General features: G+C 41.3%; 1 protein-coding gene, 2 non-coding genes and 1 pseudogene across 3 annotated transcripts; 1 reads left to right on the top strand and 3 right to left on the bottom strand.

Annotated features, from left to right (window-relative positions):
- Positions 1 to 5,612: 5,612 nt before the first annotated feature.
- On the bottom strand, positions 5,613 to 5,720 carry LOC112168510. Its single transcript, XR_002924272.1, has one exon. It is a non-coding gene; the product is annotated as a small nucleolar RNA R71 (small nucleolar RNA).
- Positions 5,721 to 36,264: 30,544 nt separating this feature from the next.
- Positions 36,265 to 39,480, bottom strand: LOC112167145 (lysosomal Pro-X carboxypeptidase). Its single transcript, XM_024304113.2, has 9 exons — positions 39,052 to 39,480; positions 38,760 to 38,946; positions 38,538 to 38,674; positions 38,198 to 38,310; positions 37,755 to 37,998; positions 37,081 to 37,233; positions 36,874 to 36,953; positions 36,687 to 36,736; positions 36,265 to 36,577 (listed from the first exon to the last, which is right to left on the bottom strand). The coding sequence occupies exons 1-9, from the start codon at positions 39,472 to 39,474 to the stop codon at positions 36,441 to 36,443; spliced, it is 1,524 nt and encodes a 507-aa protein (XP_024159881.1). The 5' UTR covers positions 39,475 to 39,480; the 3' UTR covers positions 36,265 to 36,440.
- Positions 39,481 to 41,471: 1,991 nt separating this feature from the next.
- Positions 41,472 to 49,072, top strand: LOC112163760 (annotated as a pseudogene).
- Positions 44,133 to 44,239, bottom strand: LOC112168506. The gene has a single exon (XR_002924270.1). It is a non-coding gene; the product is annotated as a small nucleolar RNA R71 (small nucleolar RNA).
- Positions 49,073 to 72,089: the final 23,017 nt, after the last annotated feature.

Below are 72,089 nucleotides of genomic sequence, written 5' to 3' on the forward strand. Positions count from 1 at the left end.
GTTGTCTGTCCCACCAATAAAGAAAAAAGATTATTGCCCCCCAATAATATGTCTATTGGGGGGCAATAATCACTGCGTAGTTTATTAAAGCACACTAATCTGTCAATGATAGAAACTGGTGATTTTTGGGGTGTCTATTGGGGGCAATAGACAGATTATTGCCCCTCAATAATTTCTTAACTGGGGTTAATTAATCACTGAAATTAGAGTTTTGATAAGTCTTATGTTGTTTTGTGTTTATTAAAGTACAATAATCTGTCAATGATAGAAACTGGTGATTTTTGGGGTGGTGTATTGGGAGACAATAGACAGATTATTGCTCCCCCCCCCCCCCCCCCAAAAAAAATGTCTTAATTGTGGTTCATTTATTACAGGTCCTTTCAACAAATTGCAGCTAGATTCATTAACCAAAAGAATTAGGTTTATTGGGGGGTCATAAAAAGTTTATTCCCCCCCCCCCCCCCCCACAATAATTTTTTTTTTATAGATTGTCAGAAGTAACTCAGTTTGGTTTTAAATTAGTTTACAAAAGTATAGGTATTCAAATTCAATACTTGTTGAATTTAAGTCCCTAAATAATCATGTTATGAGCACCCATTTTGCCACACCGACCACAACGAATTGGCTTTTTCTTCACACTCTCCACTTGACTTGAACCGCTTCACCCTAGGCCTCCTGGGTGGTCTCTTCGCAAGAATAAATGCACCTAACAACCAAAGGATCACCCATATTCCTGCAAAAAATAACAAAACAAATATATTATTGCCCTGCAATAAACATATTATTGCTCCCCAATAATATAGTCAGAACTACCAAAACACATTAGAAGCAGTCTTTAAACACAAAGGAAAATATCACTGAACACAATTATAGAGACTTCATAACAATTAAGACACATTATTGCCCCCCACTAATGTAGTCAGAACTACCAAAACATTTCAGAAAATGTAACAAATTGCTCTGAACAAAAAGTAAAAGATCAGTAAACAACAATTATAGAGACTTTATAACAATTAAGACACATTATTGCCCCCAAATAATATGGCCAGAACTAAAAAGAAAACACTTCAGAAACAGTAACAAATTGCTCTGAACACAACTAATATTTCGTTAGAACTAGAAAATATGAAATCTAACTGTTTCAGAAGAAACAAAATCAACAAATACGAAACGAAACGAAGATCAAAGTCAAAAAACCAGTTCAAACTTAACACGAAGCTCAAATTCACCAAAATCAGTTCGAAGTTAACAAAGCAATTCAAAACTAACACAATGTACACAAAAAGACCTAGAAATTCAAATCAAACAAATTAAACCAAGCTAGAATCAAAATTTTAGAGATCGATGAAGAAAAGAATCAAACCGCGATGAAGGAGGAACACAAACAAGAGCTCGATCTCGGTCTATGGTGATAATCACAGCACAACTCCGATCTCTCTCTAGAAATCGCAGAGCTTCTCTCTCTAGAAATCGCAGAGCTCCTCTCTTCGAAAATCACACAGTTTCTCTCTCTTCTCGAAATCGCAGAGCTCCTCTCTCTCTCTCTCTCTCTCGAATTTGCAGAGCTCCTCTCACTCCAGAAATTGCACAGCTCCTCTCTCTCTCTCTCTAAAATGGCAGAGCTTCTCTCTCTATAATCGGGGAGTTTCTCTCTCTAAGTCTCTTTCTGTTTCAATTTTCAGATTTGACAATTAAAAAAGGGCAAAACAGTCCAAAAGTATGAAGAAAACAGGTCCAACTCTTAGAGTTTTGGGTAAGTGGGGTTTAAATAAAAACTGTTGTGTAAGTGTGATAGGAGCATAATTATACGAAATTAATAACGTTAATCTCTATAGTTTCTTCGTTAGTTTAGTGTATTTTCTAGTTATTTACTTTATTTATTTGTTTTATAGGTATTTGATAGGAGAATAATAATGCGATAATAATGTTGTTAATTCCCATATTTACTTTGTTAGTTTATCTTATTTTCTGGTTAATGTAGTTGTTTTTATGTTTATTAGGTTTTCCAAAGTAAGGAAAGAAATAAGAGCGAAAGGAAGGAGATATGTGCAATTGATGGAGAATTGTGGACTCTTGATGAATCAAGGAAGCTTAAGGCAATATGGAGAAAAAGATATTCAGAAATTAATTCTCTTGGCTGCTCCTATTGGATAGAAGGATGTCAATGAATCTTAAATCAATGAGAACATAACCAGGGGGCTTACCGTTGAAGCCAAGGAGTTAGAATCCCAAAAGGAAAGAAGGAAATAGTTACAAACTGAATAAAATCTCTCCTTGGACGTGGAAGAAACGGACCATCTCACATACGAAGAAGCATAGACGCACAAGACCTTGAGAGGAATCAAGACTGCAAAACCACACCAGAAACGATCGATTGTTGGAATTCCAGAGATCGATCGTTGATCCGTATTTTCCAATTTTCTGATTTTTGTTGTCTTCTTTCTCCACAAACTCCTTTGTGTTTTTAATTCCCATTATGTGTAACTAAATTTTCAGTAGTTAGGGGGCTGTTGAAGCCCCTAGACATGATCCATAACATGCTTTGATATTCAATTTGTTTTCCAATTAATAAAGTTGAGGTTTTGTTTACCAATTTCTCATTGATGAATTCTATGTTTGTGTGCTTTGGAGGCCTACTTAGTATGCATGCTAGGGTTCTAATACTTTGATTGTTTGATGCCTGGATCAATAGTTGGATTCCTCAAATTATCTAGAGAAGTAATTGATAGTTTTCACTAGCAAGTAAACAAAACCCTAGGTTTAGCAAGGCTCTAAGTTATTTGCGATGCCTAGTGATTGCTCAAACTCTTTTCAAACTTAATGATCTCTGCATGTTTAATCTAATAAACGTACCTTTAGGTTGCATTGCTTGGGAATAGTCTAGGTGTAGAGCGCTTCCTGCCTAGCGTACAAAGTAAGAAAGAGTAATAGGTTGTGCTCAAGCGTACCGAGCCAATCTGAGTGTCTTCAACTAAGTTAATTGGTAGTAAATTGGACAAAGTGTGTTGTGTGTGATTGTTGGGGGTGGATACTTCCTTCCTAGCTAGTTTCATTATCTTGATCTCAACCATTCTTAAATCAGCTTTTCTTTATTTTACGTTCTGTTCTCTGTTTTCCCATATTTATTTAATATAGAAATTCAACTCCAAAATTCACCAAATTTTGTGTCCTGGACGCCTCTTGTGTCTAGTACGTCTTTGTAAATTTTCGTATTTTTCTGGGTTGTTTTGGTTAGGTTCTTAGTTTGTTTTTCGACTGCTGTTCAGTAGGAACTGCAGTCACATTTTGTGACTTTTGTTGAAGCTTTTAGTTTAACTTAATCCTCTGCGGGAGACCCTTATTTCCATATATTACAATCGACATATTTGCAGGAGAATAAAGAAAATCAATAGCTTTAAATTTAGGTATTAGTATCTTGGAGCAAAGAAGAAGAAAAGAAGTAAAAGAGGGATTGAAAGGCAAAATTGGCAAATCTGCCTGTGCAGATCAGTTAACTTCGACAGATCACTGAGACAGACTCACAACGATCCAAAGGACGATCTTTATATTGATGGAAAGCTTCAGATGTCTAGTTTCCAGATCTGTTTACGACTCATCAATATCATTTTTCTAGAAGAAGTTATGGCCGATTTAGTACAAGAAGGTCGGGCTGCGCGTGAATCTGAGGTTGGACGGGAATTTATGTTTCAAGGCCCAAATCACACCAAGAAGCCTGAGGACGAGTTTGTGCTTCATATTCCGACTTATGATGGACAAATGGCACGATGTAAATAGTTAGAATAAGTCATCAAGTTCAAGAGCCAATAGAAAAACTCCACCTAAGCACGTGAACCCTAATTATTTTATATTTTGGATTTCCTACACAATAAGAAAGATGAGGGCAACCTCTAAGCATATAAAAAAAGGAGATCAATCTGCAGCAGCTCGGGCTCTCTCTTCCTCTCTTTTTCATTATTTTGTGTTTTTGATTCCAATTATGTGTAACTAAATTTCCAGTAGTTAGGGGGCAGTTGAAGCCCCTAGACATGATCCATAACATGCTTTGACATTCAATTTGTTTTCCAATTAATAAAGTTGAGGTTTTGTTTATCGATTTCTCATTGATAAATTCTATGTTTGTATGCTTTGGAGGCCTACTTATTATGCATGCTAGGGTTCTAATACTTTGATTATTTGATGCCTGAATCAATAGTTGGATTCCTCAAATTGTCTAGATAAGTAATTGGTAGTTTTCACTAGCAAGTAAACAAAACCCTAGGTTTAGCAAGGCTCTAAGTTATTTGCGATGCCTAGTAATTGCTCAATCTCTTTTCAAACTTAATGATCTCTGCATGTTTAATCTAATAAACGTACCTTTAGGTTGCATTGCTTGGGAATAGTCTAGGTGTAGAGCGCTTCCTGCCTAGCGTACAAAGTAAGAAAGGGTAATAGGTTGTGTTCAAGCGTACCAAGCCAATCTGAGCGTCTTCAACTAAGTTAATTGGACATAGTGTGTTGTGTGTGATTGTTAGAGGTGGATACTTCTTCCCTAGCTAGTTTCATCATTTTGATCTCAACCATTCTCAAATCAGCTTTTCTTTGTTTTACGCTCTGTTCTCTGTTTTCCCGTATTTATTTAATATAGTAAACGAACTCCAAAAATCACCAAATTTTGTGTGCTAGACTCATTTTGTGTCTAGTACGTCTTTGTAAATTTTGATATTTTTCTGGGTTGTTTTGGTTTGATTCTTAGTTTTTTTTTTACTGCTGTTCAGTAGGAACTTCAGTCACGTTTAGTGACTTTTGTTGAAGCTTTTAGTTTAACTTAATCCTCTGCGAGAGACCCTTATTTCCCTATATTACAATTGACATATTTGCAGGAGAATAAGAAAAATCAATAGCTTTAATTTTAGCTATTAATTTTTGGCGCCGTGTCGCCGGGGATTACTTTTATTCTAATTGCTTCTACTAGTTTGTTTAATTTGATTTTTATTTTAATTTCTTACTTAGTGTTTCTTTGTTTGTGTTCTCAAGTGTATGCTTACTCGTAGAACTGCTCAAGGAAATCTTACTCCCTTGGATTCAGAGATAGAACGCACTTGCAAGTCGAATAGGAAGCAAACGAAGGAAACTAGTTTGCCAATTGACGACACAACGGCGGGTTCTACATCTTCACAAGGGGAGGAGGACGAGAAAACACCACCAAACTCACCTACGCATTCAATTCACGAGGACGAAGAGGAACCCCCAATACTTGACATGGTTGAACCAAAGCCATTGAAGGATGCTTTTGTCCCGACAGCTTCAGAATCCCCCTCATGCATAGCTTACACACTACCAGGCAATCAGGACTTCTCCATTCCTGTGCAGCTCCTGAACTCACTACCTAAGTACTCGGGCACACCATCTGAGGATCCTAATGTCCACATTAGAGAATTCTTGGATATTTGAATTTGCAAGCTGCAAACCATTCAGAACATCCAACCAGAAGGACTCAGGTTACTTCTATTTCCCTTTTCTTTAAAAGATGATGCAAAACGTTGGTTGTACTCGTTACCTGCAGGTATCATCACAACTTGGGATGAAATGGTTAAGAAGTTTTTGAAACAATATTTCCCCGCTCAACTGACAAAACGACTAAGGAGGGAGATTCAAAACTTCACTCAAAAGAATGGAGATACACTATATGAGGCATGGGAGGAATTTCAGGAGTTTCAGAGGAAGTGTCCCCATCACATCTTCAGTCTGAATGACCTTGTCCAATTTTTCTATGATGGATTGGACATAGCTAATAAGGGCAGCGTTGATTCTGCATGTGGAGGTACTTTCATGAATAAAACCGGTCAAGAAGCATATAATCTAATAGACGATTTGGCTGACAACAATAAACAATTCTACACAAGGGATAAACATACAAGAGGACGTGGAGTGTATGAAGTCGATTCAAGGAACCAAATGGTGGCTGTGGAAAGAAAGCTTGACATGTTAATGAATGCCTTAGGCAATGACATTGTACCTACATGTGCCAGAACAAGCATAATTAGCTATAATGAGCCACGCTCATTGTACCGCCAGAGGTACCGACTCTCACCAAAGGAGTGACCTGCGAAGGCACAGCCAGGCGGGCTACCACCCGAGCCCTGGATCACCCCCAGATCACAGGTGACGCGCCGCCACGCGCCGAGCCAAGATAGCATCAGAAGCTCCAGACGCTGGGAATCGAAGCACATCAGTCCCACATCGAAAACAAGAAGAAGATCAACCTTCTCCTCACCTATAAAATGTTCTCTTCTCTCTCCTCATTAATTACGCATTTACTACTCATTTATTATTGTGCTGCCTATATGCATTGACTGACTTAGGCATCGGAGAAATGAAGACCACCCAACGCGGTCTCCCTCTGACACCCTGTCTCTCGTGTGATAGCTAGCGGAGGCCAACAAATCCTCAGAGTAGCGGTCCGCTCACCGGACCCGCGTTAAATGAAAGATCGGCTACCGCCGGACTTTGAGCATTAACAGGCATTAAGGCAACACCTCAGGTATGTTCTATTTGTTCCTATTCTGATCATACTACTGATAGATGTCCTATGTCTGCTATGTCTGAGGAACAGGTGAATTACATGCGGCAACAAAGGCCCAAATATGACCCTTACTTGAACACGTACAATCCGGGATGGAAGGATCACCCAAACTTCCGTTGGGGCGGTAATGACAACTTGGTTCGACGTACTCAAGGCTTCTACAATGGACCACCTGGATTCCAACAAGGGGCTAGGCAGCAAGTCTATCAACAAACTCCTCCTCAACAATCCTCAAGCAAGTCCTTGGAAGAACTAGTGAAGGAGATGATCCTGAACACCGCATCTTTCCAAAAGGACACCGCAGCTTTCATCCAAAGGACTGAGATTCAGTTTCAAATATAAATGTTGATACAATATACAATTACATATAGAAAATATATATATATATATATATATATATTTGCATAAGTACCTAGTTTTTTCGTATAACATGTACCATTCTCACACGGGTTGGACCGTTGTGTGAATATTTCTTCATAGGATGTGTGGAATGTGGTATGGTGTTGGTGATGACGCATAGGTTAATGGTGGAGGCAGTGGTGTGTCAAAACTATCTTGACTAGGTAGATGGTGGGTTTGGTCCCTTGCAGTTGATGGCGGTGATAATGATTGGTTCTCATGTGATGTGGCTTAGGGTTACGCAACTACTTGTTGGTAGAAGATGGTGGTGCAACTTTCATGAGGTGGTTAACATGGAGGAGCCATATTGCTGACTGTGGTAGATGTATGGGGACCGGGACTGCATCCCCTCTAGCGATTTTTCTCATTGGGTAGTGAGGCTGGTTTTGTAATAATAGCTTGATTATGTTACAGGCCCAGAAATCTAAATCTAAATCCAGTACCGACCCGGATCTCAGATCTAATATCTAAACCAATAGGAAATAATGCACCAGCCACGTGTAGAGGCTTGATCCATAATCGTCACCACAAGCAGAGCACTCCAAGTAGATTGCAATATACGTATATGAACTCGATGGTTGGATGCCCAAGGGTGTGATTAGGGACTAGGGAAAAAACCCTAACACCAACAACTAATATGTTAAAGCTAGCCCTGGCATTGAAGTAGAATGCCGAAAGAAGACAATGCAAGGAGACCATCGTCGAGGGCATTGAGATAAAGTGCACGAAGCCACTACACAAGAACGAATAGAGTTTGGCGAAGCTAAAAAGAAGACGATATCGGTGATTGGATGGCAGGAAGAAAAAAAATCTAGCAAACTGTAGTAGAACAAACCGTCTTCTCATCTCTTTATCTCAAATTATTCTAATAATAATAATAATAATAATAAGCCTTCAAGAAGCACACAAAAATTTTTTCAAACCAAACAGAGTTTGGCGATATTCTGGTTGGCCGTAGGCCACACATAAACTGGTGTATGTACAACTAGCTAGCTTGGTGCATGTCAGACTAGTATTTTTCACTTCAAAGCTTCGAGTTCATCATAGTATTTAGCAATCCATCCAGTGATGACCAAACAGTGAGATCCTGCAAAATAAAATAAAAACTGAACGGTCGAGATATGGATATGCGACCGAAAAGTGACACTAAACTCTAAATGCGCACTTTAATTTCAAAGCGGAGCTCCGCTCTGGATAGGATTTGTATAATAGGGGCCTCTTTATATAGAGGATTAAATGTACAATATCTTGGAGTATAAGGAAACCTAACATTGATAAGAAGATCTAGAATATTCTACCCTATTACAACTAGCTTGAATAAGTAAAACCTGTTTGGGACAGACACACAAAATTCGGGTTTCTTCAACACTCCCCTTTGTGCCGTCCAAACATTGGTACTTCTCACGTAACCTTGTCAAAAAATATTTCGAGTAATAAAAACCCAATGGGACAAAAATAACCTTTGTCGAATGGGAAAAAGAGTACAACACAACCTTCACATTTCGAGATCAAAATGTAGGCATCTCCCGCTGATTCAACTCCCCCTAGTGACTACGATCATGAGAGTTCAAATAATTTTTATAGACCAAAACTTTTCACATGTTACTCGAAAGTGGAATTAGGCAACTTAGTGAATAAGTCTGCCAAATTATCCTCAAATTGAACTTGATTCACCTTGATCTTGAGAAGAGTTTGTTGTTGCTGATTGTAGAAGAACTTAGATGATATATGCTTGGTGCTATTGCCTTTGATGTAGCCTTGCTTCATTTGTTCCATGCAAGCAGCATTATCCTCATAAATACTAGTAGGCTAATCTGTAGTAGAATTTAAACCACAAGTACATCGAATATGCGTAATTATGGATCTCAACCATATACATTCATGAATTGCTTCATGAAGAGCTATAATCTATGCATGATTCGAGATGTAGCGACAAATGTCTATTTTGTTGACCTCCAAGATATCGCAGTGTTTCTCATTGTGAATACATAACCAGTTTAGAAACGACCTTTATGAGGGTTAGAGAGATACCCGGCATCAGTAAAACTTCTAAAACATCATTAGACTTTTGGTGAGGTGTAGAGGGATGTCGGCCAGCTGTGACCGTGGCGACGCTCTCGATCCATGGTGGGTCCCAATCCATTATGGCATCCTTCATTTTCTCTCTATGGGATAGAATAATCTCATATCTATCGTACCCTTTAAGTTCCTAGAGATAATCTTTACATCAAATGGTGTAGCATTAGGGCAGAGCTATATCTAGCTAAAAAGTTTATAGCAAATGAGATGTCTGATCTTCTGCATTGTGCTAAGTACAATAATGAGCTTATTGCACTTAGGTAGGGTACTCTTCCTCGTGCCCTTGTCAGCGTTACTCGGGGAGAGACGAACAAGGAGAGAGAGAGAGAGAGAGAGAGAGAGAGAGAGAGAGTGTCTGAGTGGCAGTGTTGTAATTTATTAATTGAGCTAAGCCCAAAATTGTTTCTTTGCTCTTTGGGGAGGGAGGGAGGGAGAGGGAGAGGGAGAGGGAGGGAGGGAGGGAGGGAGGGAGAGAGAGAGAGAGAGAGAGAGAGAGAGAGAGAGAGAGAGAGCTGAGTGGCAGTGTTGTAATTTATTAATTGAGCTGGGCCCAAAATCATTTCTTTGCACTTCTTTTTTGGGTTAAACAGGCTGATTGAAAAACTTATTTTGTTAGTGGGCTGTTGGAAAACTTTTTCTCTATAAATGAACCTATGGGTCAAGGACCATGACCTATTTTTTCTCTCTCTATTTCCTTTAAATCATATTTCTCTATCTCTTCCTTTAACCTCATGATTTGCAGGAAAAAAGAAGAAGAAGAAAAACAAAGTAACTTCTCGAGGAAGAAGAGAAAGATTATTAAAACTAATATAGTTTTTCACTTGTGATGACCTAGATTTTCGTTAATTAATTCTTGCAATTTTCGTTATTTAATTCTTGCAATTATAGGACCAGTTCTACTAATGTAGTTTTTCACTTGTGATGACCTAGATTTTCGTTATTTAATTCTTGCAATAATGGACCAGTTGTACGAATTATGGGTATTATGCTTTGTTCGTATGTTGTTTGTGAAATAGAATTATTTTGCGGACGAATAATTATTCGGAAAGCATAGTTTTAGGGGGGTACAAAGTTTGAATTTTTATACATTGAGATTCTTCGGAAACTTCTTTCACGAAAGTCATAGAGTGGGAGTTCATGGATATGTGGTACGCGTAAATCGGAGTTTGTATGAGAGAGATATGATTAATGGAAATTCCTGCCATTTTTGGAAATTACTATAAATAGAATTTCTAAAATTGGAAATTCATATATTGCATATTTGGAAAATTTCCAAAACCAGAAAGCTAGCCTCGCTCCGTTCTCTTTCTTCGAACCCCAGACCCAACCCAAACCCAGATTTAGGACCCAGCCGACATTCCTTTTTTCGGCGATACCAGACCACAACACTGGCACAGAACGTAATCTTCCTCTCCTCCGTCCGGTGTTCTCTACAGCGGCCTCTTACGGTTATTTTCAACCACTGCGACCCAGTGAGGTGGCGACGGCGAGAAAAGTCGGACCGGATCGAAACTCTCTCCTCCGGCTACGGCTGGGCTTCAAACCGGTCTTGTTTCGCTCGTGGAAGCCTCCTCTATCGATCCTTCGTGGTGGTTTTGATCGATTTTTTGTGTGGAGTAGCAACTCGAGGTGAACAGTCATTTATGGGCTTGCGATGGCAATTTGGGCCGAGTTGGCTTGAACTCCAGGTATTAAAGTTGATCCTCGTTGTATAAACTCTATTTTGGACAGTTGGATTAAGGTGGTGTTGAGTTTGGCCGGTGATGCATGGGGTGCACGTGCATCCGTCTGTGTCGGCGTGTCCGGCCATGACTGGGACAGTTCTTGCTTCATTTATCATCACTCGTTGATATGAGCATTTTGATATATGATATGTAACTTTTAGAGATCATATGAGCATGGTAGGGTTATTGGCAGTTTCGATTATCTTGGTTTTCAATCAGTGTGGATTTGGCCTTTCGATCGACTTGTAGTTTTGACCTATCGATCGTAGGAGTGTTCTGAAGACTTTGGGCAGTCTCGGATGAGGTTTTTCCTCGATTGAAGTTACTTTCGAGTTGTAGTTCGATTGGGGGATTCGAACATTAATCACTTTGTGATTTGTGTACTAAATCAAGGCTGTACTTTCCTTAGGTGCTTGACAGAGTGTATTCTATAAGCTATTTAGTGGTGTGAAGGCGCATCGGGAATTTTGAGGTAAAGTCTCACAATGTTCATTTACGAATAGATTTACCTTATCGTTTTGGGAGTTATTTATTTAACTGCAAACTATAGTTGGTATTAGTGGCATTCCTGAATGACTACGTATATATATATATATATATTTACGTGTAATATATATGTATGGGTGGGTTTTGTGATGAAACAATATTTGTGAGTGTGTTTATTATATTGTTTGGGGGTGGCTTTTTGGGAAACAATATACTGTGAAAAGTGTTGATTTTCTATTGTTTTGAAAAGTGTTGAGAATTGTGGAACATTTTAGGTCATGGGTGACTTATTTAAATGTTTGGTATTTGTACTGAGAGTAATTGATAGGGATCAATTACAGAGAATCTTTTGTTTTAGATTCCAGTAACATTTGGGTCCAGTGCGACTCACTTAATGTTTTGGTTTTTATACCGGAACTCCAAAGACTTGTGGGTTAAGGATTGGGGGTCACGAATGTGACCATGACATGTTATTGGGAACCAAGCCTTTAGTCGGGTTATTGGTTACGATTAGTTAGAGCTCTAGTATGTCTGCCAGGGTTTTAATTTTATCTTATGGGGGTAATAGTTGAGGTTACTTGGGACTCATAAGTATGGGTTTTGAAAGAGAGTCTCGAGTGTATTCTTTCTTGTATTGTCCATGGGGGACTTTGGGTTTCATATTTATTTTGTTGAGTGATCAAATAATATGATTTTGTCACAGAGTGACATATGCATCTCCTTCGGGGAAAGGAATCAATGCGTCAGTTGTTTTCATTAATTTGAATGGGTGGTCTCTTGTGGTTGGTGTGAGTTGTTAATGGTTGTACTTGAGTTACTCATACAAGCTTTCATAAGCTTATCAGGTTTGTTGTGTGGCAACCCGGTGCACTATTTGATGGTGTAGGGGTTAATCCTGCAGGTCAGGATAATCGTGGCTGAAGCTGAGATCGTGTATTTGCAGCTTTAAGGTAGGAAGCCAATTTTGTGACTTTACCGTTGTTCAGACTTCCGTTATGTAGTAAGCTCAGAGGAGCATTTACGTTTATTTTGTTGTGGAAATCTAATTCATAAACTTGTGTAATATATGACTATGCAAAGCAAGTATATATTGACATTGTGGGTTCAGGGCATCATTATGTACTTGGTTTAAAAGGAAAAGGTTTTCCAGGTATTTTTGTATTGATGGCTGAACCATCACGCATGTATAATTCTGGGATTATATTGATTTTTAATTTCATTTAAAAATCGGGGCATGATAATTTGGTATCAGAGTGTAAGGTACATACTTGGTAATAATCAGTTCTCCTCGAGTGATGGCCCGTCTGCAGCGGATCCCCATCAAACACTCTTTGGTATTGATATAGTCATTGGATATGTAGGGAAGATTAGAGTGTTAAGTCGTCAGAGTAGTGTCAGCTCAATGAGTGAAGTGTAGGATCTTTGTGTAGCTTCTTTGAGTTATAGTCTTTTATGGAATAAGAACCTTTAGATTTAACTCTTGTTTGACGTAGGGGATGGAATTGTATCATCTGACGTAGTGTTGTGGTTGATTTAATTAGTCATAGTGTTGACTTATACTTATGTTTGAGAGTTATACAATTATTGACCACGAGTTGCTACGCTTCTCAGGTAATGGATTGTTAATGTCTAAGATCTAGCGGTGGCTAAAACTTGGTTAACGTTGGTCCGATGGGCGGACCGCTACTTGTTGTGTAATTGATACTTTCGCTATCTGTCAAGAAATACAAAAGGCGTCAGATGGAGACCGCGTTGAGCAGTCTTCTCTTCTCTGATGCCTAAGTTAGTCAATGTATTTGTATTGACAGAATAACAGTAGGTAAGTAGTAAATGCGTAATTAATGAGGAGAAAGGAGAGAACCTTTTATAGGTGGGGAAGAGGTTGACCTCTTCCATGTTTTCGATGTGGGACTGATATGCTTCAGTTCCCAGCTTCAGGAGCTACAGATGCTATCTTGACGCGGTGCGTGGCGGCCCGTCGGCTGTGATCTGGGGGTGAGTTGAGGCTCAAGTGGTAGCCTGCGTGGCTGTGTTTCCGTAGGTTACTCCACTGGTGGGAGTTGGTACCGCTGGCGGTAGCATGAGCGTGGCTCATTGTAGCTAATTATGCTTGGCAAATGTTCATGTATGTACAAGTCCCTCAAGTCCCCAGTCAAGGAGGGCAATCTTGGTTGGGGAGTTGCCTAACTGTTTGAAGTGTTTCTTCCGCTAGACTTGCAAAAGCATAATTAGCGTCAGTGCGTTGTGAACCATGGACTTACTGAGCAAACGCTTTATACCCTTTCAGGTGGGCCCTTGCTAGGCCCTCCCAGGGAGTCCCCCACTCCCCTACTAAGATAGACCTCTGTTTGGTCGGTGTATTGTTTGTTGAGGGGAGCTGCGCTGAGCAGGGTGTTGGGTAGCGAGCCCAATCTTTGATACTCGAGTGGTGGGGTTCAACGTGCCTGATCAGGGCCATCGTAGACTGTTGAAGTGTCCTCGTGTCCCGGAGGGACGTAGCCTGACTGTAACGTCGCGTGGCAGTCGTTGTTAGAGTGAGATGTTGCTTCGGGAATCGCCGTTGGCGGAAGTCCTGCCGCGGATAGTAAGTGAAAAGTGGTGTCGTGGGGACCTCTAGTTGTAGCTCGGTGAGCGGTGTTGCGCTCAGCGGAGACTGTTGCTTGCACGATGAAAGGAGAAGTCCTGCTAGCGGAATTGTGCTTAGCGGAGACTGTCTCGTTTGCAAGATGAAGGGAGAAGTCCCGCTAGCGGAGTTGTGCTTAGCGGAGACGGTCTCGACAATTGGTGGCCTTCCTTTTTTGACGGTTACTTCAAATTGACACTTTGTCTGACAGCGTCCGACACGTGGCCATCATGCATTGGGTTAGCGTGTGGGATCACGTCTCCTCCACATACCCATATCTTCGCGATTAATGTGAGTAATTATGGATTTTGTAACCGAGGCGTCGCCTCAGTTAATCCGGAGAGTAAGTGCGATCATGGGCCACGTGTACGGCCGTTGTGCAATGTCGTTTTTCAGCGGATGGCTTAGATTTGTTTGATGTTGACATAAAAGAGAGGGAAACTGAGTGGTTCAACACTTTGCACTTTGAACCAATATCGTTATCTTCAAGCTTCGCTCTGAGATCCGAGAATAAGGTTTTGCAATTTGCATAAAGTTATCGGTCTTTGGAGGACGGAGACCTTTTGAAGCGAAGACGAGCATCATCAAGTGCATCAGAGTTCCCATCTTTCAGGTTGGTAGTTAGAATCTTGTCCCTATTTTATTAGGGTATTTTTTTTTTTTTTTGCTTCTATCAGTTTCTGTTTTAGGTATTTGGAGTGATTTATGTCCTTCCCCGGTGTGTTCTGAGGGTGTAGAATGATGTTTAGGAATGGGTTTAGGTGTTTGACAGACGGTTGAGGTCTCTTGCTTTGTTAAATGGTCGAATCTGGGCTTTTGGATTCATACAAACATTGTTCTTGTTTTGGCTATTTCTGGGTAGTTCTTCTTGATGATCTTGTTTGAAAACTGCCATGAGGTTAGCTTAGCTCGTTGTTGAACTAACTGACCTGGGTCTGACGCGTCGCTCAGCGTGGCGGATAGGATATTTATTGACTCATTGCATCCGTCTGCCCTGCAGGAACCTCATTGTCCGATCCGCTAGATATCGAGCAGCTACAGACCATACCTTGGAAAGTGGCAATGGGTCATTCTGGTCCTCCAGAGAGTTCTAGGGCGGGGGAGGATGCCACCGCCCATAATAGGCATGAGGAGAGGTTAGCGAGCAATAGCGCCGCTCGCGGTTCCGCTGATGGGGGAGAGGCTAGCGGGGACGAGATAGAGTCAGCCTGGGTCCTTCGTGACCGTACCTTAGTTGAGGAGGTAGGGGAACCGATGACTGCGGCCCCCGTCAGCCGTCTGAAGCGGGTTTTCTTCCTTCCTGGCGTGGTGCAGTTACGCCCGCTAACCGCTGATGAGAGGGCTTCTATTTTTGCCACCGGGTTACGCTGCCGTTCATGAGGCCATCTTCCGCCAATGTGTCACCTTTCCGCTACTCCCCAACCTCCAGATCCTCGTGTGTGACTTCGATCTTGCCTTTGGGCAGATTTTCCCTAATATGTGGCAGCTACTGATGGAGCTGAACTCGCTTTGGTGTCTATCTAGGTGTGAAGGGCCGACTGTGGCGGAGGTATGTACTCCACTTCTACGAACTTGTCTACGTGAGGCGACAAGGGTGTAGCAGACAGGTGAACCTCACTCCCTAGCAGGGGGCACCCAAGTTGATAGGGAACTTGAAGGATTCGATGTCTCCCTGGCGGGCGACCTTCTGCTTGGCGACCTCGGGGTGGGAGAACGACGTAGGAGCAAACGATGGGGTGCCAACGTTTAGGATCAAGTCGGAGTTTTGACTGATCCGAGGTTGTTGCTAGTCTTTACTAACAAAATCTGGCAGATTTTTTGTATGATGCCTGTGATTTTTGTTCTAATCATTGCCTCTTTTTCTTTGTAGCTGGTCTACGTTTTAATTTGACGCGCGAGGAGCAGTGCCGCATAGTGAGGATCAAAGGGTATTGGCAGAACCGCAACCTTCTTGACCTTCGCCTGCTCACTGGTTGGGAGTTGTTGGTCGACCTGCAGCTAACGCGCGCCCTTGGTAATTATCTCCCTCTGACTTATGCCTTTGCCCAATTTGTCCCAGGCTGACTATCGTTGTGCTTGTTTTAGATACACCGCCGGGTAACAAAGCGAGCCGTGAAGCATTCGACAAAGACACGGACCGTGCCGAAATTAACAACTTTTTGGAGGGCATGTACGCCGCTGGGCTGGCGGCCCAGCAAACTATCATCGATCCGCAGACCCTGGTGGTGAGTGAGTCGGAGACTCCGGTGGTGATGCTGATGCAGCATCACTCTCATCTTGGCGCCGATGGTTTGTCCGTGGTGCAGGCGGAGACTCGCGCAGACGGTTCGCCCGTGTTGCAGGTGGAGACTCACGCCGAGCATGGGGCTGGTGGCGGAAGCCAGGTGCAAGTAGCTCCTGAGAAGGCTAGGGAGAGAGTGCCCGCCAATAGGCGTGGGCCCCAAAGGGACAAGGTGTAGCCGCAGGCAACCTTGAGGCATGTCGCCATTGCGGGGTTGGAGCCGCAGGCAACCTCAAGGCTTGTCGCCGCTGGTGCTACACGAGCGGTTCTTTAGAGGAAGCGGCGGCAGAATGACGCCGATGAGGTAGATGAGGCAGCTGATACAGAGACCATTAGGACCCGCCAATAGAAGAAGGCCAAGCAAGCTTTGCAGCTGGTGACTGTGGCTGTTGCTGGGGAGGTGCCGCACGGCGGTCTATACTCATTCTTTGCCTATGCAAATTTTCTGACTAATCCCAAGCGGGAGTTCCTATTTCACCTCTGCGAGAGGCTAAGGTTTGGCAGATTGGATGGGACCGTCCGCTCAATGGTCGTTCAGTAGTGGCCGTTCAGCTCGACGTTTGGACATCTCTCCGTTGGGCTGTATAAGCTGTTCCTAGCGCATCGAGTCAACCTTGGATTGAGCGACAACTAAGGGAGGAGATCAAAGGTCTCCAGAGGGAGTTGCAAGAGGCCCAAGACAAGCTGGAGGAGACTGAGTGGCGGCTGACCAAGGCGGAGTACGATGCTCTGGATGCCCGCGGCAAGCTAAGTGTTGCCATTGAGAGAGATATCGAGCGGAACGACCGCGTGTCCTAGCTGGAGCAAGACATTACCTTGCTGAAGGATCATCTCGTGGCGAAGGCTAATAAAGTTGAGATTCTTCAGCGGGATTCTTCCGCCAAAGCCAAAGAGATGAAAAGGTTTGAGGATGAAGTTGCCCGGCTGGGAAGTGAGAGGAGTCGCACAGAAGCCGCCGCCGTCGAGTCATTTAAGCTGTCCTCGGCGTATAAGCAAGCGCTGATGGAGGCGGCGAAGGCTGGTGCCGCTGCCAACTTGGACCTGCTGAACCAGAAAGGCGCCATTGACTGGGTCAAAGCGTCCCAGTCTGCCAGCACGTCGAGGCAGCCGCTTGTGCCAGTGGGCTGGTTTGTCGCTGTTCAGACTGGAGATGCACGTTCTGGCAGTGGCGAGAGTGATCATGGTCTGGCGAATGAATCTCAGCGGACTCCACCTCCTACCCAATCCGAAGTGTCCCGTGCCGAGTTCATGGCGGCCCACACTCGGGAGGATGGCACCATGGTGACACTGAGTCCCACCGCCTGTGGCTCGGATCAAACAAGTCGGCCAGTTACTCCACAACCAGCGGCGGGCGAAGAGAGTGTTGCTGCTGCTCCCAACAATCCATGAAGACAGCTCCATAGCTTTTTGTAATGCCGCTGAGGCTTTTTTTTTTGGATCAATTTTTGTAAGAATATTTTTGGGCGGGGAGTCCCGACCCTAAATATATGAAGTATTTGCTATTTGCTATTTCCAAGTGTGGAATTGCTTGATAGCATGATTGCGTTGTTTGAATGTTGATGAACCGCTAGAGTTTTGACATTGCTTTTGTTAATCAGTGAAACATTAAAGGAATTAAAATTGTTCCAAGTGCACGATGTAGAGGACATGGTCAGCAGAATGTTGTTGGCGTTGCCAGTTGACTTTGTGCTGGACTTGGTGACAATGGTTTGAATAATTCTTCGTTTCATTGATAGCTGACAGATCAGCGTTTACAAAAGCGGGGTTGTACCCGTTGGGTAGCTTCCCTTAGCTAAATATTGAACAAAAATTTAGCTAAGTCAAGATGCTCTTGGGTAGCGGCATGACTATTTGTAGTAATACCGAAGGTGTTCGGTATTCCAAGGGTGGGTCGTCGTGACGCCATCCTTGTCCATTAAGTAGAAGGTGCCAGGGCTAATGACTTCCACAATTTTGTACGGTCCTTCCTAAGTTGGGCGGAGTGCCGTTGGCGGTGGAATGACTTCCTTCATTACCCAGTCCCCAGTTGGAGGTTCTGGGCTTTAACTCTGGCATTGAAGATACGCGATACCCGTTGCTTGTTTTGTAAGTTGTGCAAATGGACCCTATGGCATTTTTCCTCGAGGAGGTCCTTGTCGACGTTAACGCCTTCGCCGTTGGTCAAGAGCAGTAGCCCTCGACCCTAGCGGTAGGTTGGGTGACTTCAATGGGTAGGATTTCCTCAGTTCCGAACATCATACAGAATGGTGTTTCACCAGTAGCGGAAGTTGGGGTAGTCTTGATGGCCCACAGAACTTCCGGGACTTCTTCTCCCATAAACCCTTGGTGTCGTCGAGTTTCTTTTTTAGCAACTCCTTGATTATCTTATTTGCTGCTTTGACTTGGCCGTTGGTTTGGGGGTGAGCGATAGATGCAAAACTCATCTTGGTGCCCAGGTTAGCGGTGCAAGATATGAGTTCCTTGTTGTTGAACTGTGATGATTGTGTGGGGGACGTCGTAGAGGCAGTAGATGTTCTTCCAGAGGAAGTGAGTTACCTTGGTGGTAGTTATTGCCGTTCGCGGTTCCGCCTCAATCCATTTACTGTTGTAGTCGATGGCAACAATGATGTACTTGAACTGGCCCTTGGCAGTTGGAAATTTCCAAGCAAGTCTACGCCCCACGTGGAGTGGATCCATGGGCCAATGATGGTTGACATGGGTTTCGCCAAGGCATGGGGTATGTCAGCGTATTGTTGACATTTGTGGCAAGACCTTGACACTTTTCTGGAGTCGTCGTCGAGCGTTGGCCAGAATTAGCCTTGTCGCATCGTATGATTGGCCAGAGACCTAGCACTGGAGTGGTTACCGCATTCTCCTTCGTATACCATTGCTAGCACGACCTTCCCTTCCTCCTGGGTCAGACACCGGAGGTTGGGGAGGGTGAATCCTTGGCGGTAAAGCTTGCCATTCTGGATATTATAGTGGGTTGCTCTCCGTTTGAGCTGCCGTACCTCGACCTTATCCGTTGGCAGTGTCCCATTGCGCTTGTATTCGATGATTTCATCCATCCAACTGGGAGTGACCTCAATGTTGAAAATCTCCGCTAGGGTTTTAGTGATGCTTAGCTTGTCAAGGCACTCCACTCTTGTGTCCGCTGGACTTTGGTGTGGTTGGGCGATTGCTAGTCTTGCCAGTGAATCAGCCTTGACGTTCTTCTCCCTAGGGATCTGTGTGATGGTGTAAAATTTAAACTTTTTGAGGAGTGTCTTGACGTACCTCAAGTGTGCCGCTAACTGCTTGTCCTTGGCCTGGAAGCTGTCATTCACCTGGTAAACGACTAGCTGGGAGTCGCTAAATATGTTGACACTGTCAGCCCCTGAGTCAATGACGAGGAGTCAGCCGGCAATGAGCGCTTCATACTCCTTCATATTGTTTGAGGCTTTGAAATTGAACTTTAACACGTGTTCCACGTTCAGTCCCCCTGGTCCTGTCAAGATGACTCCGGCGCCGCTGGCCTTAGCACAAGCGGAGCCGTCCACGTTGAGGTTCTAGTCTGACTGCTGTTGGGAGGCTGGTTCCTCAGCGGTTACCATTTCTATGTTGGCCTCTTCTGCCTCTAGGTTGGGTTCATCCTGACGCTCGGTGAGCTCAGCGATGAAATCTGCCACCTCCTGGCCTTTCATGGCAGTCCTTGGCTTGTAGTCAATATCGAACTCGTTGAGCTCGATGGCCCACTTGCTGTGGCGCCTAGAGTGTTCAGGGTTCTGCATTACTTGCTTCAGTGGCTGGTTTGTTAAGACATGAATTGTGTGGGCCTGGAAGTATTGGCGGAGGCGCCTAGCGCTGACAATGAGTGCGAGAGCGAGCCTCTCCAGGGGGGTATATCTTGTCTCTGCCCCGTTCATGCCTCTGCCGGCGTAGAATATTGGGAGCTTCTCTTGGCCCTCTCATCGTACAATGGCGCAGCCTACCGCTGATGGGGATACTGCTGGGTAGATGTATAATATCTCACCCTGTATTGGAATGGAAAGAAGTGGGACTGCTACCAAGTACTCCTTTAAGCTTTGGAACACCGCCTCACAGTCTGGGGTCCAGTCGATTTCTTTCTTGTGGGTTCTGTTCAGAACTTTGAAAAATGGGAGGCACCTGTCGGTGAGCCTGGAGATGAACCGAGAAAGAGCGGTTAGTTTGCCTTGGAGGCTCTGAACGTGCACCTTCCATTCTAGAGCCTTCATGTTAAGGATGGCTTGCACCTTGTCAGGATTGGCCTCTAGGCCCCGTTCACTGATGATGTAGCCTAGAAATTTGCTAGCTGTGACGCCAAAGAAACATTTTTATGGGTTGAGGTGCATAGCATAAGCCAAGAGAATGGCGAATATGATTCTGAGGTTTGCCACGTGTCCGCTGACTTTGATGCTCTTGACTAGCATGTCGTCTACGTAGACCTCGATGATCTTGTCGAGATGCTCAGCGAACATGGCATTCATCAACCGCTGGTAAGTTGCACCGGCATTCTTCAAACGGAAAGGCATGACATTGTAATAGTATAGGTCCGTGTCAGTGGTGAAGGTGGTGCATTCCTGGTTGCCGGGGTGCATTTTGATCTGATTGTAGCCGGAGAAGGCGTCCATCATGCTGAGCAGCTCGTGTCTAGCGGTTGCATCGACTAGTTGATTGATGCGGGGTAGCGGGAAGCTATCCTTGGGACATGCCTTGTTAAGACCTTTGAAGTCGACACACATCCACCATTTTCCACTAGGCTTCTTGACCATGACCAAGTTGGAAATCTACTGAGGGTAATTGACCTGGCGGATGAACCCAATGCCCTGAAGCTTGGCGACCTCTTCCCCTATTGCGCGATATCTCTCTTCATCGAAGGCCCTTCGCCGCTGCTTGACAGGATAGAAGGATGGTTTGATACTCAACTTGTGTATGATGATCTCAGGGGAAATGCCTGGCATATCAGCATAGGACCATGCAACGACGGCGGAGTTGTCACGTAGAAACTGAGTGAGTTCAGCCGCTATCTCTGGGGCTAGCTGAGCGCTGATGCGAACCGTCCGCTCAGGGTGCTCGTCGAAGATGCTGATAACCCTTAAGGATATCTCTGGGTTGACAGGCTGCTTTTTCACATATTTCACCTCGTCATCTCGAGGGTCCTCAAAAATATTGGTCGCTGGTACATGGTTTCCTACCGTTAGGATCTCATGGCGGTGCGTCGACCGTGCCAACGTTGTTGAGTAACATTCTCGTGCCAACTATTGACTTCCTTTCACACAGCCTGTCCCATTGGGTGTAGGGAACTTCATGAGAAGCATGTATCCGGCTATAATGCACTTGATTTTGTTGAGTGCTGGCCGACCAATGATGGCATTATATGAACTGAAGCAATCGACAGCGATGAACTCCCTATGTATTTCCGCTGTGCATGGATTAGCGCCAATGACTAGATGCATGTAGTCAGAACCGAGTGGTTGCGTGATGTGACTGGAGAAGCTGAGCAATGGCTCATGATCTTGGAGTAATTTTCTATTCCGCTGGAGTTGGTTATAGCAACCATTGAATATGACATTGACAGCGGATCCGCTGTCAACAAGGACCCTTCCCACTGACCATTTATCGAGCATGGCTTAGATCAAGAATGGATTGTCGTGGGGCAGATGTACTTCGCGCTCCTCCTTCTCAGAGAAGGTAATGGGTTCCCAACCAGACGTTGGGATTTTAGCGGATCTCTCATAGCGGATGTTGCAAATTTCTTTGGGGTGGTTCGCGTGTGCATAGTGCTTTCTTACCCTATGAGACATGTTGGTGATCAGAGCACCGCCGTCAATGGTGTTAATGCGGCGCATGGGTTCGATGTTAGTGACCACAGGTGGCGGTTGGCGCACCTTGAATTGTTCCATCTTACCATCACGGTACAAAGTCTCAATAACTGTTTTGAGAGCGTTGCAATTGTTGGTGTTGTGATCGCTGTCCTCATGGTATTTACACCACTTGCTGGTGTTTCTTGGTTTTCCCACTCTTGGGTACTTTCTTGGGGGTGGCGGTGGGATATGGCCTTTACACTGGTCGTATATCTCTTTATACGAGGCTGTGAGGACTGTAAACACTGCGTACCATTGGGAGGATTTCGTCTGTTTGTTACGGGTATCCCCATGGGATGAGCGGTTGCCCTTGTTGTAATGCTGGTCCTTCTGCCACATGCTCTGGTAGTTGCCCTGTTGCGATTCTCTCTTCTTATCAGTTGGTGGTGTAGCAGAGGTTTTGTTAGCAGTCTCCTGATGGTTAGAAGAGGGCTGAGTGGACTTTGCCGGTGTTGGCAGAGATGGTGGACTTTGCCTGTGCATGAATGACTGCCTCGCCCATAACGTGGTCATTCGCAGCAGTTGGATGATTGTAATTGAGGTGATAGAGAAATGGCCCCTTAAGGAGTCCTTGCTTGAAGGCTGCCAATGCCATTGTTTTATCAAGAATGAGGCACTGAGATGCTGCTACTCGCCACCTGGTGACAAATGCCTTCAACGTTTCCTCTGCCCTCTGCTTGACATTGAACAGTTGAGTTGTGTTGTGATGTCCGGCTGCCAGCAGGATGAACTGAGAAAAGAAAGCGTTTGATAGTGCATGGAATGAGTCGATGGATCCTGGTGGGCATTTAAAGAACCAACTCATTGCCTCATTGTCTAGCGTTTCGCTGAACAAATGGCAGAGTGTGGCGTCATCAAACCCCTTGTTGTTAGTGACTTTTTTGAATGTGTCCATATGGATGAAGGGATCAGTCATGCCGCCATAGTGTGGCATTTTTGGTGTCTTTGCATGTGCTGGTCTGACGGCTTGCAGGATCCTGGTCGTGAATGGCCCTGGCCTGGACGTGAAGAGAGGTTTTGGAATTGGCGCTGGGGCGCCTGCCTCTGCCCGGATTAGCCTTTGCTCTAATTGCTGCATCCTTTCCAGGACTAGGGCGGTTACGTCGCCAGCGGGCCCTTCTTGGAGATTCCGCTGGATCAGTTCCCACCTGGGGACAGGTGGAATACCTTCAGTTCTAGCGCTAGCTGCAGAGGGGTTGGTATGCGGCTGTGACTCTGCTTCTTGCTTCAACATCAGTCGGGGCAAGGAGGTGGGCCCATTCCTACCAGTTCTGGTGGGTTTAGTGGTACCTGCATCTGTATGATTGGTACGGGTACCAATCCACCGGTATTGGGTCGACTACGTCTGGTGCTCCGCAATTGCTCGCTCTGCGCTGGGTTAGTGTTTGCCTCCAGTGCCTTTTTCAGTTCGTCGAATTTTGACATCAGTGTGGCCACCTATTTTTGGGCCTCGGCCTTCTTTTTGCGCTCTTGTTCACGCTCCCTGTTTGCCTTGTAGAGGTTTGCCAATGCCAGCTCATACATAGCGGCGAGATCCTGGCCTGGTGGGCGACTGCTGCCCGATCAGGCCTCCGCTGCAGTTTGGGTTAGGGGGACTTGGGATGAGCCCTGGGGTTCCACGCTAGGGTTGACCGGAGTGCTGGGTTAATGTTAGCCGCGGGGTTGGTGGGATGGGTGTTGGCGGATTGATCCACCTGTTACTCAAAATTTCCCCCGCTACCATTAGTCATGGTGGTTGTTGTGGTGGGATGGCCTTTTGTTCAAGGATTCCCACAGACGGCGCCAATGTTATTGTCTAAGATCTAGCGGTAGCTAAACCTTGGTTAAAGCTGATCTAATGGGCGGACCGCTACTTGTTGTGTAATTCATACTTCCGCTATCTGTCAAGAAATACGAAGGGCGTCAGAGGGAGACCGCGTTGAGCAGTCTTCTCTTCTCCGATGCCTAAGTTAGTTAATGTATTTGTATTGACAAAATAACAGTAGATAAGTAGTAAATGCATAATTAATGAGAGAGGAGAGAACCTTTTATAGATGGGGAAGAGGCTGACCTCTTCCATGTTTTCGATGTGGACTGATATGCTTCAGTTCTCAACGTTTGGAGCTTCTGATTCTATCTTGATGTTGCGCGTGGCGGCGCATCGACGATGATTTGGGGGTGAGCAGGGGCTCAGGCGGTAGCCTGCTTGGCTGTGTTTCTGTAGTTTACTCCACTGGTGGGAGTTGGTACCGATGGCAGTAGCATGAGCGTGGCTCATTGTAACTAATTATGCTTGGCAAATGCTCATGTAAGTACATGGATCATCTGGGAGGCAGAGCAAGGGGTCGAGGTAGACCCAGAGGTAGGGGATAGAGCCCGAGGTAGGGGTAGGATCCCTCTTATTGAGGAAATATTTGAGGATGAGGTGGAGGCATCAAATGTTAAGCTGCCTGCTCCACATGTGGTTGATGTGAGAGATGCTACTCATCTGTCTAGGTTGGCAAATGAGATTTCAAGGCTGGGAGCAGTGCCATTCCTGGGAAGTATGGATTACATGTTGGCAGATCAATGGATTGAGAATATGAAGACCTATTTTGAGATAATCGTCTGTGACGACATTGAGAAGGGAAGGATAGCCTCGTTTATGCTTCAAGGCGATGCACAAGTGTGTTGGAATACACACAGAGGGTTAGGGATGTGTCCGCCATGAACTGTGATGGTTTTGTGGAGATCTTCAGGAAGAAGTACTTTCCAGCTTTAGTGAGAGAGCAGTTGGAAAGGGAATTCATCTCGCTAGTCCAAGAGACTAGGAGTGTGAGGGATTATGAGGCGGAGTTCTCAAGGCTGTATCTATTTGTGAGATAGATGGATGCTGAGAGTTTGGCTGTGAAGTTTCAGCGGGGAATGATTACTTTGATCAAGCACGATGTAGCTGTTTTAGAACTAAAGACGATGAAGCTCATTTTGGCTAAGGCTTTGGCCATTGGGCAGGAAAACCAGACTTTTTAGGAAGAGGAGTCAGTTGAGAGGGACTCCCAAAGGAAGGGAAAGGCAACTGCTGGGAGCAGTAATGCATTAGGGAACCCGAGGTGGGTTCTGGAAGAGACAAAGAACTCATCAGTAGGCACCAGCTAGAGCTGCAGCCGCACCTGCTAAGGCTGCACCTAATAGGTAGGTAACCCAGAAATGTTTCAACTGTAATGAGATGGGCGATGTTGCCCGAGCTTTCATGAAACTGAAGAATTTGGCATGCTTTACTTGTGGCCAGATGGGGCATTTCTCCAGGAATTGTACTCAGCAACAGGGTAGGGGCCAAGGGAACAAGTAGAGGCAACTGTCTCAGGGCCAGGCTAGGGTCTTCGCTATTGGTTAGCAGAATGCAGGGGTGGAAGGTACCTTATATATCTTTGATTTCCTTGCTAGGGTGTAGTTTGATATGGGAGCGACTCATTCTTTCATATCTAGTTCTTCGGTTGATATGTTAGGTTTGACTCCTATGCCTCTTGCTAGACCCTTGCATGATTACTTTGCCACTTGGTGTTTCCCTTGAGTTGTGTATGTTTTGTGATACATGCCCTATTGTGATTTCTAGTAGAGAGTTTACTGCAACTTTGATTGTGATAGCGGATCATACATATGGTGTCATTTTGGGTGTTGATTGGCTTAGGCCAAACCATGCTATGTGATTGTTTTGAGATGGTAGTGTCATTTCATATTCCTGGACAGCCGGTGTTTCGTTACCGGTTTCTGAGGTCAAATATTGATTTGAGAGCATGATTCTTGGCCCTTGTGGAGTCAGTGAGTGGTGTTATGGTTATGGCAGAGATTACTGTGATTTCTGAGTATAGTGATGTATTTCAGGAGATACCAGAGTTACCTCCAAGGAGGGTAGTGGAGTTTGCTATCGATGTGATACCAGGTACTGCACATGTATCGAAAGCACCTTATCGGATGGCACCAACTGAACTAAAGGAGTTGAAGGTTCAAGTTGAGGGTTTACTTGAACATGGGTTGATTAGACCTAGTACTTCCCCTTGGGGTGCACCTGTTTTGTTTGTGAAGGAGAAGGATGGTTTACTACAGTTGTGTGTGGATTATCGGCAGTTGAACAAGGTGACGATCAAGAATATATACCCTTTACCTAGGATTGATGACTTGTTTGACCAGCTTAGGGAATCTACCGTATTCTCAAAGATCGATTTGAGATCCGGATATGAGTAGTTGAGGGTGAAGGAACAGGATGTTCCTAACACTGCTTTTAGGACCAGGTATGGACACTTTGAGTTTGTTGTCATGCATTTTGGTCTAACCAATGCACCTGCTGCCTTTATGGACTTGATGAACCGTATGTTCAGTCCGTACTTGGATCAGTTCGTGGTGTGTTTGTGGATGATATCTTGATTTATTCCAAGTCGTTGGAGGATCATGATAAGCATCTACGGATTGTGCTACAGATTCTGAGAGAAGAAAAGTTGTTTGCAAAATTCGAGAAGTGTGGATTTTGGTAGAAAGAGGTTAAGTTTCTTGGTCATGTAGTTTCGAAGGATTGAGTTTCTGTGGATCCTTCTAAGGTTGAAGCAGTGATGAGTTGGGGTCAGCCCACTACAGTTACAGAAGTACGTAGTTTTCTAGGTTTGGCTAGTTATTATTGGAGATTCATTGAGGGGTTTGCTAGTATTGCTTTAGCTTTGACCAAGCTGACCAGGCAGGATATTTAGTTTATGTGGATTGAGGAATGCAAACGGGCATTCAATTTGAAGATTAAATTGACCACAACCCCAGTGTTGACTATTCCCATTAGTGGTAGTGGTTTAGTTATCTATAGTGATGCGTCTCATCAGGGTTTGGGGTGTGTGTGTTGATGCAGCAAGGCAACATTGTGGCGCTTATGGCTCTAGACAGTTGAAGGTTCATGAGAGGAATTACCCCACTCATGATCTAGAGTTGGCTACGGTTGTTTTTTCTTTGAAGATTTGGAGGCATTACTTGTATGGGGAGAAGTTCGAACTCTTTTCGGATCATAAAATTTTGAAGTATCTGTTCACAAAAAAAAAAATTGGACATGAGACAGAGAAGGTTGATGGAGCTCATAAAGGACTATGACTTCACCTTGGAGTATCACCCCGGGAAGGCAAATGTAGTAGCTGATGCTTTGAGCAAGAAACCCAGGGGTATTGTTGCTTCTATTATGGTTCAGGAGTGGCTTATGTTGCAGACTGCATCTGAGTTTGACCATGTTCAAGCAGGAGTTGAAAATGGAATTTTCCTTGGAAGTATCACGGTATAGCCTACTTTGATTTCCAGGATCATTCAGGGTCCAGCGGAGGATGAGTTCTGTGGCGACCCGAATGAGTATACCACAGCGCCGTAATATTAAGCCAATAAGAGCTCGATACGTCGTAGACGTACCGTAGACCTACCAACTTAATACTACAAGGCCTTTTGAAAATACAAATTTTAGAAAATAGGAGACCAAGAAAAAACTAAATTTAGAAAGGATTTTAAATCAACAACCCAACACTCAAAAGAACAAGTCTGGAAATGTTTAAAAATAAAGTGGGCAAGTGCATTGTGGCGCCTTAGGGCTTACATCATAACCGAAATGAAAGGAAAGTTCAACAACAACAATAAAACACAGGGGTGAGGCGCGCTCCCAGGTAGGCGGACCTCACAGAGTTCAACATGGAATGAAAAACGAGTAAAACGATGGAATACCACAGGGTAAGAACTTCAAGCAATAGGAACAGCAACACACGAACTTGGCCAACGACCCACTTCTAATCCAAATCGTCCGGAATGACCTCGTTATAACCTGAAATGTAGGGGTGAGCATTTCGTCCTTGCTAGCCCAATAGGGGTCGACCCAACCTTAGTTAGGTTTGAAATCTAATAGGTAAAACATAGCTACTAGAATATAGGTTGCGCGCATTTGTAAAATCAAGTAAAACAAATGCAAACAAAAACAATCACAGTTGTTTCGTTTCAGGAAATCATATGCAGCATGCTTCACACAACTTGGAGCTCCGAGATACTTACCTGCCGGCTAAACTAAAATAAATCGGTGACCGACCTGGTTCGTCCTGAATTCGAGAACCAGCCAACTACTCTGTAGTCCTTGTGACTACAAGTAGCGAAAGTGTCCATTTTCTGGCTCTGAGTCTCCTATGACTGGTTCATTGTCTGTATTTACCTTTCCTTGACAAACATAGGAGCACAGCCCCCTCCGGAGGTTCACGGTTATCGACACCGTGGGATCCCTAGGAATCTACGCGTCTAGGTCTCATTCACTTTCAGGTCACAAACACAAACATACAAAGGGTACAGTATCTCAACATGCAAGTCTAGCCTTGGTTTTCGCAATCAACAATCATCAGTTCTGAAAACACATGTATCACGAGGCATCGACTAATGAACAACCAAAAATACTTGCAGGCAACATAATATTATACTAGAGCATTCCACATATATCGAAAAGCCTCTAATAAGGAAGGGACAGCTCACCCTACCTGGAAAATGCTGGCGTACTCCACACTCTGACGCTTTCCGCTTAAGCTTCCTTAACGATCGTGTTTCCTGAACCATTACTTAATTTGTAAGTAATTATCCAGGTAAACATCATGATCAACCTTAAGTAACCGTGTACACTAAACCCTTTTTATTTCAATGAGGCCATTAATTATTTCTTTCAACCTTTACCAATTTGGGAAACTAACTTCTTTCTTAAAAAGGAAAACGTCCTTATCGCTCCGCTAAACTTTCGCCAATCCGAGCGACCAAAGTCGAGTCGATCCTCATGTTTTACGAGGTCGGTCAACCATGGTCAACTCTCGGAGTTGACTTTTGACTATTTGACTTTTGACCAAGTATTCCTTTATTTACCATTATTTATTATTTATTAAAAATAAATAAGTAAATAATTCTTATTTATTTAAAACAAATAAATAAATAATTATAAATAAAGTTTTACTTTTACTTTTACCCATTTACTTCTCCTTTTTCACCTTTTCACTTTTACCATAACTTTTACCTCCACACTTTCACTTTTACTTTTTACCTCCTTTTTACCGAATTTACCTTTACTTTCACCTTCTCCACTTTTTACCACTTTACCGCAGTAAAACCTCATTTAATCCAACTTTTACCATTTTCTTTATTTTCCTTTTCTTTCAAAAACAAACCATTTCTTTTCTTCTTCCTTTTCTTTTTCTTTTGGCCAAAACTACACAACAACAATCACCAAATCTTCCACAACAAAATTCCAACACTATGAAAATTATGCTAATAAAATGCTACTAATTTAACCATCCTCAAATCTCTAATTTCACAATTTTTCCAAGAACAACAAAAGCTCAACATAAACCAAATCAACCAAATAAATTCCAAAAATTCTAGGGTTTGTCCAAAACCCATTCCTTACCCTTTCCTCTTCAAAAATCACATCATATTCCTTCTCCTTGGCCTTCTTCACCTACAAATCCGTCCATAATCAACATCTCAACCAAAAACTCGAAAACAAGGTTGCATGGATAGATCCTTACCAAAAATCCTTGCCAAACCCATAGCCTAGCTTCATGCTTTAGGCATGCACCAAAAATCAAAAATGGAAATCAAAAACTCGAATTTGGTAAGAAAGATGTATAGATCGAAGGAATAGAGGCTAGATTAGGATGGAAAATACCTTGATTTGAGCTTGGAAAGAAGAAATCACAAAAGCCCCAATTTTAGCTTCGGGTTCTAGGGTTTTTGGGGGATTAAATGGCTAAATTTCTTGATTTTGGTTGGAGAAATGGAAAGAGGCGATGAAGAGAAGAAAATCTGGAAATTTTGGTTGAAATCCAGATTCCGGCGACGGCGGCGACCGGTGGCGGTATGGCGGCGACGATTTCCGGCGAAGGGCTAGAGAGAGAGAGTCTCAGGTAGAGAGAGAGAGAGGAAAAGGAGAAAATGAGGAAGAGGCTAGGGTTTGAGGGGGAAGGTTTAGCTTTTATACCTCTCCCTAATTTAATTGTGAAAAGTCAAATTTGCCCCTCCTTTTGGGCCAATGGGCTTGGGCTGCTCCAACTTTCTTTTCTCTTAATTTCCTCAAGCCCAATCCGAAAATTACATCTTCAAACATCCTTATTTCTCCGACACTTCACCAAATCCTTTCGGGAAAATTTTCCGGGCTTGTCCTAAGCCTCGAAACTTTAAAAATAATCTCCTAGTCCCAAATTGGATTTTTCTCTAAATTTCTTAATCCTTTAAATGGCCTCAAAGTCTTAACCTAAGCTCAAATACTTGTGTACCATACGAATACGTAGCTTCATACGTTTTTCGACAAATTAAAATAACCAATAAATAAAAAAGAATACGGGGGTCTACAAGTTCTCACGGGTGAAGTTGGCAGAGTTAGCTACAGATTCTGCTATTGGTGTTCCATCATACTGGACAGTTGGAGTAGATGGTGGTTTGAGAATGAACCACAGGTTGTATGTTTCAGATTGTGTTGACCTCAAGGGAGAGATTTTTCGTGAGGGACATCAATCGCGGTACACTGTGCATCATGGAAGCACCCAGATGTATCGGGATTTGTGAAGACAGTTCTGGTGGAATAGGATGAAGAGGGATGTTGCAGAGTATATTTCCAAGTGTCTTACTTGCCAACAGGTGAAGGCTGAGGATCAGAGACATGCATATATGTTGAAGCTGTTACCTATTCCTGTGTGGAAGTGGGAGAAAATCTCAATGGATTTTGTTAATGGATTACCTAGGTCCAAACGAAATCATGATGTAGTGTGGGTGATCGTTGACCTATTAACGAAGTTAGCACACTTTCTTCTTGTGTCGACGACTTATTCGGTTGACACATTGTGCGAGATATATATGGAGGAGGTCGTGAGACTTCATGGAGTGCATGTATCAATTGTTTCTGATCGTGATGCTCGATTCACTTTGAATTTCTAGGCCAGTTTCCAAAAAGCCAGGGGAACTTCCTTAGAATATGAGTATGGCTTTCCACCTTCAGACTAATGGGCAGACTAAGCGAGTGAATCAGGTGATGGAGAATATGTTGAGAGCGTGTGTGTTGTACTTCAAGGGAAGTTGGGAGGATTATCTACCGTTGATTGAATTCTCCTACAACAACAGCTATTACTCCAGTATCGACATGGCACCATTTGAGGCTCTGTATGGTAGGCCATGTAGATCTCTTATCTGCTGGGTAGAAGTTTTTTTTTTTTCCTTTTTTTTATAGAAAAAGTTGGGATGAGAGAGAGAGAGAGAGAGAGAGAGAGAGAGAGAGAGAGAGAGTGGCAGTGTTGTAATTTATTAATTGAGCTGAGCCTAAAATCGTTTCTTTGTGCTTCTTTTTTGGGTTCAACAGGCTGATTGAGAAACTTATTTTGTTAGTGGGCTGTTGGAAAACTTTTTCCCTACAAATGGACCTAAGGGTCAAGGATATTGACCTTTTTTTTTCCCTCTCTATCTCCTTCTTTAACTTCATGATTTGCAGGAAAAAAATAATAAAGTAACTTCTCGAGGAACAAGAGAAAGAATATTAAAACTAATGTAGTTCTTCACTTCTTCCACATTTTCAATAAAATATTTAGGATATACAAACTCAATCAATTGAAGCAAACAAGTGGTATATTTTCGTCTTATAAAAGCTATTTTTTTATAGCAAAAGTTGGGATGTGAGCCTTTCAAAAAAAAAAAAAAAAGTTGGGATGTGAGAGAAAGAGAGGTGATAAATATTTCTCAAATTTAGGTAATTCAAAAATCTATGTTTTAATTATATGCATTCTGTGTAATTGACAAAGAAATAATGAATTGAAGTGCAACTGCATAATATTTGGCAAAATAAAAAATACGGGATGATTTTCTCTTATCTCTCTCTGCGACAGTGGCTGCTAAGGTTTCCTACTACCCATGTCTTCCCAGTTGATTGGGAGTCCTTACTTTTTGATCTCTTCAATGACAACATTGTAGGGGTGCCTGGATGACATTCTATGCATCCTCTTGGCATTCCTCGTCGACGTACTTGCGACAGGTGTATCTTCTCTCAAACGATCTGGTGTTTGTCGTGCGGAGGCTTCAGGGATAAAGTTTAGGTATGAAATCTTATGATAGAGGCTGCACGGTGGATTCAAGGAGTTGATCCTGCATGTGGGTATTTGGGCCCTTACAATAGCGGTGGTGGCTAGCGGAGGTGCTGGCGCATCCACTTGAGCGGTAGATGGGCACTTGAAGCTGCAAGGGGGTTTTGTCAACCCACAATTAGGAGGTGTGCGCTGGCACAACAATCCAGGTTATAGGATTTCTCAACTTAAGATTGAGTGGATTCCCTCTTATTGGGTCTGGGCTTTCGACCCATACTGCTAGAGCTGCTTTTGTTTGGGTTTTGATTTGACTCACTGGCTACGTGCGCCAACTTGGGCCTACTGCTTGACCTGTTCTGCTCTATCTCGGGCCACTATGCCTATCAGTTGCCCTAGGATGCCCCCTCTACGTAAGCTGGTCCTAAGGATTCATGAATAAATAAGGGTTAGTTCTTGTGTTGTTTTAGAGCTCTCCCTAGTAGTGTGAGGATACTGGTTACTTTTGGAATTATTCCCATGGTGATGTTATGTGGGAGTGGTCAATTATTCTAGACCCATAATTAGAACAATTAACTCGGTCATTAATACAGCGGTAAATGTCGTCCATGAAAGCGATAATGATTACGATCATAAGTACGATAATAACTGTGAGCAATGATTAACCATCTTAAGTGTGTAGTGATTAACCGTTATAAGTGTAGCAATTAATTATTGGATGTGTAAATACAACCATAAAAGTAGTAAAAATGATGACTTGTCAACCAAGTATGTTATTGCCTATATAAAGGAGGCTCGACACCAAGGTAATGCATCTCATTCCGATTCATTCTACTATACTCAACTAAGAGAGATACTGACTTAGGCATCAGAGAGTTTTCTACAGGTATCCCCCCCTTCTCTCTTCGAGCCGACGGTCAAACTTTGGGTCAACGATTCTAAGAGGCTTCTCAATTGTTCACGGTCAAAATCCAATCAGAATTTTTCATCACCAACATGTTACTTTTATATTAATTTAAGGTTATCTAGGAATGGCTCAATCTTGTCATAGCCCAATATTTAGGTGAGCTATTGTATGATATTACCTACATTTTACTATTAATGGATTGACACTCACCTTCTCTCAAAAAAAGAAATAAAAGAAATAATGATTTGTATTAAATCTCAAGGGTAGTGCTATTCACACACCCATTTTCCTTATTCACACACTCCCTCTATTTTTCTATTACTTTAATTCAATTATTTTTTACAAATTACCCTATCTATCTTCCCTTATAATCTTGTTTCTTTTTCTTTTTTCTATTTGACAAGTTAATCATGAATCAAACATCAATACATCATTATACAATAAATCAATGTTTTTTTTTCTACGTATCAGTGAAGGAAACATAATACGTTCATTAAGTGGAATAAATTGTATTATTAGTCAAGAAATATGTTTCCTAGTTAATTACGTTCATCCAACTGAATCTAAATTGCAAAGTTTGTCCTCAACCTTGCATAGTACATTCTTATTATTTATGGGTGAGTATTATTTCAATACAGTTATCTAAAATACATTATATTAAGAGTTCATACCATTGATTATGTGTGTGTCTACATTTGTCTAGCCCCTCAGGTTAGTCTTATTCAAACAATTAATTTTGAACTATACTCCATTTTCTTTTGGTACATAGAAGTTTCTTATATTTGCAGACTGCGTTTGAAGATGAGTTATTGTCAATCTATAAGAGACGAGAAACTCTAGTAAGCTAGGTGCAATATTGGTACCTGAGACAACAAGGGAGTAAAGCATGTGTCTTACCCCTTCTCCTTGTATGAGGACAAACTTTGCAATTTAGATTTAGTTGGATGAATGTAATTACCTAGGAAGCATATTCCTCGTCTAATAATATAGGTCATTCAACTTAATGAACGTATTGTTTTTCCTTCATTTATAGGTAGAAGAAAATTGATTTATTGCATAATGATGTTTGATTCATGATTGAGTTGCAAAATAGATAAAAAGAAAAAAGAAAGGGTGGTTCTAGTTGGACCTCCAAATTTGTTATTTGGACCTCCTATACTTAGTACACCTCTAATTTACTTTTTAGAATACTTAAAAAACTAAGTGGACCTCCTTATTTTTATCAAAACACCCTTGAACATGAGATACAATAATCTCTTACTCTACTTTTTATCTCTATATTCAACCATGAGAAAAAGAATGAATCAAAATCACATGATATTGTTCTCTTATGAGTAGATCTCTCCTCCACCAAAATTAATCAGAGTGTTGGTTCTCGATCTTGATATGTTCATAGAATTCCTTTGAATTTGCTAAAAAAAGGATTTCATGGGTTTGGGGTTGAAAAATCGAATAATAACCATATCATAATATTCAATGAATATAATTTAAGGAAATTTCAAATCAGATTGTTTTCAATTTACTTTTTTATTAATTGTAGGCCATGTATAAAAATTATCATTTTTACTTAATTGTTTTAGGTAAATTATAAAACTATATGACAATATAAGGAAATTTCAGAAAAAAAAAAAAACAATTTAATTGAATGTTATATTTTGAGAAGGTAAGAAGAGTTTTTTTTTTTTTTTTTCATTTTTCTAACTTTGTCCTTATTTGTCTTTTCATATGACTTGACAAAATCTATTAATAATTGAAAAAAATTACAGGTCCAAATATCAAATTTGGAGGTACAACTAGAACCACCAAAAGAAAAAAGAAAAAAGAATTACAAGGGAGGTGGTTAGGGTAATTTATAAAAAAAGAATTGAATTAAAGTAATAGAAAAACAGAAGAGGTGTGTGAATAGAGAAAATGAGTGTGTGAATAGCACCACTCAATCTCAACCACCGATAATTATAAAATTTTCAATAGATTATAATTGAAGTATGATTTTAATTATTTAACAAACCCTAACGCAGCTACGGCCGCTCTCTGAGCAAAACCCTAACGCTGAGCTAGTCGGCATTCTCACTCTTCTGTACTGCATGATGGCTACCATTGAGGATGTCACAGCCAAGTTCACTGCTTCTCTTGCTCTAGCTGGTTCCCAAGCTTTCTTGCTGGCTCGTCCGTTGACGAAGAAGGCTTTTGGAAGCATGGATTAGTAGCGCTATTTTCAACACATATGGTACTCGATGGGACGTTCAAGGTTCAAGATCGGACTCCTTACCAATTTGTTTTCTTTTTCGATCAACACAGAGACAAAAACAAGTGCTTAAAGGGGGTCCTTGGTAATTCAATAAAGCTCCGTATGATGGTTTAGCACCTCAGTCTATTATGATAGAGACTCTCTACTTTTGGGTATGCATAATTAACATCCCTCTAGCCCTAGAAGACAATCGTACGATAATGAACGTTGCCTCCATTGCTAGGACTTATCAGGACATGGATCAGAAGCTTTTCAATACATCTAGTAAGATTCGAGTTCACGTTGCACATGAAATCTCCAGACCTTTCTTCCAGGAAAAAAAAAAAAAAACTAAAGCTAGCTTCTGGAATTGTAGCTGAGATTGCTTTTTTCTTTGAAAACCTAATTGGAAAATGCAGAAAGTGCAACCTGATCTATCATGAGGAAGGGATTTGTCAAGTTGTTGAAAAATCGCTGAGCAAGGGCGTTTAGGCACATCGCTTGCAACTCCCTAAGTCTTTCATTGGTTTTGCGGAGAACAGGTTTGTCAATGGTGCTTTTAGGTTTCACGGTGTTCAGACACTTATTCTACCTTCAATAGCAAGGAGGCAATAAACCAAAAAGGCCGATTGTTATACTGAATACAGGTGCAGATTCCTTGTCTGGTAGCAGTGATGACACCTTAACGTTGGTACCTATAGATGAGGTGCAAAAGGATTTGAAACAGGGCAGGCCTGCATCCCCATACTCTTCCCCAAAGAAGTTGAAATTCCTATTCAATGTTGCACAGGACGGCATAAGTGAAGGAGTGATGCCTAAGAAGGTCAGAATGCCGGAGTTCCATTATTCTAGGTTTCAAAAAATTTAGTATAAGGCCCCTATCACTACCCTTAAAATATTTAATCTTTCTGTCATTTGTTTATGTGTTATCTCTCTTCTCACTTCTCTTTTTACTTTCGTTTAGTCAATAGGACCACATTGATTAATTCAAATGGAAACGATTGAAACTTCAGGGTTGAGATTGGTACTATAGACCAAGAGTATGACGTAATTAAAATGTATTATTTCTATAACTCTTGTCGATCCTTTGAAAAGGAAATTTACAAATGAAAATTAAGATGGTGATTATTGTTTTTCTAGAACTTTCACTTTGTTGTTATCTCTTGCCAAAAAGAAGCTACTTCTTTGCAAAGAGATATTTTGGGTAGGTGTAATCTGGATTTGTCAAACTATATTATTTAACGTGCGTGGTATTTCTTATTGGAGAGCTTGAAGGTCAGCATAGTATTTAGCTATCCATCCTTTGATGATTCTGACCTCACTTTTCCGCTGATTGACCAACCAGTCTGGATCGGTAGTGTGGTCTGAGGTGAGAATATCCAAGCAGTGAGACCCTGTAAAAGTAAATTTTAAATTTGGGTAGTTAATAAAACAAAAATATGTACTTCCCTAAAACTCAAAACATGGTGTACTCCAAACAAATGAATTTGGAAGGATACATACCATTCTTTGCATGGACAGCTACCACACTGTCTGATATGTCTTCCAAAACGCTATCATGAGAGTAAAACAATGTTAAATTTAGTCAAGTACTATTAATCTTGAATAGTGTTGTTTTATCAAGATAACAAAAATGATAAACTTAATTCATTTATATTTGTTTTGAAGTCATCTTCGTATCCGTACATACCCGCCAATACTATAAGGGTCTCTTAGCCCATTGGAGAAAATGATGTTGCTAGCAAATCTGGAGAGAGTCAGTTTTATGTCCTGCATCACATATTTAGCATACTTGTATCAATATTAGCTTATATATCCATGCATTTCATATGAATTAAGCAAAGTAAGAATTAGGGCAGGTTAGGAGCAATGATAAGAAAGTAACAGCATTACATACATGGCCTCCAAAGTAGGTAGTCACCCAATTAGGCCTGGGAGGGACGCCGTAGGTTGCCTTGCATTTATTGATATATTCATCGACATCAAATTTGTACGGTGGAAACATGGTGTCGTTGTTCACGCTTATGGGAATTACCATGTCGCTACATGTCTAAATAATCAAGAAACAAATAGGTGGCTCTGGTCAACCATCTTCAAACATATTTGAATTAGGTAAATGAAAGTTTGTAATTACTAATAAAACAACAATCTTATCAAATTTCACAAGTTATTAGAAACTTGGCCTTGATGCAAACTGTAATAACGTTGTGAAAAAAGATCAAGGCATTACTAATGGGCGGGAAATTGCCAGCTGTTTCTTTGGAAATTTGGCCTAGATGCATGACTTCTTAGATACTGCAAACGTACTCCCAAGTCCCAACTTTGACCGGATTGCAAATCCCTTTTCAGAAAAGATGAAAATAAAAAAAAAATATTGCAGACGTATTTCTTAAGCAAGAAGAAGCATCCTCCCTGGCCTGTCAATCTGTGACCTCAAAGCTAGCGAGCTTTTCATCATGTACCATGGACCCTTAGAATAGTCAGCATATGAATATATTGCATCTTTTGCTCTAACTATTATCTAAACAAATAGTACAGCTTGATAAATAAATTAATTATGTGATCAATTACCTGCCATCCCCACCCTACATCCGTTTCTGTTAGGCTTTTGGGCTGGTTGACATAGCATGACAGGTTTCCGGTATATGCAACCACACCTGCAAATATTTTTGTCAAAATATCTTCTGTAGATGAAGCTCCATCAATGCCAGCGCAGACTACAGTAACCGGATAATTCGGTGGACCATCGTATTGAGCTGCGCTAGCATACATCGACTTCAAGTAGTCCTTGAGCTCAGACGACTTGGTCAACCGTCTAGTTAATAGCAAAACAAGAACGCAAAAGGAAAGTCACAAAAATAATCATCTGAATATATTATATATTATTATTCACTAATTAGGTTTTAAGGGAAAAAAAAGATTATACACATTACAATATATGAAACTTATCAGGGGATGCATTCTCAAAAATAAAAAATAAAAATTAAAAAAAAAAAACTTATCAGGGGATGTACCTGCAAGTTCGGAATTTCTTGCCAAGACTTGAGAGGCCTTTAGGCTTAGAAGCAATATTATCAATTTCAGACCAAGACTTTTTTATGATTTGGTAGCAAGTCTCACTCGCTTCCTGTCCGTAATCAATTAAAATTAGGTACCGTTTATGTGCTAATTAACTGAAAATAGTAGCGTGCAAAAATTATCTTGTGTTAGACCCTAGCCAACTGTGAATTAAACGATTGGTCAGTGGGATTTTTGCTTAGCTCTGGTGCGTTCAGATTGCCAGTAAGGGGTACACCTGGCTAGCAGTTTATGTATACTTATAGAAGGAAAGAAATTAAGGAAGAAATATATTACTTGAAAATCCTTGGTGACAATGGAGTAGTATCCTGTTTCTGGAGGAACAATGTCATCGAAGTATAGAATTGGAGCTGATGAGGCCAGAGCTCCAAGAGCGACGTGGGGATACTTTAGTCGAAACCATGAAGCAAGCACTGTCAAAGAACATACATATATTTTATCAAACGAGCCCTTAATGTAACAGTTGTAATTTCAAGAAGTGTACATTTAGTCACTCACTTCCACCATATGAGCCACCAATAACAATGACCGGAGAATGTTCAGCATGTAGTTGCTTCTTTACATGTATGAGTATTTCTGCATAATCTGCTATAGCTTGGGCTGAGTTGAAGTATCCAAGAGTGCTTGCATTTTTAAATGCCACTTCCCTGGATCCGAATGGGATTGATTCCCCATAGTACCGGTGCTGATAAGAAAAAAAGACTAAAGTCTCAGACCCAATAATACATAAGTATAATACAGCTAGCTAATCGATAATCTCAGTCTTACAACAGATTCATACAGAATGTACCTCTATATATATCTGGAGGGCTTGAAAGTGAATGGCGTTTTCAGGTAGGAACCCAATAATAGGTATATCAACATCAATTGACTCTTCTGCGCCTAAGTAAGCGAGTATTGGTGCACTGATATTGGAGCCACCCCAATGCTTGGAATTGATCAAATATCTTTGTTGAAAAGTATTGAAGCTATCATACCTAAAGTTGAAATGGTCAAGTGTTTGGTTGTAATAAAATGTCTGAAAATCTTTGGGATCAAATGCAGGTGATGAAGCTTCGCTGGGTCGGCTTTGTGTCCAATAGTTACCATGTATAAATTGCCCTCCAGTTGGACTCAGCCTTGGAATTTTGAAGGAAACTGAGGTCGTGACAAATATAAGAGATATTAGTAGAAGGGATGATTGGAGTGAGAATGTGAGTTGCTTCATTTCCATGGTATGGCAAATCCTTGGAGGGCAGCAGTTGTGTTTCGAATGCCATATATATACTACAAGATCTCAACAAATGGAAAAATTGTATTTGGATTTATTGACTTGGACTAAAGGGATTAAATTAAAGATAAGTCAATGATAGTTCATAGTTCATATAGGGACCACATCATATAATTAATCGGTGTGACTAATTGTTTGTACTTTATAGACTAGTTTGAATTTTAGTGGTGAGCTGATCGTGTAAAATTAATTAGATGATATTTTCAGAACAATTCATAATTTAAAGCTGATTGGATGGTACGTATGTTTGGAATTCAAATTTTTTTTTTTTTAGTTCAAATGAATTTCATTGATTGAACGGCTAGAACGGCACATACAAACGGTCCATATGGACACCCGGTACCATTCACTGTTACAAATCTTGCTCAATTATTCAAAAAGCCTATATGACTATGTAAATTCATTTCACAGAACATAAAATAGCTTGAATCCTTCTTTGTCAATGCACACAATTGTGGTACTCCAGAAAATTCATTTACTTGGTGTAAAGCCAACCCTATAATATACAAGCTCGAAGCACCTATGATAAACATAAGCGTAGTGATTCTGATTAATCCTCCGAGATCCCAAATACGAAACCCCCTAAAACTCGAGTTCATTAGTTTGGTCCCCTCATTCCAAGATGCTTTGGACACCCACTTCACGCCCATTAACCCACCAGAGTTGGGCACCCCTTCTGGTGTGGGCCACCAAATCTGCACCCCATTTGGGTTAGGCCTCCACTGGGACTTGGGCCACCCAACTGATCTGGGCACCCACCATAGGGTGAGCACCCATCCATTTGCAGCACCAGCGATCTCGGCCATGCCGGCCACCGCCATGTTCGCTGCTGCACAACCATTATAGTGCATAGTGACATTGTTCACCACACCCATTGCCCAGAGCACCCAAAGGCCACCTCTGCACCTTGTTTTTGGACCTCCAGCGTGAACATGTTGATTCCGGCCCAAGGTCAAGAACCACTGATCTGTTCTGCCATCACTCCACATCGCTGCCATTCCCCTCAGCCAAACCCAGGAAACAACCATCGCATGCTGCCTCAGGCGGCATCTCGCACTCAACCTTCGAGGCCGACCTGGATCCCAAATATCTCAACGCATTCCAGAAAACATAGGGCCACCTCTTCGCTGTCTAAACCAATCCGAAATCTCCTCAGATGGGAGGTCGGCGATGGCGAAACCGCCCTTCACTTTGAATCCATTCCGGTGTGACGCTGTGGGGGTGAAACCCAAGTGTGTCCCCTCAGCGACAGGGAACTCCGATTGAAAACTTGCCGAATAAACTTGACCTTGGCTTGCTGCAAAGAGACAGCGAGAGGCAAAAAGGGGTGATCTGCTTGACGTCGACGCCGTACGCCATTGATGGAGCCCTAAGCTAAAGCGACTAGGGTTTGCTAGGGTTCGGAGCTCCTGCAGCGAGAGCATCGTGATGTGAATTTTGGAATTCAATTATAAAACAAACAAGAGCCGGGTTAGTAAAAATTGACATGTCGATGGTTGATTTGTTTAAAAACCAAAATTGATTGATTACTTACATACGAACACTAATTGCATTGTAAAGCGACACAACTGTCATAAACGCGTACATGAGACTCATTAAATAATTTTTAAAAAAAATATTTTTACCCAATTTTCTATCTTTTTTTTTTACCCAGAAAAATTTTCAATGCACCCAAAGGTTCAGTGTTCATTCTCCTTGCTCCCAGCGGTAGCGTTAAAACATGGCTTGCATTTGGAACCAGTTGCCAACAGTGACAACCGCTAGCCATCTCAACGCACCATCAAGTTTCCTCCACTAAAGCTGCATCAGCAGCAAACTTCTTCCTCTAGGCTCCATCAGTGGCATCGCCAAGCTTCCTCCGCTAGCCTGGCTTAGCCGAGTTTCAACTTTCTGAACTGTACACCTCCAGACACACTGCCGCTGACCCAAGCTCCTCGTTGATGGAAGCAGCGTTGCAATTCGGTGATCATCAACAGTATCATCTAGCAAACTCTAGTCAGGTCCAAGTCTCCGCCGACTCTCCGCTGAGCACCAAGTCCTCAGCTAGCTACAACACGGCTAGGAGCCACAGCCGGCAAAACCTCCGCCAAACAACAAACCATCAAACCTGCAACGGATCTGGTCATGGGATCAGCGGTCACCTGCCTTCTTCATTGACGCATCCAACCTCCAAGCTTTCTGATTGATCATAGCGCCAAGCTCCAACTGAGCACCAAGCCTCCAAGTGAGCACCAAGCTCTGCTGCTCCGCCGATCCAAGCCTCCGACTAGCCGCACCGCCAACGAACCAGCGACCGCTACGCTCTAGTGGCACCGCCAATATAGGTCAGCGGTAACACCAGCCTCCATCACCGCCGGATCCATCACTAAAATCCTCCGCTGGACTTCAACACTGGGTTTCATCCTTCACCGCTGACCAGATCTTTGATAACTCATAACTTCATACATTTTTATACCCTTAAATGTAGGATTCTAGGCTTAGTTCTTGTCATTTTTGAGTCATTTACCTTGTGTTTGTGTTTTGTAGGTTAAATTGGAGAAAAGAAAGGTTTGGAGCTTAAAATCGAAGGATGCTGGCCATCCTGATCTTCCAGAATTGTCTCTGTTTTCCGTCAACTTCACAGATTAAACTGTACCTTCTCACAAGGAACTAGCAGGCGAGCCTTATACCATTGGAAAGATACGGATGTTAGCTTTCTGAGGAATTTTACGGAAGTGGATTCGCATTCTTGTGGAGCAAGTTATGATGATTTTAGCGAACCTAGTTCGGGAAGGCAGATTCTGGCGGATTTTCGGAATCTGACTTGTGAGGCCCAAGTCCGTTGTTCTTACCACTTGAATGGAACAAGGCTGAACGTGTTTGACATATTTGGAGTAATTTCTTGCATTGACTTTAATAACCCTGCGTTCCTTTGGAGAGAAGAAAGCTATTCCAAGTTGGACTAGAAGACCGAAGAAGCCCAAGTCAAGTAGGATTGGAAAGAGACATACAGGGCAGAAAACCTAGGACGTTCAGATACACAAGAGACAGCCTATTTTCGCAGAGAACAAGGAGAAGAGAAGCTCTCACCATCGCTGGTTCCGAGTTCCTCAATTCTTCCATTGTTTGTTTCATGTTTTCTTTGATTCTAGTCATGTTTTTCATAGTTATGGATTGCTAAATTCCTAAGCTAGGGCTGAGATGAAGCCCTTACTATGACTATTCTATTTATCTAGTTGGTTTGCTATTGAATTTCTGGATTTCTATGTTAAACTCTTAATCACTGTTTCGATAGAACTTTTATTCAAAATCTTTGCTCGGGATCAATAAGACCTAGGTTTTGTTTATGAGTTATTTGGTTGGAGAATATGATGCTTGATCAATGAGTAGATATTTTCTAGGGTGCCAAAAGATAATTTAATCTTGTGATTTAAGAGTTGTGAATTAAGAATACAAGTGCTTGATCATAGTCGATATTCTTGTTTGCATGATTTTCTAGTTCTTTTGTGCTTAATGGAGTTGAACATGTTTACTTGAACCTGATCATTAAGTGGAGTAAATTATAGTTTGGCTACATGAGTTCTATACAGGATCAATAAGTTGGAATTCATAGGTTAGAAGAACTTTGGCATATGTCTGGGATCAATAAAGCTTATGTACGGAAATCTTTAGCATGATATCTAGGAATTCAATGGTTATCAACTAGAGAATAGGATAGAAGTATTAGGTGGTGGATTCAATGCTCTAGCATCTTCATAATCTGCTTTCTTAGAGTTTAAATCTCATTGCTCATTCTTGTTTTTTAATTTCAGTTTTTCTTTCTTTAATTTTCTGTTTAAAACTCAATCATCATAAAAATCAGTTCGTTTCACTTAAGTATAGCAAAATTGTCTCAATCAGTCCTTGAGGGAATGACCTCGTGCTTGCACATCTATCCTACAATTGAATCGTGCACTTGCGAGTATTAAATTAAAATTGACAACAAGTTTTTGGCGCCGTTGCCGGGGACTGACTTAATTCAATTTGATTTGTCAGTTGTGCCATACTTAATTTTTGTATAGTTTTTTTAGTTTTTTTAGTTTTTTCTTTTACTTATTTTTTTTGTTTGTTTTCTTGTAGGTTTGAATTGGTTTATGCAAGGTCGTCGATCCCAGAATTTAGCTCTCATTGTCTACGATCCGGAGATTGAACGAACTCGTAGAAGACTCTTAAAGCAAGCAAGAACTCAAGCTCAAGTTTTGGTTCCAATGGCAGAAGATGAAACAAAAGCATTGAAGGAGTTCACGGCTCCTACTGCGCTCACAACATCATCTTGTATTGTTGTAGCTCCTATTCCTGCAGGAGTACGTTTTGAAATTAGACCAGCAACAATCCAAAGCTTGCCTAACTTTTATGGGAAGACGAATGAAGACCCTTATCTCCATGTGGAGGAATTCAAAGACATATGTGGGACTTTTCGGTATGAGATATCAGATGAGCAGATCCGTTTAAGGCTTTTCCCTTTTTCATTGAAAGACAAGGCAAGAAAGTGGCTAAGCTCTCTTCCCCCTGGTTCCATCAATACTTGGGATGATTTGGTTACAAAGTTCTTGTTGAAATTCTTCCCAACTAAGAAAACTAATGCTCTCCAAGCAGAAATCTTTGGCTTCTCTCAACCCGAAGGAGAACCTTTTTATGAGAGTTGGGAGCGTTATAAGGATTTATTTTTGAAGTGTCCTCACCATGGATTTTCTAAACCCCAAAAGGCTCAATTTTTCTACAGAGGTTTGAACTCCCAAAGTAGAAGTATGGTGGATGCTACAGTTGGTGGAAGCTTGATGGGAAAGACGGCAGAAGAGGCAATTCAAGCTTTTGAGACTATATGTGAAAATTCGCAGCAATATGATCCTTATACATCAGTGCCCAAAAGAGGAGGACTATATGAGGTTAGTGCAAGTACTAAGTTGGAAGAACAAGTTGCAGCCTTGGCAAGACAAATGAAGAGCCTTACTCCTCTATTAAATAAGGCTGCAAGGGAGACATGTGCTTCGTGTTCAAGTATTGCACATACCACAGAGGCTTGTCCCGAAAATTTCTTCCAAGATGAGCAAGTCAACATGGTGAATAATTATAGAAGGCCTGTTAATGATCCTTTTTCAAATACATATAATCCAGGTTGGAGGCAACATCCAAATTTCTCTTATAGCAATAATAATCAGGTGCAAATGCCAAGGAATCCTCCCATGCAAAATTATCAAGGGTCGGTTGAACAAAAGAAACCATCTCTTGAAGAAACCATGCAGCAACTTGCACAAAATCAGATGGAATTTCAAAAGGCGAATGCTCAGATGCTTCAAGCTATTCAAGAGACCAAGAAAGAGCAGCAAGTTCAATCTCAAGCTATTTCTAAGCTAGAAGTTCAAGTTGGTCAGATTGCCACTGCTTTGAATGAGAGAGAACAAGGGCGTTTACCTAGCCAAACTCTTGCTAATCCAAGGGGTCAATTTGAGAAACATGAGCCTATGAAAGCTGTGATCACATTGAGGAGTGGAAAAGAAGTTGATATAAAAGTTCGTAGTCCAAGAGATAAAGAAGAAGTCAAACGGGGAAACCCAGAAATTAATGAATCAGCAGAGAAGGAATCTGCAGAGGGATTGAAGCTGCAACAGCAATCCCGAAAACGTACTGATTCAACCCCAGCGACTTCTAGCACCCCAGAAACGCCTTTACGGTCTACTTCAGAGTCTCAAGTTGTTCCCAAACCTCCATATCCACAGTTGCTTCAGAAGCCAAAGAAAGATAGGCACTTGACTGAGATTATGGAACTATTTCGCAAGGTACAAATTAATATTCCTTTGCTTGATGCTATTAAACAAATCCCAGCTTATGCGAAGTTTTTGAAGGAGTTATGCACTAATAAGCGAAAATTTGAAGATCATGAGAAAGTGTTGTTGTCAGAAGAGGTCAGTGCCGTAATTCAAAGAAGACTCCCTCCAAAGTTGAAGGATCCGGGCAGCTTCACAATCCCTTGCACAATTGGTGATCATTATTTTGAGCGTGCTTTGATGGACTTGGGTGCAAGTGTGAATCTGATGCCGTACTCTCTGTTTTTGAAATTAAAGCTTGGTGACCTGCAACCAACATCAATCACCTTGTAATTTGCAGACCGATCAGTCAAGAGGCCAAAGGGAATTGTTGAAGATGTGTTAGTGAAGGTTGATAAGTTCATATTGCCTGCAGATTTTGTCATTCTTGAAACTGAACCAGATGCTTATTCAAGTGAGGATGTACCAATCATTTTGGGTCGTGCGTTCATGGCTACTGCTGATACCATAATTAAAGTAAAAGATGGACTTCTATCTATGACAGTTGGTGACATGTCCGTGGAGTACAAGATTTTTGAAGCTGGTCGACGTCCCTCTGAAGATGGTAAATGTTTTCATCTAGATTCAATTTCTCCTATTACTCATGAATCTTTTGTTTTGAATTCATCTCAAGATCCCCTTGAAGTATGTTTGACACAATCTGGAATGGATTTTGATGCCAAGAAAGAGGTTGATGAGTTAGAGAAGCTTCTTAATGCTGCACCGGTTTTTGAATCAAGAAAGTGGAACCAATTTGAGTCTTTACCTCTGTCCACAAATAAAGTTGTGCCTTCCATTCAGCAAGCACCGAAGTTAGAGCTCAAGCCACTGCCACAACACTTGAAATATGTATTTTTGGGTGAATTTGAGACACTTCCAGTGATTATTGCTTCGGACCTTTGTGAAGAAGATGAAAAGAAGTTGTTGCAAGTTCTTCAAGCTCACAAAACAGCGATTGGATGGACAATTGCAGATATTAAAGGTATAAGTCCTACAATGTGTATGCACCGAATCCATCTTGAAGACAATATGAAGCCAACACGTGATGCACAAAGGCGTTTGAATCCACCAATGAAAGAGGTTGTGCGTTCTGAAATTTTGAAGCTTCTAGATGTTGGAGTTATATATCCAATTTCAGATAGTCAATGGGTTAGTCCAGTTCAAGTGGTGCCTAAAAAGTCAAGAATAACCGTTGTGAAGAATAAAAAAGATGAGTTAGTGCCTACAAGGATGACTACGGGTTGGAGAGTATGTATTGATTACCGAAAGCTCAACACCGCCACACGCAAAGACCACTTTCCATTACCTTTTATTGATCAGATGCTTGAGCGATTGGCAGGTCATAGTTATTATTGTTTCCTTGACGGTTATTCAGGGTATAATCAAATTCCTATTACACCAGAGGACCAAGAAAAGACTACATTTACTTGCCCTTTTGGTACTTTCGCATACCGGAGAATGCCTTTTGGATTGTGTAATGCACCTGCCACCTTCCAACGGTGTATGATGAGTATTTTCTCCGACATGGTGGAGCGATTTATTGAGGTATTTATGGACGACTTTTCTGTTTTTGGTTCTTCTTTTGATGATTGTTTGCTTCATTTAGCTCTAGTGCTCAAAAGATGTCAAGAAACCAATCTTGTGCTAAATTGGGAGAAGTGCCATTTTATGGTCAAGCAAGGTATTGTGTTGGGACATATTGTTTCAAGCAAAGGCATTGAAGTTGACAAGGCAAAAGTGGATTTAATTACCAATCTTCCTCCACCAACAACAGTAAAGGGAGTGCGTTCTTTCCTTGGCCACGCCGGATTTTATCGACGTTTCATGAAGGATTTTAGCAAGATTGCAGGACCATTGAGCAATTTATTAGCAAAAGATGCAGATTTTTGTTTGATGAAGCATGTCTAGAGGCGTTTAACAAGCTCAAGGCACTCCTAACTTCAGCTCCTATCATAAAGCCTCCGGATTGGAACTTACCGTTTGAATTAATGTGTGATGCATCGGATTATGCGGTGGGTGCAGTTTTGGGGCAGCGTATAGAGAGGCTTCCTCATGCTATTTATTATGCTTCAAAGACTCTAAATGATGCTCAACTTAACTATTCTACTACCGAGAAAGAGTTGCTTGCGGTTGTATTTGCTCTAGACAAGTTCCGGTCTTATTTAATTGGTTCCAAAGTAATTGTCTACACTGATCATGCTGCCCTTAAATATTTACTTGCCAAGAAAGATGCGAAGCCTCGACTGATCCGTTGGGTTCTTTTACTTCAAGAATTTGATTTGGAGATAAAAGATAAAAAAGGAAGTGAGAATGTGGTTGCAGACCACTTGAGTAGATTGGTGCATGAAGATGATGAAGTGGACTGCCTTCCTTTGAATGAAAATTTCCCTGATGAACAATTGTTTATGGTACGTGATTCTCCTCCTTGGTTTGTTCATATTGTGAACTTCATTGTTACTAAAAAAATTCCAGATCATTGGAGCAAGCAAGAGAGGGAGAAATTTCTTTCTAAAGTGAAGCATTATATTTGGGATGAACCATATTTATTCAAACATTGCCCAGACCAATTGATTAGAAGATGTGTACCAAAAAGTGAGTTTCAAAGCATTCTTCGTTTCTGCCATAGTTATGCTTGTGGTGGGCATTTTGGAGCCAAGAGAACAGCGGCTAAAGTTCTTCAAAGTGGCTTTTATTGACCAACATTATTCAAGGATGCTTTTGAATTTTGTTCTTCATGTGATCGCTGCCAACGAATGGGTAATATCTCCAAACGTGACATGATGCCTTTGAGTAATATTTTGGTGGTTGAATTATTTGATGTATGGGGAATAGACTTCATGGGACCTTTCCCTCAATCCTTTGGCAATCTCTACATATTGGTGGCAGTGGATTATGTATCAAAATGGGTTGAAGCAATTGCTTGCAAGACTAATGATCACAAGGTGGTACTTTCTTTTCTCAAAGACAATATTTTTGCTCGTTTTGGCACTCCTAGAGCTATTATAAGCGATGGAGGACTACACTTTTGCAACAAGCCATTCGCATCACTTATGAAGAAATATTCCATCACTCACAAAGTCGCTACACCTTACCACCCTCAAACTAGTGGTCAAGTTGAGATTTCCAACCGGGAAATTAAAAATATTTTGGAGAAAACAGTTCGTCCGGATAGGAAAGATTGGTCTCAACGTTTGAATGATGCTCTCTGGGCTTATAGGACAGCCTATAAAACTCCAATTGGCATGTCGCCATATCGCTTAGTTTTTGGGAAAGCTTGTCATCTTCCGGTGGAGTTGGAGCACCGAGCTTATTGGGCAATCAAGCACTACAATTTTGACATGAATGCAGCCGGTGAACAGAGAGCATTGCAGCTGAATGAGATGGAGGAAATTCGTAATGAGTCTTATGAGAATGCAAAAATTTACAAGGAGCGCACCAAGAGGTTTCATGATAAAGTCATTCGTCAAAAGACATTCGAACCAAATCAAAAGGTGCTGCTATATAACTCTCGGCTGAGACTCTTTCCAGGAAAACTGAAATCTCGGTGGATGGGTCCTTTTCTGGTTACAAAGGTGTTTCCCCATGGAGCAATTGAGATCAAGAACTTGAGGAACAACTCAATCTTCAAAGTGAATGGTCAACGTCTCAAACCTTACTTGGAGACATCTTTTGACACCAATGAGCAGCATGTTTCCTTCACTGATCCTCCAAATGAATGAGCTTCATCTTAGTCTGGCTGAAGACATAAAACTTAGCGCTTGTTGGGAGGCAACCCAATGATTCTTGGAAGAAGAGGAGTGCGTGTTCAGCAAGAATGAGGCTTCTAATCATGTCACCTCTGCTACCTTCCTACTCTTTTCTTCTATTTTCGTAGTTCTTTTTCATCCATTAGTTGTTTTGGTCGTGTTCTGTCCCCTTACTGTTATTGCTGCACTGTTGTTTTCTATTCTGGGATTGCAGTATGCACTTCAATCCTGCGACTGATTTGTTCTTCCCATTGCGGACAATGCTCAATTTAAGTTTGGGGGTGGGATTTCGTATTTTTATTTTATTTTAGGTCTGTGTTCTGTGTTTGTTTGACCTTATTGAAAAAAAAAAATCAATAATAAAAAAATAAATAAAAAATTTCTTTTTGTGTTTTCATTGGGTTTTTAGTTTTGTTTGTTAGTCTAAGTCTTAGGGTTCTTCCAAACACCATGATGAGCATGAACTTCTTACGGATTGATATTATGGTCTCAAGATGATAGCAAACATGTATTGATTCATGATTTTAAGTAATTGTTAATAGATTTTTATGACCATTGTGCTCAGCTTGTCTTGCATTGATGGTTAGATTGGTGTTATGATTGAAATTTGATTAATGCATGCTAGGATGAGCTAAACTTGATTTTAACCCTTGTGAGAATTTGAGCTTATATATGTGCTTTTCTTTTTTGAGTGAATTAGAATAGATCATCCTATTTTCTTGACGTGGATTTTGCATGATCTCATCTTTTATTCATCTTGGTCGAGACTCGGATTCGACTTGCATATTTTATACAAGGACAAATGCTAGAACTTGCCCCAAAGCCTCTTGAAGCGTATGGTTGAATTGCATGATGGACGGGAAAGGATAAAGGCACTAGGATTAACCACCATAGCCAAATTAAACCTGTGTCCCTTTAATGCACACAAGTTGTGCAACCCCCTAGATAAACCTTCTTGAGCCTATATTAAGCCTTTTCTTTCGTCAACCACAAATTCCTTACCCTTTAACCTAGTATAGCTATATCTTGACCCTATTCTAAGGAGTTAGTGGAGCAAAATTTTTAGAGATTCATTATAAATCAAGGTATTGTTGTAAGCAAGTATGGGGGAGTGTTATTGTAAATGTCGATCCAAGGAAGAAGAAAAAAAATATTGATGGCTATCGAGAAAAAAAAAAAACAAAAAGAATAGCCGAGAAGAAAAAAATCGAAAGAAAAAAAATAATAGAAGAATTTCCTTGGATTCGATAAGTTGTTTTATTATATTGTGGTGTTTAGAATGAAGCAAAGGCCCAAAAAGATGACATCCGGCCTTAAGAAAAAGTTTCTTGCTTCATGTGTTTCGAATTTTATTGCCTTGAGGAAATTCATTGAAGTTCTTATCTCTCTACATTATCATCTTAGTGCTCTACTAAATTTCCTTAGAATTTTTGTGATTTCCCGATCCTTTCTTTCTTGAAACCTACACCCATAGCCCCATTACAACCCTAAATAAAGACCTCTTTGATCTTTGAAGTTGTGCATTCGATTTGTGGAGACTTGTGCAGAGGGGTGAGCATATGGTGTCACTGGCCTTTCATCCGAGTTTTGGCATTCCTTTCATGAGATCGTAATAAAAAAAAAATATTTTCAGAAAAAGCTTTTCTTTCTTGTTGTCATATGTGAGCTATTTGTTGCCTTTATACATCATTCCTCTCACATATAACTTGAGTGAAAATGTAAGCTTATGCCATAGTCAGAAAATCATGAGTGGAAAGAAATTGAGTCCATCCTTGTGAGAAATTGAGTTGACACTTGTTTGAAACATGAGGAAGTTGGGTTTCTTTTGTTGCATTTGTTTGATTGTCCTTGCACTAAATTTTGAGCATGATGGTCATCAAAATAGATTAGCTTTTAAGTGAAGTTGTGAATTTGATATTGTGCTTGTTGAATCTAGACTGACCATACTGTGGGCAATATAAGTTCTCTGAGTTGTTTGGAAGACATTAGGTCCGTGTCTTGAGTCTTATTTATTTTTATTCTTTTGTTTGCTCGAGGACTAGCAAAATCTAAGTTTGGGGGTATTTGATAACTCATAACTTCATACATTTTTATACCCTTAAATGTAGGATTCTAGGCTTAGTTCTTGTCATTTTTGAGTCATTTACCTTGTGTTTGTGTTTTGTAGGTTAAATTGGAGAAAAGAAAGGTTTGGAGCTTAAAATCGAAGGATGCTGGCCATCCTGATCTTCCAGAATTGTCTCTGTTTTGCGTCAACTTCACAGATTAAACTGTACCTTCTCACAAGGAACTAGCAGGCGAGCCTTATACCATTGGAAAGATACGGATGTTAGCTTTCTGAGGAATTTTACGGAAGTGGATTCGCATTCTTGTGGAGCAAGTTATGATGATTTTAGCGAACCTAGTTCGGGAAGGCAGATTCTGGCGGATTTTCGGAATCTGACTTGTGAGGCCCAAGTCCGTTGTTCTTACCACTTGAATGGAACAAGGCTGAACGTGTTTGACATATTTGGAGTAATTTCTTGCATTGACTTTAATAACCCTGCGTTCCTTTGGAGAGAAGAAAGCTATTCCAAGTTGGACTAGAAGACCGAAGAAGCCCAAGTCAAGTAGGATTGGAAAGAGACATACAGGGCAGAAAACCTAGGACGTTCAGATACACAAGAGACAGCCTATTTTCGCAGAGAACAAGGAGAAGAGAAGCTCTCACCATCGCTGGTTCCGAGTTCCTCAATTCTTCCATTGTTTGTTTCATGTTTTCTTTGATTCTAGTCATGTTTTTCATAGTTATGGATTGCTAAATTCCTAAGCTAGGGCTGAGATGAAGCCCTTACTATGACTATTCTATTTATCTAGTTGGTTTGCTATTGAATTTCTGGATTTCTATGTTAAACTCTTAATCACCGTTTCGATAGAACTTTTATTCAAAATCTTTGCTCGGGATCAATAAGACCTAGGTTTTGTTTATGAGTTATTTGGTTGGAGAATATGATGCTTGATCAATGAGTAGATATTTTCTAGGGTGCCAAAAGATAATTTAATCTTGTGATTTAAGAGTTGTGAATTAAGAATACAAGTGCTTGATCATAGTCGATATTCTTGTTTGCATGATTTTCTAGTTCTTTTGTGCTTAATGGAGTTGAACATGTTTACTTGAACCTGATCATTAAGTGGAGTAAATTATAGTTTGGCTACATGAGTTCTATACAGGATCAATAAGTTGGAATTCATAGGTTAGAAGAACTTTGGCATATGTCTGGGATCAATAAAGCTTATGTACGGAAATCTTTAGCATGATATCTAGGAATTCAATGGTTATCAACTAGACAATAGGATAGAAGTATTAGGTGGTGGATTCAATGCTCTAGCATCTTCATAATCTACTTTCTTAGAGTTTAAATCTCATTGCTCATTCTTGTTTTTTAATTTCAGTTTTTCTTTCTTTAATTTTCTGTTTAAAACTCAATCATCATAAAAATCAGTTCGTTTCACTTAAGTATAGCACATTTGTCATAGCAAAATTGTCTCAATCAGTCCTTGAGGGAATGACCTCGTGCTTGCACATCTATCCTACAATTGAATCGTGCACTTGCGAGTATTAAATTAAAATTGACAACAATCTTCTTCTGCTAACCACCTCCGCCAGCAAAAGCTCCGCCAGCCACAACATCCTTCACCGCTGGACAGCCTCCGCTGACCACGGCTCTATTGAGCTTCGGCCACCGCCGATCGTTACCTCTTCTGTTCACTGTGGCCACCACCCTCGGTCATCCGTCTACTCGACCATTCTGATGATCTGATCGCAACTGGTCATCACCATTGCAGGTCCCAGCATACCAGCTTTTCGGCCCCAAAACCCAATTCAAATTTCACAAACCCAACAACTTACTCATCGCTCTTACCAACACTTCCTCAAAGTGCTTTCAGCTGGTGGCTGAGCAGATAAGCTTTCTCCAACCTTGGCTCCCTGTCATGTGCGCTCAGTTGGTAGCAAACAGACATAATCACCGATCACCTCTCCAAGTAGCGAAATCATCATCCTTCAATTAAGGTGTTTCGCCGGAGCAATGGAGCGTCATGCTTGGACAACTCCAACATGATTTGGGTACTTATATCAATTTCAACTCCAACTCACTCCAAATTGGCATAAGATAAGTAACTATATCCTCCCTTTTACGCTCTTTCAATTTGAGCTAGTGTCATACTATTGCCATGCTTCAATTTTCTCCATGATCCTTAAGCATGTTTACAACAAATACAAAATGTTATTAGCAAACTTTACTACAAGTACATGCTATACACATATGCCATGCTTCTATTTAATTGCAACCTGTACATACATGTGCATTTGCAAGCATAATTAGCTATAATGAGCCACGCTCATTGTACCGCCAGGGGTACCAACGCCCACCATATAAGTGACTGGCGTAAAGACAGCTAGCCGGGTTACCGCCTGAGCCCCGGATCAACCCCAAAGCACCGCCGACGCGCCGTGTCAAGTTAGCATCAGAAGCTACTGAAACTGGGAACTGAAGCACATCAGTCCCACATCGAAAACAAGGAGAAGATCATCCTCTTCCCCACCTATAAAAGGTCCTCTCCTCTCTCCTCATTGATTACGCATTCAATACTTACCTACTGTTACTTTGTCAACATAAATACATTGACTAACTTAGGCATCGGAGAGTTGAAGACCGCCCAGCGCGGTCTCCCTCTGACGCCCATTGTATTTTACTTGACAGGTAACGGGAACCACTAACAACAGAAGTATCGATCCGCCCGCCGGATCAGCGTTAACTAAAGTCCAGCTACCGCTAGACTTTTAGACATTAACACAACCCAATTAAATAAACATGTGACGCTTAGTTAAACAAACTATGCCATGCTTATTTGTTGTTCATACAATTAGCAAGATTTACATATACACAATATGTAAATATTTTGTCTAGCCTCTGGGCACCATACTTTGTCAAAATCTCCCCACGGGAAAGAGACCTAAACGGGTCTAGACTCCACGAGTCTATGGTCTACGACCAACCGCCAAGCGGTATGGCAACGCCTCATAATAACAATGACCGCTACGCGGCATTGCAGTCAAGCTTTTCTCTTTCGGGAAAGAGTAAAGGGACCTGTTAACGCAGCCCACGACAACCATTGATCCTGCGGTTAACCCCCGACGCTTGGATATCAAAGATTGGGCTCGCTACCCAACACCCACTGCTTAAACACAGCTCCCCTCATCAAACAATTTTCTGACTATATGGAGGTCTATAGCCAGGGGTCAGGGACTCCTCGCAGGGCTTAGCAGGGGCCCACCCGAAAGGGCAAAATCGTTCGCTTCGACCAATTCTAAGTGGACGACACACTTGCACTAAATATGCTCATTATACGGCACAAAGCCATGCTTTGGTAGAAATCCCGCCAGAAAACCCTCCTTGACTGGGAACTTCGGGGACTTGTACATATAGCCCAGCATAATTAGCAACGGTTACGTTTACGCCTTAGGGCATCACATTTGAGCTTCCCGCTCACGAGCTCCAACGCTCTTGCCCTAGCGACATCCCACTAGCTTTCAGCTCTTCCCTCAGCGGCTTCCTCTCACTCCTTCGCGGCACCCCCAAGCTTCCTCTCACGCCTTCGCGGTACCCCCGAGATTCCACTCATGCCTTCGCGGCACCCTCGAGCTTCCACTAACTCTTTCGCGACACCCCCGAGCTTCCACTCATGCCTTCGCGGCACTCTCGGGCTTCAGCTCACACCTTCGCTGCAACCCCCGAGCTTCGCTCACGCCTTCTCGGCACCCCCGAGCTTCCCGCTCATGCCTTCCCGGCAACCCTCGAGCTTCCCACTCATGCCTTCCCGGCAACCCTCTAGCTTCCTGCTCATGCCTTCCTGGCAACCATTGAGTTTCCCGCTCACGAGCTTCCTGCTCATGCCTTCCCGGCAACCATTGAGCTTCCCGCTCAAGCCTTCCCAGCAACCATCGAGTTTCCTGCTCACGAGCTTCCCGCTCACGCCTTCCCGATAACCATTGAGCTTCCCGCTCAAGCCTTCCCGAAAACTCCGAGCTCTCCACTCATGCCTTCCCGGAAACCATCGAACTTCCCCCTCATGCCTTCCCGGCAACCCCGAGCTTCCCCCTCATGCCTTCCCGGCAACCCCGAGCTTCCCGCTCATGCCTTCCCGGCAACCCCGAGCTTTCCGCTCATGCCTTCCCGGCAACCCCGAGCTTTCCGCTCATGCCTTCCTAGCACCCTCGAGCTTTCACGCTTTTGCATTCCGACATTCCCAAACTTTACACTCACATCCCCTTGACATAATACACATTAATGGAACATTGAATTCTTCTACCATTTGTCGTTTGCCTCAAATTGAATTATTTTTGCGTTCCATTAATACGAGCGAAAAACAAAGAAACACAAGCGTTCGCTTGTTCATCGTTCACGAAATGCAAACGCTTGCCTTCATGGCACTCATGCAACTTACACCGAGCGTAACCTCGTCAACTCCACTAGTTCGTTTTCTTACGACCACCATGCGCATCATATGCTAATCCGTATGTTCACATAACCATATGCGACCTCGGATTTATACGTCATACTCAGCGTCATTCACATGTATACATCAACATATATCATACACATTGTACATTTGTATATGCCAAGGCATATCCGTGCAACTCACATACGGTGCCCAATACAACAAGCATTCTACATATGCGCACTTTAATTTGTCTTTGCAAGTTAGCGAGTCCCTTCTTGCTTATGGAGTTCGGGGACTTGTAGGGGCTCCGTGCCACCCGATTGCTTATGCTTGATGACTTCATATTTATAACTCCCCAACCAAGAAGCTCCTCTTACTTGGGGACTTCGGGGACTTGTAGATACCTCTACTAGCAAGACTATTTTCTATGTCACCAAGCATAAGTATCACCCTCTAAGGGGGCCCATAAGCCACGACGGGACCCAACCGCGACTTGCATCTTGTAGCCCGATGTCCAAGCTACGCCACTGTAGTCGGAAGCGGCCAATACATCGCCGGGAAGCCACCTTCCCGACCTTGCCAAGTTACCTCCATAATATCACTTCTACACTAGAATAGTGGGTTTAGCATCCCACATGGAAGAAAATGTAAGATGGAGGGGTTCCCTTACCTATAAAAGGGACCCCTCCTCACACTTAGAAGTCATCCCATTACACATTTTGTAATCCCCTTTGGGCCCAAGGCCGAAACACACATAGTACAATATTCAAGTGGACGTAGTCTCCCGCTAAGGCGGAGACGAACCACTATACTTCTCGTGTCTCTCTCTCTCTCTCTCTTTATTTATCATTAATTAGATCCCCACAAATCCAAACATTAACACCTTTAACTTCCAACTTTGTAAAGCCAAGATGCAGTGCAAATCTGAGACCATGCAATAATGTCAGAGATTCCATTGCTCTTAGGGATAGATTGCCGACCTGGGCAACAGCCAACGCCCTCTTCAACCTACCCTGCTGATCACGCAACATCGCTCCCACACCGTACACTCCTCGTTTAAAGTCAGTAGCGCCATCAAAATTCAACTTTATGCAATCCGAGCTAGGAAGAGACCATGTAGGAAGGTTCAACTGTGAAGTGGTTGTAGATCTTATCATTTTGGAGCCCGCCGATTTTGAGTGTATAATATTGGCATTAGCAGCCTCATATTGTGTCTCCCACTCCCCCATCGCCGCTACCAACTCTTCAGGCTTTAAAAATTTCTCCTCATGTCGGTGTAAGTTCATGTTTCTCCAGAGCCACCAAACAACATACCTGAAAGTTCACAGGTTACTCCCTACTGCTATACTACCCACATGTGAGAATAGATCTATCACATAGGGCTCCTTCTATGTCTTGCAAACTTCACTCAAGAACGACATCTTCCACACACTCTTAGCTTTAGGACACTCCCAGAAAACATGAATGGCTGATTCTACACGTGCACCACATTGCCTGCAGCTTGCCTCATTCACAATCTTCCTTTTCTGCAATATCTCACCACAAGGAAGATAATTATGCATGGGCCTCCATAAGAGAAGCTTTATCTTGTGTGGTACCTTAAGTCCCCAGACCTTCTTCCAGATAGCCGAGACATTGGATGAACTACTCCCAGCCACATCTCTACCATTTTTGGCTGACAAATCTCGTGCTACCTAATAACCAGTCATCACAATGAAATTACCATTCTTTGTATAGTGCCAAAAAAGTTTGTCGGGTACTGCACGCAGACCCATTGGAAGACTTAAAATCATCTCAGCCTCATGAGTAAGAAAAAGAGAGTGAGTCAGAGGTATGTTTCATGCTTCATTCTCAGTAAGCAAGCTCTGCACCTTCCACTCCGTCGACAAGAAAATAGGCGATACCACCTTAAAGGTGGTGGGACAAGGTAACCATCGATCTTCTTTAATGTCAACCCTCTGGCCATCTCCGATATGCCACCTAGTGCCACTGTCAATTACTTGTTTTTTCCATAACAAACCTTTCCATATTGCAGACGGAGTAGTTCCCGACGAAGCATTCAAGAAGCAAGTGTTCAGAAAATACTTAGCTTAGAAGATATCACTAACTAACGACCTTTTGTTCCAAAAAATTCTCCATACTGTTTTTGCAAGCATGGCTTGGTTGAAAGCTCTCAAGTCCCGGAACCCTAAACCTCTACCTTCCTTATGTCCACATTGCTTCTCCTAACTACACCAATGAATACCCCTAGCGCCACCACTCTTTCCCCACCAAAATTGACTAACCTTAGACTGGAATTTTTTACACACCCCGATTAGCAATTGGAACACACTCATAGAGTAAGTGGGAATAGCTTGAGCCACAACCTTTATCAAAACAAGCTTACCCGCTTTTGAGAGGAACTTCCCTTGCCAACCTTGTAAATTAAAATCCAATCTCGCAATCATCTTCCTAAACACATCCTTCTTATTCCTTCCAATAGTTGTTGGGAGCCCCAAATACTTTTCAATAAAATCCACCACTGGCACATTAAATACCTCCTGTATCTCAGCCTTTCTCTGATCAGAAACGTTAGGGCCAAAAGACAATGCTAATTTCTGGAAATTAATTCACTGCTCTGCTGCACTCTCATATAATAAAAGACATTGCTTTAAATGGAGGCAATCCTGAATTGTAGCATGCACAAAGAGATGGCTGTCATTTGTAAATAAGAGATGGGAAATAGATGGAGATGCTCTTACTCCGTGAACCATACCAACCTCATTAGCCCAGTGGAGTAACCCTGATAAACCTTCAGACACAAGAAGGAAAAGATATGGAGATAATGGGTCACCTTGGCGAATTCCTCTAGTTGGCCGAAACAACCCAACCGGTTGGCTAATATCCAGTTTGAGTACCATTTTCGGATCCAGAGTAGATTTTTGAACTTGAATTGTATGCACAGTTTCAAAGGCAGCAATGACATTGTCTTGTATATTCCTACCGGGAACAAAAGCACTCTGAGTGTTGGAAATAATCTCAGGCAGGAACGACTTCAACTGGTTAGCCAAAGCCTTTGAGATCAGTTTATACACAATGGCACACAAGCTGATGGGACGGAAATCAGTAACATGTTTCAGATTTGTAACTTTTGGAATAAGAGAAACTAGGGTATGGTTAAAATCTTCCAGCTCTTTTCCATCATTTAAAACACCTAAGCAATAATCACAAACTGCATCTCCGACCACTGACTAGTAGGTTTTGAAGAATAATACCAATATTCCATCCACTCTCCCATATGTTTCAGGGCTACTTCCACTTCCCAGCTTTCGAATTTTTGAAGCAGCTTACCATTCACTTCATCTGAAACTTTCCTCGAAATGGTGTCAAACACTAGCTCCATATTATTGCATCCTTCTGACATATACAGATTAGAAAAATAAGACACAAAAGCGCTCTGCACTGCAGCCAACTCCTCACACCAAGCTCCCTTCTCATCAAAAACCCCCCCAAAATTTTATTCTGCTGCCCACGCCCCTTAGCAACAACATGAAAAAAATTTGTATTCTTATCTCCTTCCTGTGGCCACTAAACCCAGGGCTGCTGGTGCCAAATAGACTCTTCATAATCAGCAAACTTCTCAATCTCCTTCTTAATGGCTGCACGTTGACATCAATCAACTTTCGTAGCTACATCAATAGGGAATTGTAGTAAGGAAGATTTGAACTCTTCAATCCTTCTTGGGATGTATCCTACCACAGTCTTGTTCCACTCTTGTAACCTCACAGCACAATAGTGAAACTTTGAAAATATATCCTCATCTGCCTTAGCTACCCAAACCTCTTTTACCAAAGCCCCACACTATTCCTCTTTTACCCAAAAGCTTTCAAAAAAAAAAAACATCCTTCTAGTTATCTGCTTTTGTTGTAAACTAGACCCAGCCAAGTCGAACAGAAGAGGGAGATGGTCACTCGCTCCTACGTCCAGGTGAAACACATGTGCCTGTGGGAAAGTGAACTTCACAGCCAAATTTAAGAAACCCCTATCCAACCGTTCGAAGATTGTCCCATTGCTCCAAGTAAACAAGGGTCATGTAAAGTCAACTTCTTTCAAACCACACTCATTTACTACTTGCCCAAATCATTCCATCTGGCAAGCCAGGCGCAACCTACCAGCACTCTTTTTTTCATCCCTTAAAATTTCATTGAAATCCCCAAACACCAACCAATCATCCGTGATCAACTCCTGAGACAATCTCCACAGAACCTCCCAAGAGTGATGTCATTCCCCTGTTGTAGGGTTACCATAGAAACCTGTGACTCATAAGCTTTTGCCATTCACCATTACCACTCCATCAATGAACCCCGGAGAAGAGTCCACAATATTCATTTGTCAGCCTTCCTTCCATAACATAGCTAATCCACCTCCTTTCTCCCTTGTTCTTCTACCACACAGCAATTCTAATAACCAAGGGAACCACATAACTTTTCCATCGCTTCTTTCTTCTTCTTAGTCTCCATCAAGAAGACTAGATCGAGATCTTGAGCCCTAAGTAACTTCTTTAGGGCATTGAATGTGGATGGGTTCCCAAGCCCGCGCACATTCCAACTCAAGATATTCATTGTTTGTGGTGGGCCAGCTTCTCGGGTCCCACCACTTCAGTTCCATGCAAAACAGAACTAGATCCTCCTGTACCCAAACCCTTCTTTGAGCTCTTCGATAGTGATCTAAGAATCAAACGCTTGCTTGGCAAACAAGTCATCACAAAACCTTTCACTTTTCCCCAACTCCTAGGGAAATATTTCATACGTCTACTTATGTTCATCCTCCAATTCATCAGGAATTTTCTTCTTCCTTCCACCTTGAGTACTACCTATGAGCTTTTTCCCTTTATTCTCAACCTTAGGGTCATGTTGTTTTGAATCAGCAAAGAACCAGGCTCCTCCCTGCAATATCTCTTCCAAAGCCGGAACCTCAACAATCCCATCACCCCCGTTCACAACCCTCGGGAGGACGTCAATCATTACCACTTCACTTGCCTGACCAGTATTATGCTGCTTCTCAGTTATCTCCCATGCCAATTTTCTCCTTTTTGTCTCCCCAACTTTTTCAATGCCACTTCCAATCCCTTCCCTCCTGCCTTCAAAAACTAGATCCTTTTCATCCCCTTCGGCCCTACCTCTTACCACGCCACAAACTGGAATCTCAGGAGCTTTCATCGACCACATTTTCTTCCCGACATTCAAGCCAAAGAACGACCTTGTAGCTGGCCATGTGGGTCGATAGAATACACATCTTTAGCCAGCATCATCCAACGTCCATACTTCACCTCCGTAATCCTCCCTTCCAACCTCGTTGCACAATTTGTCCCAACATGATCCAACAGCCCACAATAGAGGCAGAAGTGTGGGAGGTGCTCGTACTCAAACTTCACCATGCACGCTGCATCCGGATCCCCATTCTCAATGGCTTGCAGGTCTTCAAACCCACTCTGATTCTAATAAAGCTACCTGTTCCATCACCAAATGCGCCAGAGTCGGTTTCAAAGTAACTCCCAATACTCCTACCAATCTTCATACCAGTTTCCTCAGTTAGAAACACTAGAGGAAGTCCTCGAGCCCTAATCCAGAAATTCTACACCAGCAGGGACACCTCACTCAGAATTACAAATCTGTCCGAGGGAGCCAAAGCCAACAAAGCATTGTCGAATGACCAAGGGCTCTCGTTTAGAACTCTTTGATGGTCACCCCCCGACTTGAATGGGATGAAGACAAATCTGCCTGAATCTTCCTAATCAAGTATTGAAAAGTCCTCCTTCGTTGTTCAAATCCTCTTTAGAACGCTTCTAAAAGACTCCTTATTCACACCTCTGTTAGAGAGGACCTTACCAACCAGCCAAAACCTCTTGGCCATTAAAACAATCGGATCCTCTATCGTGATAACTTCCGATTCCTCTTCATCACTAATGGCAAGCCACTGTGAGAAATCTCCCAAAACCTCCTCCATCCAAAGTAAAAGACTCACCCCTGTCGACCACAACCACAGCAATAGAGAGACGAACCACCACATGCACAGTTGAAACACGAGTAGTGCCGCCATAGGGTGGTACTCACTGTTTACGAAACCCTAAGTTTGACTAAACCCTAACTCTGTCGAGAAGGGACTTTTAGATTTTTTAAAAGAAGTTGTTGTGGATTATTTAATTGGAAGGGACCTAGAAGAACATAATAACTTGACCTAATCTAGCTGTGCTACAGTCAAATAAAACAAAAACAAAAAGTCCTAATCAAGCTACTAGAAATTAGAAAATAGATATGACTTCAATTTTGTTGTTTTGTTAAATGGTTCAAGATTTTTAGATTCTAGAAAGCAAATGATAGGGGGCCTCAATGAGATCTAAAATATGTGGCTTCAATTCTAGATGGCATGTCATGTAAGCAAACAACCATTAACTATGTATTAATTTAAGGAATATGTCTATAGATTCTTTGATCTATTTTTCTTAATTTAATTAAATTCTTTCCTATAAATTTTCTTTCCAAATAGCATTAACATATTGAATTAGGTAACAAGAAATGGGCATTAACTTTTCTTTCCAAATATTAATTAATTTCGTACAACAAAAAAAATAGTATTAATAAATTTAATTTAATAAAAAAAAACACATATATGAGTTGTTGTATATGAGTTGCATATTTGATTAAAAAAAATTAAATTTGGAAAATACATATGTCTAGATTAAGAAATAAGAAAATATTCCATGTTAGAGGCAGTCATTAATTATCATCTACAATCTAAATCTAAGAAGAAGAAAAAAAACAAACAAAAGAATAATAAACTCAAATCTAACATTCAAACCAACGTTCATATGAATATGTATTTTTCACATTATATTTTCATAATTTACAGGCCAACAAACTTCGAATTTATATACATGTGTTCTGCAAATCTATTGATCAAGTGTATCCGTAAATCTATTGATCAAATTACATGGAATATTTTCTATTCTTGGGTAAAGAAAAAAAATTGTTATAAATCTAAGCATGTGTGTATTGAAAAGGAAAAAAAAGCCAAAATATTTTGTTTTTGAAAAAAAAAAAACCAACATAATCTAGAGCCAATGGATTTTGGAAGGATAAGATGGTCATTTTATTCAAGTATTACATGGCATGATTTGACAAATAAGTGATGTGTGTAGATGATATAACATGACATCGAAGATTAAAGCCACAAATCTTAAGGCTCATTGAAGCTAGCAATCATTTTCCATTCTAGAATTACAAGTCATCCTCCAAAATTTGGAAAGGCTATCATTTTCCTTGGTCAATTGGTATACAGTCATAGTCTAATCAAATACTAGCCACTCGCCAGAATCAACTTCTAATTATTCACCAAAACATTTGACAAAAAAAAATCCCCAAAACATCAACTTCACTTGAATTGGGAATTTCATGAACATCTAGAAAGCAGAGAATCAAAATCCACAAAAAAAAAAAGGTTGAAAACAAAAGGATGCAAATTCATGTAAAAATAGCGTTTTATGCCATGACAATTCAAAGTTAACTACGGGATTCAGTTTGGTTGGTAGGATGTCCTTCTGCAATAAATTTAAACATGTGGGAGGTATGAATAGAACTATAGAAGTAACCAAGAAAAATTATGCTAAAGTAGGAAAAAGAAAATTATGGGACTTAGTTTGATTAGTGGGTTGTCTTTGAACAAATCTAGACATGTGGAGGTATGAATAGAAGCAATGGGAGAAGAATTACGATAATGTAGGAAAAAAAAATTATGGGACTCAGTTTGGTTGACGGGGTGCCCTCCTCCAACAAATCTGAACGTGTGGAGGTAATAATAGAAGAAGAATTGTGTCAGACCAAGAAAAAGAAAATTAACCAAATGGGAAAGCCAGGTTCATCTTAAGTGCATGAGCTCTCAACCTTCCCCATTTGTTTCTGAGAAACTCATGTCCTGTCTCAATCCTAAACTACGAAAGAGATGTTTTTCACTTTGATCATGACTGGAAAAGAAGCTCGATCTACCACTTCCAGAAGGTCATCGACAAATTTCTTTGTTTTTGTTTTTCTTATTTATTTTCTACTGGGATCAGAGTTCTAACTCCACTAAGTACCATTGGGATGACTTTGTTTTTACACTTCAATTATTTATTTACAAGTCTTTTTCTTCGTGATGTACGCAACTATTCTTCTGGTTCAAGTTTGAGGACCAACAATTGAAGATTCGATGATCAAGATTGGAGTGGCCCAGTCTTGACACTTAAAGTGGAAGCTATCTATCTTGCTTTCACTATATATGTTTCCCTTTCTTTATGTAATTACCTTATATATATGGTGTTCATAAGTCCTTCAATTCCTTTTCGGCATTCATGACCATACGACTTGCATATATATCTATCTGGTTTCCAGATAATCCACCAGAAAAAGATGCATCTAGCACATGATCCAGTTATGTTTCACAGACCCTTTTATTCTTAGAGTTGAATCTAGAATACCAAAAAAAGAAAAGAATTAACTAGGGTTAGGGTATGGATCAAATAACGGTAGATGCAATGAATTAGGCTGCAAAAATGGCAATTTATTTTGAACTCAAATTCTATTGCAGACCCTTTTCCATGGAAGGCTGCTTCAATGAGTACGTGTATTTGTGCCATACAGGTATCTACTATAGATCGAATTGTTTAGTAAAGTACAAGCAATTTACATAATATCAAATAAAAGTCACGAGACCATTACCAGGTCAATAATATTAGTATCAGAAATGTCATTGGCAAAATGTGTATTCGCTTCATCTTGAAAATCATACTTGTTCTCATGCAAAAGGATGACTGATTGACCTCCCGATGAGTATCTCTAATTATTAATTTGTTGTAGTAGACAGAGATATAATATATTCACCACCCACAAAACAAATGAAGCTATCCCTCCATTTTCTCTCGTGGCTATAATCATTAGGATGGAGTGTTTTATTCGAGTAATATAGGATGATTGATGGATGAACACATAACGAATCTTTGACAAGAATAACCACAATTCAAAATGGCTTACTAAGACCTCTCCCTTAACTTCATCATATGTCTATAATTCAATAAATTCTGAAATAAAAACAAGGAAAATTCTATAATACATACCCGTTGTGATGCCCTAGAAATTTGTATTTATTTTCCGAGGATTTTCCGGAATCTAATTTGTAGTTATTGGAAGGTTTCATGGCTCGTGGATGGAGCGGAAGTGTTTTATACGAATTTTTATTCAGCAAATATGACTTTAGGGGTGGCACAAAGGTTGACTTTTGATACGTTGAGATTCTCTTGGAGAACTTCCTTCACGAAAGTTGTAGAGCGCGTCGATACGAGTTCGTGGACATGTGGAATGAGTCAATCAGAGTTCGTATGGGGAAATTATGGCTTTCAGAAGAAGATTCCATTTTGGTATAAATAGGAATTTTCCAAAATTATTTTCATAATTTCCAAGTTTCCATTTCCGAAAACTCTCATTCTCTCTCTTTTCTCTCTCGGTCGACCTTCAGTATCTGAGTTTCCTCCTGACCCGACCCGACCCGACTTTTCCAGCGAACTCCGGCGGTCTCTGGCTATGAAACTTGGCTAGCTTGTTCGTCTCCGCCATCCACTTCTCTCTGTGGTGTCCTCTAGCAGCGATTCCTGGCGGTGACGGCGCAGCAAAGCGGTAAACTTTGGGGTATTCGGACCCGGCAGGAAAACACAGCTCCGGCTACGGCACGGCTTCAAGCTTCCTTCATTGGGTTCATGGGAGCCTTCGGGATCGATTTATGGTGTTTGGTTGGATCGATTTACGTGGAAATCAGTTCAACTCAGATTGAGCAAAAATTCAAAGCTTGTGAGGTAGTTTTCGACCCTTTATGCTTGTTTTCTAACTTCGAGCTAGTTATGAAAATTCACAAGCATGCTTAGATGAACATTTTTGATGTGGGAGTTTTGGGAAATAATGAGTTTTGGCCAGCGGAGGTGCGCCACCTCCTGTGGCGGCGTTCCGGCCATATTAGGAACTGTTTTTGGTATTGTATATCTTCTACTCGTCGATACGAGCGTTTCGATATATAAATGCAAATTTTGGAGTTCATATAGATTTGTTATGATTTTTACAGTTTCATACCGGTTGATTTATTTAATTCCGTGAGGATCCTAGCGTCCGATCGACTTGTGGTTTTGACATATCAATCGTGGAAGTACTCTGGAGACTTAGGGAGGTCTCGGATGAGGTTTCGCCTCTATTGGTGTTACTCATGGGGATTTAGTTCAAAACGAGGGTTTCGAACTTTAATCACTTTGTGATTCGTGCACTGAATCAAGACCCTATGTGTTCAGGTGCTTGTTGGACTTGTTGAACGGATTGCAGTGATTGTGCTTGCTTTGGTTAACGTGTGAAGACGCAGCGGGATTCTCAAGTGAGTAAATCTCATGATATTTTTTATGAGCATGATCGATATTTGTTATGAGCAAGATTACCCTATTGTCTTGGAGTTATTAGGTTAACTATGACTATAGTTGGTATTAGTGGTATTCCTGAATGAATGACTACGTATATATATATATATTTATGTGAAATATATATATGCATTGATGAATCTTTGTGATGATTGCCATGTGAAACTTGTGTAGGAATATTTGTGTAATGAATAGTTGGAATCAATGTGATGAATCTTTGTGATGATTGCCATGTGAAGTTTGTGTAGGAATATTTGTGTAATGAATTGTTGGAATCAGTGTGATGAATCTTTGTGATGATTGCCATGTGAAGTTTGTATAGGAATATTTGTGTAATGAATTGTTGGAATCAGTGTGATGAATCTTTGTGATGATTGCCATGTGAAGTTTGTGTAGGAATATTTGTGTAATGAATTGTTGGAATCAGTGTGATGAATACTATTTGAGTGATAACCGGCGAAATCTGTGTGATGATCAGCTGGACAATTGCTATCTATGTGATGATCCTTGAAATCTATGTGATGATCAGTAGGACAATGGCTATCTGTGTGATGACCGGCGAAATCTGTGTGATGATCAGCTGGACAATTGCTATCTATGTGATGATCCTTGAAATCTATGTGATGATCAGTAGGACGATGGCTATCTGTGTGATGACCGGTGGAATCTGTGCAATGATAAGTGGGACGACTGCTCGGTAACGGATCTGAATTGTTATTAAGTTAACAATAATCGAGAAGACTGCTGTGATGGCCGGGGCTACCTACAGACGTCAGAGTGTGGGATTACGTTGATTACTATGATTTGAATTGCTTGACTTAGTGTGACCTCCTGAACTAAATTATATGCAGGGATTACCATGAATTGTTTTGCTTGTTTTGAAATGTGATTGCTTTGTTTCTTCTTGATTGTATTGATTTATGGTTTGATATATCTTAAGAGCCATAGTGGTGACGAATTGTACTCTGTGGTGAGGATAGGAAGGTGATTCATTGATTTTCACCTTTGATGTCATGTTGATGACAAAAGCTCCTAGGGGGAGGGAATGAGTGTGATTTGGAACTCGCCATAGTGCGTTAGAATGGCGTCAAACATTGCTTGAGGAAGTCTTGTTTGATTGAATTTGTGTAATGGGACACTAGTTGAGAATCTGAGCATGAGGCTTTAGTCACCAGTTGACTTATGTAGGCACGATATGGAAGGTTATGGAATTGATGGCCATAGGTGTGAGATATGTGCATATCGTGTTTACGTTGAGGTGACTTGAAAATATGTTTTGCTCTGTGATTTTGAGTTTACTCATATGGGCTTGCAAAAGCTTACAGGGTTTTTTGTGTGGCAACCTGGTGCACCATTCAAACAGTGTAGGGGTTAATATTGCAGGTCAGGGTAATCGTGGCTGAAGCGGTGGAGGCATCCTTACAGCTTGATGGTAGGAAGCCATTTTTGTGACTTTACCGTTGATAAGGACTTCAGTTTTGTAGTTAGCTCTAAGGAGCATTTACGTTTTATTTTGTTGTTGACAATTTAATTCGTAAGCATTGTAATATATGACTCTGTGGAGCGGGTCAATATTGACATAGTGGGTTCAGGGCATCAATATGTACTTGGGTTAAAAGGGAAAAAGTTTCTAGGTATTTTGTATTGATGGCTGAACGTTTACGCATATATAATTATGAGATTGTATATCGATTTTTATTTGTGTTAAAAATCAGGGACGTGACACCCGTATCTCATACACACATTTATAAATGTGACAACAAATTTGTTGTCAGAGTAGTAATATTGAGTCATATTTTGTGTAATCTTAGTTCTAATAATGGTAATTACACCACCTACAACCTTGTTACAAGTTTTTGAACAAATTTGTTGACAATGTTATAATTTTTGTTTAATTATATGTAAATAGTGTAAATGAATATGGTAACTTTGTTCTCAATATTGTAATTTTAATTCAAATAATTATAATTTTTGTTTAAATATATGTAAAATAAGTGTATGATAAACATCACAGTACCATAGTTTGTCAAACCTTTTCAATTAGATTTAGATCTAGTTCTTTACACAACCAACTTAGTAGATCATATATCTGTAATGGATTGAACTTCATATTGTGATATATCAAACGGTATGGTACATCATTTAAACATTTTGTAATACCAAGCTAATAAAAACGGTGTACATGAACAACTTATAAAAACTAAAAAATAAAAATAAACTAATTTCATATCATGAGCCTAATGATTTGGAGCTTTTAATGAACTGATTCTGGTTCACAAACTAGATTCCAAAATTTGTGTTTTCTTGTAATTGTATATCAATCTGGTACGGTGCTGGTTAATTAGTTCTAAGCAAGCATGAAAATATTATAATTAAAAGGCGGTCTAATCCTTGTATTTCACCAAAGCTTTAATCAAAACTGAGTTCTAAGGACTATTACTCCTTATTGATCGGGATATCGAGGTAATCCATGGTTTCAAAGACCAAGTTTTTCTATCCTCGCATCGCAGTCTTTGCCATGGCTTCAATACCCTGCATGCCTGTCGAGGCTACTACAAGTTTGAATGGTATGGTTGCAGCTGTGGCGAATATGACAGTAGGCAGAATGACTTTCGGATTGAATTTTTTTTTTTTTTTTTTAAATAAGGATTGAATTTATTTAGTACTTCATTTCTCAAAGAAATGAATGTTACGAAATCAGACTTCCCAACTGATTTTTCTGTTCGAGTGGCTACCTCTACTGCACCAGGTACGTAATTTTCTAATCATGGTTTATACATGCAATATTATAACGTTTTCTCATTAACTAATGTATTAATTGGGTGCAACTGTACGCCAGATTGAAGAGGCAGCCAAACAATTTGGGAGAGGACCAAGGACATGGGATCATCGTGTTGATATATCCTCCCACGTTAGTTTATTTCACATATTTATTAAGTGTGGAGAGCTTATCACTAAAATCAGAACTAGTTGAGGATTTTTTTGTGAGATCAACTTTTCGATCATATTTGTGCAAATTAACTGTTAGATGTTTAAATATTCATGTGTAATCATTTATGCAATTTTTCAATCAAATTGAAAATCGTAAAAGGATTCGTAATCATGATTTATCAATTATGAACATGAACTGTTCGTGTTTGACAGATTTGGTTCATCCATTTATTTGATCTAGTTCGGTACCTTAACGATTAGCAATTTGGAAAAAAAAATTTAGAAGTGATCTACGCATGCATGTAGAATCACTGTAAATCTATAGAATCGCCGTAAATCTGTATGTAATTAGAATTCTTATTTAATTAGGATATCCTGTAATTATGGAAAGATTGTTTCCTATTAGAGTTAGACTACTCCTTTGTACTTGTATGTATACCCCCATTGTGAGATGAATAGAATCATCAAATTAACCCTAAATTGAAATATTCTTTTCTACTTGGTATTAGAGCAGGTTCAATCATTTGAACTTGCGCTGCATCCTTTGAATCCTGAATCCCGAAGAACACCACAAACCACTATGTACCACCACCATTGAAATCAAACCATCCTTGAATTTCAAACCACCATCACCCTAGAAAACCCAGTCCTGCAAAACTCCCGAATTCCTCAACGGCCGGACCTGTAATTGAAGGCGAACAATCAAATCCCGAGAAGGCAATGGTGTCATCCTCACACATCATCCATCACCACTACACCACCCAACAAGACAACTCTGCGTTCTTAACAAGTTTTGTCTTGAATGAATCCAACTACACCATATGGGCTCTTCTCATGCGGAGCACGGGGAAAGGTTGATTATCTGACCGGAGTGAAGGCTGAACCCGCCATGAATATGAAGCTTGGGCCACGGACAATGAAAAGGTGAAAAGTTGGCTCATTGACTCCATGGAGTTATCTCTTATGAACCAGTATATTCGTCTTCCTACTGCAAGATATTTGGTAAGCTGTAGAGAAAATCTTTTATGATGATTCTGATAAACCCGGATCTTTGAATTGAACAAGAAGTGTTTTGAAGCAAAGCAAAATGGACGCCCATTCCTACCTACTACAATGAGTTAGTGGCGATGTTCCAAGAGATTGATCAAAGGATCACCTCTCATAATGATAATGTTGCAGCTGTAGTTTAAGAGACTTCAGCAATTTCCTGGATGCGTGTTCACATGTTTTTTAGTGGACTTGACTAAGAGTATGATCAGGTGCGTGGAGAAATCCTGCGGAAGGAACCTAAATTCTCCTTGGAGCAGAGCTATGCTTACATTCGCAAGGTGTAATCAGAGAAACATGCTATGGGGCATTCGGTACCTATCGAATCTTCTGTTATGGCAGTTCAACGCAAACCAGTTCCTCCTTTAGGCTTCTCTGGTCCTTCTCCACGCCGTCCTCTAGGTAAACCAAATCCATATGCAAATAAAAAGTGCATTGTTTGTGGGGAGTCAGGTCATAGCAAGTAGCGGTGCTATGAAGTGATTGGTTATCCTGATTGGTCGGACTTCATCAAGAAACCATGAAAGAATCTGGGCAAGGTTGGCACTGCTACTACAGAGGAAGAACATCTAGACAATGCCTCCGCTAATGTAGCGCAGTCAGGTATGAAGGGTAAGGTTACTTTGAATAATACATGGATAATTGATATAGGTGTATCTGATCATATGACCAATGACCCTAATCTTGTGAAAAACCTTAGACATTCCCCTCAAAATGTTGTCTCTACTACTGATGGTACTCCAACTCCGGTCACTGGAAAAGGTTCGATCTATTACTTTATATGATACCTTAACCCTTGAATCTGTCTTAGTTGTTCCATGACTAGCTTATAATCTCCTATCTGTTGGTCAAATTATTTTAGCCCTTGCATGTATTGTGACCTTCTATCCGTCTTTCTGTGTGTTTCAGGACATTCTAACTAGGCGGATTCTTGGTTATGGTGTTAGAAGGGGAAATTGTATTACCTGGATCTGACAGAGACTGGAGAGAACCAAAAACATCTTTTGGGGCAAGCTAATCAGATCAACTGGGTAGAGAATGCAAAGGAAGCTGTATGGTTATGGCATCGCCGTTTAGGCCATCTATCTTTCAGTTATCTTAAGAAGCTGCAACCTTATTTGATTTCAGTTGTCAGTGATTTTGATTTCCATTGTGACATTTGTGAATTGGCCAGGAGCCACGGTATTTCATATTCACCAAGTCTTAATAAAAGTCATGTTCCTTTTATGAAAATTCACTCCAATGTCTGGGGCCCTGCAAAATTCCTTCTCTTTCTGGAGCTCAATATTATGTAACGTTTATTAATGACTGCACTCGCATGACATGAGTGTCATTACTGAAGAATAACAGTGATGTATTTGGGATGTTTACAAAATTTCACAAAATGGTGGTAACTCAGTATAAACAATCCATCAGAGTGTTTCAGTCTGACAATGGTGGAGAGTTTCTGAATGACCTTATAATTGAGTTTTGCCGGTCACATGGAATTCGTCATCAAGCCTCCAATTCTTATACTCCTCAACAAAATGGTTTAGCAGAACGGAAGAACAGGCAATTGATAGAAGTTGTTCGGGCTTCCTTGTTTGGCATGAATGTACCTCGGTCCTATTAGGGAGAAGCAGTGAAATCAACAGCATATCTCATCAACCGTACTCCTTTACGGGTAATTGAGTTTAAGAATCCTCATCAGAAGCGTCATACACTTTTGACTATCCCCTCTATGCCTAATTTGGAGCCTCGAGTGTTTGGGTGCACAACTTATGTCCATATACCAAAGCTGCAACGGAGCAAAGTTGATCCCCTTGCAAAGAAGTGTATTTTTTTGGGTTATGCAGAGCTTCAGAAGGGTTATAGATATTATGACCCTCTCACCAACACAGTACATATATCTCTTGATATCTTATTCTAAGAATCTGAACCATATTACTCAAGGGGAGCTTCTCAGACTTCCGTTTAGGGGTAGAGAGGTTGTGAAGGGAATCCTCATTCTATTGTTGATTTTGATGTCTTTGAAGACTTGAAAAATTTAGAGGAATGATTTGAATGCAGAAATTCTGAAACAGCCAA

This window comes from Rosa chinensis, chromosome 5 (genome assembly GCF_002994745.2).
Source record: "Rosa chinensis cultivar Old Blush chromosome 5, RchiOBHm-V2, whole genome shotgun sequence".
In the NCBI taxonomy this organism is placed as follows: Eukaryota; Viridiplantae; Streptophyta; class Magnoliopsida; order Rosales; family Rosaceae; genus Rosa; species Rosa chinensis.

Coding starts and splice junctions, on each gene's coding strand:
- LOC112167145 (XM_024304113.2), bottom strand. CDS start 39,474: ATGGAAATGAAGCAACTCACATTCTCACTCCAATCATCCCTTCTACTA. Junction 38,947..39,051: donor CCCTCCAGATATATATAGAG/GTACATTCTGTA, acceptor TTTTCTTATCAG/CACCGGTACTATGGGGAATC. Junction 36,578..36,686: donor AGCTGTCCATGCAAAGAATG/GTATGTATCCTT, acceptor TTACTTTTACAG/GGTCTCACTGCTTGGATATT.